This window comes from Nicotiana tabacum, chromosome 24 (assembly GCF_000715075.1).
Source record: "Nicotiana tabacum cultivar K326 chromosome 24, ASM71507v2, whole genome shotgun sequence".
NCBI lineage: Eukaryota > Viridiplantae > Streptophyta > Magnoliopsida > Solanales > Solanaceae > Nicotiana > Nicotiana tabacum.
Genome location: NC_134103.1, coordinates 46,939,295 through 47,011,383, shown reverse-complemented (window position 1 = coordinate 47,011,383; position 72,089 = coordinate 46,939,295).

The window sequence follows — 72,089 nt, the reverse complement described above, 5'->3', positions numbered from 1 at the left end:
AGGAAGTTCGGAGTTGAATTGGAAAGAAAATTCTCATTTTGAAAGCTTTAAGTTGGAAGAATTGACTAAGATTGGATTTTAGAGTAAACAGCCTCAGAATCGAGGTTTGAAGGTTCCAGTAGGTTCGTATGATGATTTTGGACTTGGGCATATGTTCGAATCGGGTTTTGGATGCCCCGGGAGCGTTTTGACACCTATTGTGGAAGTTAGCATTTTGGAAGAATTCCATAAATTTGGGTTGAAGTGAATTTCAATGTTATCAATGTCCGTTTTGGATTCCGAGCCTGGGAATAGCTCCGTATGGTGATTCTGGTATTGGGAGCAAGTCCGGATGTGGATTTGGAGGTCCGTAGGTCATTGGCGAAAGTTAGAAATTTGAAGGTTTTTGAGAAGTTTTACCGGGAGTGGACTTTTTGATATCGGGGTTGGATTCCGATTCTAGAAGTTGGAGTAGGTCCGTAATGTCGAATGTGACTTGTGTACAAAATTTGAGGTCAATCGGGCGTGATTTGATAGGTTCTGACATCGAATGTAGAAGTTTGAAGTTCTAAAGTTCTTTAAGCTTGAATTGGGGTACGATTCATGATTTCGATGCTGTTCGATGCGATTGAGGCCTCGAGCAAGTTCGTAATGTGTTATGGGACTGGTTGGTATGATTGGTTGAGGTCCCGGGGGCCTCGGGTGTGTTTCGGATCATTTGGAGTTATTTTGGAACTGCTGATTCTAGTATCTGGTTTCCTTCTTTGCCAACGCGAAGGAAGTCCCGCGTTCGCGAATAAGAAATTTTAGGGATGCTGGATTTGGCCTTCGCGAACACGAAGCAGTGGATGCGAACGCGAGGCAAGGTCTGGTCAAGCTTACGCAAACGAGACGCAGTGGTCGCGAACACGAAGAAGGAAGGGGAGCCGGGACCCTGAGCCATTAAGCCTTCACGAACGCGAAGAAAGAGGGTAGTTGGCTACCGCAAACACGAGAGCTTGAACGCGAACGCGATGCTGTGCATGGTCAGGCCTTCGCGAACGTGACACTGGTCCCGCGAACGCGAAGAAGGACGAGTTTGAGCAGATTGGATTTATTACGGGATTTGGCTCATTCTCTCTCATTTTTCACTGGAATGGACGATTTTTGGAGATCTTCAAGGGGAGATTTTCATCATCTATGTCAAGGTAAGTTATTCCCACCTATTGAAAGTTAAATACTTGGTTTATATATGGATTTAATCAAGGAAATTAGTAGAAAATTTGAATTTTGAAGAAAAACCTAGAAATTGGTATTCTTGGATTTTTGACCATGAATTTGGGCATGGAATTGGAAATAAATCATACATTTGAGTTCTTGAGGTTATGGATAATGGTTATCTTAAAACTTTTTCGGAATTTGGGCACGTGGGCCCGAGGGTTGCTTTATCGATTTTTCGAGCGGAGTTAGAAATTGTTATAAATTGGATTATAATGAGTATTAGAGTATATATTTATGGATTTGCTCATTGATTGACTAGTTTTGGAGCATTGGGCATCGATTTGAGTTGATTGAATGGCTTGGGAGCCGGTTATGGAACTTCGGAGCGAGGTAAGTCTCTTTTCTAACCTTGTAAGAGGGAATTTACCCCATAGGTGAAATGATTCAATATGTGCTTCTATTTATGGGGGGCTACGTATGTACGAGGTGACGAGGGTCCGTTCGTAGCTACTATTATGCTTATGTACGGGTAGTCTAGGACCCAAATCACGTTATACTTGCGATGCTTGCATCCTACTTGTTAATTTAACCGTTTAAAACAGATTGGAACTTGATAAAGGAATTTCAAAAGGGTTAGACTTCACCTACTTGGGTTTTGGACGGGTCACTTGATTGTTAATGAGAATTGATATTTCTTTAAACATCAAACCTAAATAAATCCTTGATTTGGTTGTCTGAATGTGTTTATCTTTTGTGGAACGGGCCGAACGCCTCGGTAGATTAAATAAATGCATTTATGGTTCGTGCCGTTCGACCCTCCGGCAGTGCACAGTTTAATATTATGTTGGATCGGGTCGTACGACCTCGGCATGATTTGCGCGTGACTTAATTGATTGTTTTAGAATTATTGATAATTGATATGGCTCATTGGCTGGAGATATAAATTGTTAAAAGATGAAAATAAATTTGGAAATCCCCTATTAACACGAGAATTATTTACTTGCCTCATGTTATTGTGTTTACCGTTGCCTCATAAAATCCATAATTTATCATATCATTGGTATATTAATTATAGCCCATAGTAAATGTCTGAGTCGACCCCTCGTCACTACTTCTTCGAGGTTAGGTGGGATACTTACTGGGTACGCATTGATTTACGTACTCATGCTGCACATTTTTGTGCAGGTACACATATGTTTAGCGGCCTTGTGGGCGCAGAGGCGCGATTATGGCGGGGACTTAGGTGAGCTGCATTCTATACGACGCTCCACAGCCAACAGAGTCTCCTTCAGAGTACTTACATTTTTCCTGTCCAATTTGTATTCCGAACAGCTGTTGTATTTTATTTTACATTCTTAGTAAATGCTCATGCACTTGTGACACCGGGTTTTGGGATGATTATGGGTTGCACTGTATTGGAATTTTTAAAGATATTATTATGTATTTTGTAAACTCCATCTTCTACTATTTAATTGAGGGATGTGGCATTTTGTAAACGTTAAATTGGTGTGGCATGTCTGTGGGATAGTTGTGTTTAATAATATAAGGTCATTGGAACCATAATGGGTATTGTCAGGTTTGATTACGGTATATTTGGGAAGATGACATTGAAAGTCGGCTAAGAAAGGGATTATGATTCTAGTTGGGGCGAAATAGCTCCATGACTTGTTGATATGATAAGGGGTTATGAGATTCTGCTTGTTTCTTTTATTACCAACAGTGTACAAAGGTTTTGGGATGAGGTTTGGTTCGATATGGGGTTTAATACTAGTACTTGGTTGATTTTAGAGTAATTACTGTGATCAGGAATGGTGCTACGAGCATGCGAGTTGTGTAATATGTTAGGTGATAATATCCGTGGTTATGGTTATGGCTCGATGCATCTTGTTCAGACTCATACAGTGTCTAAATGTAAGATTTGTGACTTGAAAAAAATTCTGAAGGTTGGGAATTGAATTCCAAGGTTTTTGGGCTAAGGTTAAATTCATGATTTTCAGTTGTATTATGTTGTCAGGCCTATATGGAATAGGGTGACGTGGGATCACCCCCGGGTACGTGCGTGGTAAGATGGAATAGTGATTTGATGGCTCGAAAATAACTCTTGGCACATTCGAGGACGAACGTATGTTTAAGTGGGGGAGAATGTAACGACCCAGCCGGTCGTTTTGAGTACTACAAACCCGTTCTCCCATTTACTGCTCTATTTGTGCTTTGTATCTGTATTATGACTTACTAGGTTAGTTGGTTTGGGTCCAGAAGAATTTCGGAGTAAAATGAGACACTTAGTCTCATAATGGAAAGCTTAAGTTGGAAAAGTTGACCGGATATTGACTTATGTGTAAACAACCTCAGATTTGAATTCTGATGATTTTAATAGCTCCGTATGGTGATTTTAGACTTAGGAGGGTGTCCGAAAAATTATTTGGAGGTCCATAGTGGAATTAGGCTTGAAATGGCAAAAGTTGAATTTTTTGGGAAGTTTGACTGAGGGGTTGACTTTTTGATATCGAGGTCGGAATCCGATTATGGAAATTGGAGTAGGTCCGTTATGTCATTTATGATTTGTGTGCAAAATTTGAAGTCAATCGGACTTGATTTGATAGGTTTCGACGTCATTTGTAGAATTTAGAAATTTCAAAGTTCATTAGGCTTGAATTGGAGTATGATTTGTGATTTGTGATGGATCTTCCCTGGGCCGGATTGGCCATATACAATACCAAGTGATTGAGCATGATGAGTGGAATGTGTGAGATGGTGAGATTGAGTAATCTGAGAGTATGAGTACATGAGTTCATCTCTGAGATACATTGCATTGACATGCATACATGACATACAAGCATAGAGATGTATTTTTGCTCATGTTGTACGGTATCGCGTCATTCATGACTTCTCACACATATTGGCATAGTGATGCATTTGTTTTACACTGGCTATCTGGAAAGAAAATGAGTCATCTTAATTATCATTGAAAGGATTTTTGGGGAAATTACTGTTTTCAAACTTATTCATATTTTTGGCAACTTCGGTAAACGATTTGGGTTTTCACTGATGTACTTGAAGGGCAGAACAATTTTCAGAAATCATGATTTAAACTGAACATTTTATCTTTGAGTTACTTTTGAATTACTTGCTTTATGTTGTTATGAACTGCTGTTGGTTATGGGAGTTGAACTCTAACCTTGGTACAAGCTCGTCACTACTTTCAATCTAAGGTTAAGTTTGTTACTTATTGAGTACATGGGGTCGGTTGTACTCATACTACAGTTCTGCACCTTGCGTGCAGATGTTGGCTGATGATGTTGCTCTGTTCGTTGGGAGCTGGATCTGAAGATGTACCTGCGTTCCGGTTGTAGCTGCCTCTTGTTCATGGTAGCCTTAGATTCATAAAACTCTGTTTATGTATTTTTCAAACAGATGATGTATTTACTTCATACCAGCTTTGTAAACTCTATTCTTAGAAGCTCATGATTTGTACTACCGGTCGTTGGGGAATGTAGTAGATTCAGATATTTCTTTACTTAATATCTTTATTAATTGTTATTGGAAGTGGTTAGTGGTTAATTGGCTTACCTAGCGGGTTGGGTTCGGTGCTATTACGACTAGTTGGATTTTGGGTCGTGACAGTTCTCACCTATCTTGCCTTTTTCCACTCAAAGGAACTCTTGGTCATTAGTCTTTAGATTTATTAATAAACCTTACTAGTCAAAACCTTAGTGATAAGAATGCGGAGTTAGACAAAAAGAAAAGGAAAGTGAAGGACCAAACCAAGGAATAATAGAAATTGGTTATTAAGAAAACAAAAGGAAAGAATTTAAGAAACCTAAAACCCACAAGAATAAGGAAAGAAGTTACCTTAATCGTCAAGAACTAGGATCCTCTCTTCTTTTTTTTTTCTTGACTTGGAAACCAAATTATACTTGAATCTGAAAATAATAATGAGGAATAACACTTTTTGGGCTGATTTTCATTTTTTTAACTCAAGAACACCCAAGATTATCAAGATTAAAATATTGATTAGCCTATGCTCTGATACCAATTGATAACAACACGATAGGGGATTCAAGAATTTACTAAAGAAAAACAAGAAAATCAGGAAACGTGCGGAAGCTAAAAGAAAATAGGGAAACGAAAAAGAAATATAAATTAAAGATAGATTGAATTCAAGAAGTCTATTCTTGAAGTTGAATCCTAGCAATAACAATTAGCTAACGAAGAACTAATCGCCTTTGGTAGAGAATTAAAAATAAGAGTTAGATTATGAAACCCGACCATTTAGAATAATAAGAACAACAATAAGCCTAAACTTATCACCTTTATTGAATACCTAGAAGTGATCTAGGATTTCCAAAAGGTTTAATCTTACCACCTTAAGTTGATTCTTGAAGGTTGAAGAATAAACCCAAGAGTAGCCACACACAAGAGTGCAAGAGAAAAATCTCACAATTTTTGTTGATATTGTCTATAATAATCTCCCTAAAACAAAGAAGACACTTCTTTGTATAGAGAGGGAGTCACGAAATTCTACCCCTTTAAACCATATGGACATCATCATCCCAATAAAATTTATGCCTACCTAGATTAATATAATAAAAACCTCTTTTAGATGCACTATGCAATGAAACTTGCAATTCGATCTTGTCGGTAAGGTAGTCCATAGGTATGTATGACAAAGAAATTATAAAAGATTGACCACACATCCATTTAATATAAGTATATCTACCACATGTATCAAAGAAGACACTTTTATGATATAGCCAACTATCTACAATTACAAATCTCATGGATTCCTCTACATGAAAGAGTATTTGATCACAAGCATCACAACAATCATGCATATCCTTTTTACTAGTAGCAAACACTTTTACAAGCTCACAATGAACATGACTTGAAGAATGACTCCCCATCACACAACAAAAATCACATTCTAGCAATTTATCACATGAAAACTCATTAGACACTTGAATAAGAGAAGAAGAAATATTTAACTCATTCGCAAGCCTCTTCTCATAAATTTCATGTCTCTTTGCACCAAGTTGGAATACATAATCATCTATGTCATACTGAATTTCAAAAGACAGTAAATTACTCTTGCACTTGAACTTAGATATTATAGTTAATGACTTGATATGTATCGAAATATCATCATCCACAAAAATTATAAAGTCACCAACATAAAAAATAAGAGTATAGTTCATTACCTCCAAAAATACCTTAGCTGTTCTAGAAAGGCCAAGAATTCGAATAAACCAATTATACATACCATACTTGGACTTATTTACCAATGTAATATCATCTTCGTGTATTCTTTTATTCAATGGCTCCAACTTAGCAATGCTTTTAGGCAACTCCATGTCATAAACTTATAAATAAGGATCAAAATAGTCAAAAGGTTCAATAACAAAGAATTTAACCAAGCTTTTATCTTCCACCATCCAACAAGAATTTATTTCGCCAAATTCATGTTGGAATCCAATTGGATCCTTTGCCACCATCTCTTGCGCCTCACCTCTCCTTTCAAAAGGTCTTTCAACATGTGGCTGCACAAAATCATAAGAACTAATACAAGAAAGAGTTAACAGGTTAGGAAGTTAAAAAAACTTTTTCTTGCTTACACTCTCTTTGACTTTTATCACAAGACTAACTTTCTCCTCACCCTTAGCCTTTTTTCTCTTACTAAATTTTTTTTCTTTTTCTTCACTCAAACCCTCTTTTTTCTCTCTCTCTACCTCACAGACTTTTGTTATCTCATTGCCTTCTCTCTTTTCTTTTTTCTCAAGATCACTCTTTAACTCACTTGACATCCCACTCTTTTCACTCAAGATAACCTTTCCTTTTTCCTCTCTTGGAATGTCAACATTCACTCCCTTACTCCTCTCATTCTTTTCTCTCTCATATTTTTCCATATTCGCTTTAACAATATTTTCATCTCACAAATTTGTGAGGGAGTCAAAGGCCCAACAATGAGTTTCTTCCTATTAACCTCAAAAGAGTATCTATTTTTTTCCATACTATATGAAGCACTTCTATAGACATACCATAGCCTTCCCAACAAGATATGAAAACTATTCATGGGAATGACATCCTACCAAATCACATCCTCATACCTTCCAATAGAGAATTGCAATAACACTCCTTTCAACATGTAGGGTTCAATATGTTCAACACAAGGCAAGTTCAATTTCTCAACCATATAACTACTAATTAAGTTATAGACAAATGCTTTGTCAATTCTAAGGGCATAAATCGCGGACATTACTTTAGCTCTTGTTTGAAAAATAACTTTATCATTGTCTTCCTTCCATTCGGTATACTGTAAGTTCGACTTTTCATGATGTTGAGTCATAGATCGCCTCCTTTCACTATAACTACCTATTTGAGACATCTTGATATAGATTAGAAGAAATATGTATCTTTTAAATTTGACTCTTTCCCTCTAATGTTCTCACCTATCTTGCCTTTTCTATTCAAAGCAACTCTTGATCGTTAATCTTTAGATTTATTAATAAACCATACTAGTCACAACCTTAGTAATAAGAATGTGGAGTTAGACAAAAGGAAAAGGAAAGTGAAGTATCAAACCTAGGAAGAATAGGAATTGGTTATTAAGAAAACAAAAGGAAAGAATTTAAGAAACCTAAAATTCACAAGAATAAGGAAAAAAGTTACCTTAATCTTCGAGAACTAGGATACCCTCTTCTTGTTTCTTTCTTGACTTGGAAACCAAATTATACTTGAATCTGAAAATAATAATGAGCAATAACACTTTTTGGGCTGATTTTCATTTTTTTAACTCAAGAACACCCAAGATTATCAAGATTAAAATATTGATTAGCCTATGCTATGATACCAATTGATAATAACACAATAGGGGATTCAAGAATTTATTAAAGAAAAACAAGAAAATCAGGTAACGCGCGGAAGCTAAAAGAAAATAGGGAAACGAAAAAGAAACATAAATTAAAGATAGATTGAATTCAAGAAAGAGTTTCTTGAATTCAAGAAAGAGTTTCTTGAATTCAAGAAGTCTATTCTTGAAGTTGAATCCTAGCAACAATAATTAGCTAACGAAGAACTAATCGCCTTTGGTAGAGAATTAAAAACAAGAGTTAGATTGTGAAACCCGACCATTTAGAATAACAAGAACAACAATAAGCCTAAACTTATCACCTTTCTTGAATATCTAAAAGTTATCTAGGACTTCAAAGAAGACACCCCTTTATATAGAGAGGGAGTCACGAAATTCCACCACAAAAACAAAGAAAGAAAATCCTAACTACTTTGGACAAAAAGTCCAACTACATTATGATCAGATTTTGAAAGTCCAAAACCAATTTTGGAAATCTTAGAAATCTTGAAAAAGAAAGAAAGTTCTAACTACTTTGGACAAAAAGTCCAAGTACCTTAGGATAGGGTCTTGAAAGTCCAAAATCAATCTTGGATAGAATCTAGGAAATCTTGAAAATCTTGAAGGAAATTTGCAAGCAACTTGGCACCAACTTGCACTCAACTTCTAGAACGACTATTGTACCCTTCTTTGAAATCAAGTAATTCTTTTTTATATTATAAACATGTAGGACTAATTGGTCTGCAAGTTGGGACACATTTTAGGTGCCCAAATGGTCCAAAAGTGGACTGATTAAGACCTTCTTCAAAGGATGTCTCTTGGGATCCAATACTCCTCTTCTTGGACATAAATTTGGGCATAAAACAATTGTAACACCTAGCCAATTCACATCCTTAATCCTTGAGTCCTTCCTCCCAATTAACAACTTCATTATTTGCACTTGAAGTCTAATGACCTTGTTTTGCAACTCTTTAGCTTGACATCTTGTTAAAGGCCCTCTTTGAGATTCCAAAGCCTCATCCTTGTCTTTGGATAGATTTGAGCTTCCTAGGATGCTATCATTAAGAATATTGTACTTTGAGAGTTCTTTTGAACCTTTGTTACTTATGCTTTGAGATTTATCTTTCAACCTTTACTAGTTCATAGTTCAAGGTAGTAAGATAACTTCTTTATTGTGATATCATTGATTACTTTGTGGTATTCTTAGAAGGCGATTAATTCGAGTTATTAATTATTGTCTCCAGTTACTCATAAAGCGGTCAAGATCCGAATCTATTGTTATGATTTGTTTTTAAGTTAAGGCGCTTGATTTCGTCAATAAATCAAAACGTTATTGCTTGAATCTTGTCAAGGCTATAGAACTCTCATTCTTGGAAGGTCTTGGAATTCTTTCCTTGAATTTTCCCATATCCTTTATTTTTTGTACTTTAATTCTAGTTTTTCAATTCCTTATTATTATTGCTTCTGCATTTACTTCTCAAATTCTTACTCTAGTTTGGATTCCTGACCTTGTTGTTATCAACCTTCAAGAATCTTGGATATGTGATACTTGATAAATGATAATACGATGGGATCGGGTTACGCGCCACAACAGATTGTATATGTGATACTTGATATTGATTAATGATGATATGGTAAAATAAGGAAGGATTATGATATCTATAAATGATGATACAGTGGGATCGGGTTGCGCGCCGCAACGGATTGTGTGTATTATACTTGTTGTTGCTGTTGTGTCTTGTGTGAGGTATGCATCTGACGTGAACCGTTGTATTACTTCATTGCATCAATCCGTGCTTATTTGGTGAATTGATTTTCAAGATGAATTTAATACGCGGAGTCATTGTCTCATACCCTGTTGAGTTGTTGATAATATAACGGTTTTAAATGAAAGAATTAGGAGCATGCTTATATGTGACTCTTAAGTTAAAACTCGTCGTCTCATTCGATACTTTACTATTCTTATTCGGTTTCATATTTTACTTTAATTGATTTCTCGGATTAAACTCCTTATCCAATCTGACGTTTTTACTTTACTTAAGAATTGTTATTATGTTTTATTTTAACAAATTCAAGAATGAATTCAGTGACTTATCCGATGCTTTGTTTTATTTGAAAATGATATTTTCTTTACCCAAATAACTTCTAAGCTAAACTCATTTGATACCATATCTTGTATAAATTGCACCATATTTCACTGTATTTGGTTCCTAAATAAAAACTCATTTTCTAATTGATTTCCTACTTTATTCAAAATTGTCATTATTCTTTATTGTATATCAATAGATCTCTTGGACACTTTAATTAACATTTGACACGGATACATTGTACATGGTAGCACGTGAACTTTGCCGTGCAACAGTGATTTGGAAAATGTGGGCACGAGGTGCCATATGTGTAAGATTGGGAAGTTGTGACTTATGATTTGAGATTACGAGGTGTGGTACCTCGGGTAATTCTTATTGTAATTCGTGCATTAGGAACGATTTGATTGATTGAGTTGTCATCAGTTACCCTTACTTGAATTCATTCATACTTCATATGCATTCTAACTATGTTGTTGCTTTATTACTTGGTTGTTTCTTGTTGCCATTAGTTCTTCCATTATTTTTAATGTTGTTTGTAATTTGTGATCCTTCTACTGTTGGTTTTACATTGATGTTCTTTCCATTGTTAGCTTTATGTTATATCCTGCATAGGTTTACATGTCTGGCAGGTGTCTTGACCTGGCCTCATCACTACTCTACTCAGGTTAGGCTTTATACCTACTGGGTTCCGCTGTGATGTACTCATGCTACGCGTTTGCACATTTTTGTGTAGATCCAATACTTATGATCGAGTTGGTTTGAGACTTATGTATGCGCTGCTGGAGACTTCAAGGTATACCTGCTCGACGTTCGCAGGCCCCGAAGTCACCTTATGTTGTATTTTATTTCAATTGTTTTACTATTATTATGGATGTCACGATCCGAAATTTCCACCGTCGGGACCGTGATGACGCCTAACATTTCACTTGCTAGGCAAGCCAACGTTAGAGAATCATTAAGCCAATTCTTTCACATTTCAGTAATTAACAACAAATAAGCTATAACGAGTTAAAAATGAGTACGGAAATTTATAACAGCCTCAATATATACATACTACTACCCGGATCTGGAGTCACAATTCACGAACTTCTAAGATTTTTCTACAAGTAAAGGTTTGAAAGAGATACAACTGTTTTCGAAATGAAAGAAACAATAAAGTGTAATGTATAGAAGGGGACGCCAGGGTCTGCGGACGCCGGCAGATCTACCTTGGGTCTTTTGGCAGACGAATCCTGTAGCCAACCTCACGATCAGCTCGGACCAGCACCAAAATATGCACAGGAAGTGCAGAGTACAGTATCAGTACAACCGACCCCATGTACTGGTAAGTGCCGAGCCTAACCTCGACGAAGTAGTAACGAGGCTAAGGCAGGTCACTCACACTACAACATGTATGCAGTATATATAATAAAAGCAGGATAGGAAATGCAGAATAGAAGAGAGCAGTAAATTGCAAGAAATACGTCAACTCCCGGAGATATATCAACAGTGTTCAGAGATTACCAATCCTTAAGTGCAAAAGAGAATACTATAAGGCTAACACAGTTCAGGGAAACCATAAACACATAGGTTGCTGCGGCGCACAACTCGATCCCACCGTACATCTCATATTCCTCCCTTATTTCCTCATAATAGCATAAATGACAGTGAATATAAATAAAAGTGTTGCGGCGTGCAACTCGATCCCACCATATCACAATAATACAATCATAGTTCACCCTTATTCTACAAAACAATCCACCCTTATTACACCTGTTGTGGCGTGCAACCCGTTCCCAACATTCAGTATCAGATCACCCTTATTCCACCTCAATATATATCACCCTTATTCCTCCTGTTGCGGCGTGCAACCCAATCCCACCATATCAATATTAATTACTCAATATGTACAGAAATTTCACAATTTAAGTCACAAAATCCTTTCAAAAAACTTAAACCTCAAACTGAAACAAATAGGAATATTGTACACCATGAAAGTTCACATAAGTAATACTACACAGCGAGACCAATTTAGAATATACAGCAGAAAGGTACCGGTAAAACAGCTTAAGCAAATCATAGGAGATAATGGAACTATGGAAAGAACAATATCATGAACAAGAGAAAACAATGTCTAACAAGTAGCAATTAGGCATGGGAACACAATTGGAGCACGTAACAATTAAGACAGGGAAAGAGATAATATGAGAAAACGAGAAATCAGGGAAAAACAGATAAACTGGCGGCGCATAAGTACTCGTCAACTCACATATACGCTGCTCACATGAATTTCACATAGAAAATAGTCCGAGGGTTCCTAATTCCCTCAAGTTAAAGTTAGACACAACACTTACCTCGCTCCACAGGCCACTAAATGTTCAATTACAGCTTTTCCTCTAGAATCCACCTCCAAATCACTCGTATATATCCACAAATGACTCAATAATATCAAATATTGCTAAAGAAGTCAATTACAATGCATAAATTTAGATTCTCCAAACTTTTCCACAAATAGTCAAAAATCGACCTGGGCCCGTTTGGTCAAAACCCGAGGTTCGGGCCAAAATCCATTCACCCGTTCATCCCTGAGCCCGATTATACAATTAGTTTCGGAATCCGACCCCAAATTGAGGTCTAAATCCCCACTTTGCAAAACCCCCCAATTCTTCCTAAATCCCTAGTTTTCTACCATGAAAGAACAAAGATTAGGGCTAGGAATTTAATGGGTGATGATAGAAATGGAAGAAAATGAGTTAAAGAGTACAAACCTATGAATTGATGTTGAGTTTTCCCTTCAAAATCGTGGCTAGGCCGAGCTCTAATGGAGAGTTTATGAAAAATGGGTAAAATCCCGTTTTGGTTCTATTTTAAGGTCTGGGCGTCAGGCCTTCTTCGCATTCGCGAAGGGCCTGCCGCGTTCGCGAAGTACAACAGCGTGAATGGATTTCGCGTTCGTGAAGGATTGCACGCGTTCGCGATGGTCTATCCCCCTGACCATCACATTCGCAAGCCTTGTCTCGCGTCTGCGTAGAATAATCCACTGATTCCCAGACCACCTCCAATGACTCTACGCGTTCGCGTGTTGTCTGTCGCATTTGCGAAGAGCAGAGCCCCAATGCTCCGCGTTCGCAACTAAAACACCAAAATAACGCCAAGAACAACGAATCAAACACCAAATCAAATGAAATTTTCAAGAAAACTTTAAAACTTCTATTTTCACAACCGAACGTCCGAATCATGTCAAATCAACTCCGTTTCTCACCAAATTCGACAGACAAGTCATAAATATTATAGTGGACCTATACCGGGCCCCGAAACCAAAATACGGACCCGGTATCAACAAGACCAAACATCAGTCAATTCTTAAAATCATCAAACTTTCAAACTTTTAATTTTTTTATCAAAATTCCATATCTCGAGCCTGGGACCTCGGAATTCGATTCCGGGCATACACTCAGGTCCCAAATTACGGTACAGACCTACCGGGACCATCAACATGCGGATCCGGTCCGTTTACTCAAAACATTGACCAAAGTCAACTCAAATTAATTTTTCAGGCAAATTTTTTATTTTTATCAATTTTTAACATATAAACCTTCCGGAAGAACACCCGGACCGCGCACGCAAATCGGGGAAGGCTAAGATTAGGTTTTTGAGACCTCAAAACGCAGAATTAGGTTCTAAAATATAAGATGACCTATCAGGTCATCACATTCTCCACCTCTAAAATAACCGTTCGTCCTCGAACAGACATAGAAAAGTACCTGGACTGGTGAAAAGATGTGGATATCTACTCTGCATGTCCGACTCGGACTCCCAAGTAGCTGCCTCGACGGGCTGACCTCTCCACTGCACTCGAACTGAAGGATAACTCTTTGATTTCAACTGGCAAACCTACCGGGCTAGAATATCCACCGGCTCCTCCTCGTAAGTCAATTCCTTGTCCAACTGGATAGAGCTGAAGTCTAACACATGGGACGGATCGTCGTGATACTTCCGGAGCATGGACACATGAAATACTGGATGAACCGCTGATAAACCCGGTGGCAACGCAAGCCTGTAAGCGACCTCTCCCACTCTCTCCAGAATCTCAAAAGGTCCGATATACCTAGGGCTTAACTTGCCCTTCTTTCTGAACCTCATTACACCCTTCATGGGTGATACCCAAAGAAACACTCTCTCCCCGACCATGAATGCAACATCACGAACACTGCGGTCGGCATAACTCTTTCTCTTAGACTGGGCTGTGCGAAGTCGATCCTGAATAATCTTGACATTATCCAAGGCATCCTGTACTAGATCTGTACCCAACAACCGAGCCTCCCCCAGCTCAAACCACCCAACTGGCGACCGCAACTGCCTACTGTATAATGTCTCATAGGGAGCCATCTGAATGCTCGACGGGTAGCTGTTGTTGTAGGTGAACTCTGCAAGGGGCAAGAACTGATCCCACGATCTTCCGAAGTCTATAACACATGCGCGGAGCATATCCTCCAATATCTGAATAGTGCGCTCAGACTGCCCGTTCGTCTGAGGATGAAACGCTGTGCTCAACTGAACCCGCATGCCCAACTCACGTTGTACTGCTCTCCAAAAGTGTGAGGTGAACTGCATACCTCGATCAGAAATGATAGACACGGGCATACCTTGAAGACGGACGATCTCGCAGATGTAAATATCTGCCAACCGCTCCGAAGAATAGGTAACTGCCACAGGAATGAAGTGCTCTGACTTTGTCAGCCTGTCCACAATGACCCAAATAACAACGAACTTCCTCTAAGTCCGTGGGAGCCCAACAACAAAATCCATAGTGATACGCTCCCACTTCCACTCATGAATCTCTATCTTATGAAGCAAACCACCAGGTCTCTGATGCTCATACTTTACTTGTTGACAATTTAGACACCGAGCTACATAGGCAACTATATCCTTCTTCATCCTCCTCCACCAATAATGCTGCCGCAAGTCCTGATACATCTTGGCGGCTCCCGGGTGAATAGAATACCTGGAACTATGGGCCTCCTCTACCTCAAATTGATCTCCTTTTGTTTGAACAAGTACTGAAAACTCCGATGATCCGTGAAAACCTCACCCGACATGCCGTAAAGATAGTGCCTCCAAATCTTTAGCGCATGAACTATGGCTACCAACTCTAAGTCATGGACATGGTAATTCTTCTCTTGAACCTTCAACTGCCGCAGTGCATATGCAATCACCCTGCCATCCTGCATCAATACTGCACCGAGCCCAACACGGGATGCATCATAATATACCGTATAAGATCCTGAACCTGTGGGCAACACCAACAACAACGACATAGTCAAAGCAGTCTTAAGCTTCTAAAAGCTCGCCTCACACTCGTCTGACCATCTGATCGGGGCACCCTTCTGGGTTAACCTGGTCAGATGAAAACCCCTCCACAAATCGACAGTAATAGCCCATAAACCCAAGAAACTCCTGATCTCCGTAGCTGAAGTGGGTCTAGGCTAGTTTTGAACTGCCTCAACCTTCTTAGGATCTACCTGAATGCCCTCTGCTGATATAACGTGCCCCAAGAAAGCAACTGAATTCAACCAAAACTCGCACTTTGAAAATTTAGCATACAACAGGCTCGCTCTCAGAGTTTGAAGTACAATCCTGAGATGCTGCTCATGCTCCTCTCGACTGCGGGAGTAGATCAAAATATCATCAATAAACACGATCACAAAGGAATCCAAATAAGGCTTGAACACTCGGTTCATCAAATCCATAAATGCTGCTGGGGCATTTGTCAACCCAAAGGACATCACCAGAAACCCATAATGTCCGTACTGAGTCCGAAAAGCTGTATTAGGGACATCGGGTGCCCTAATCCTTAATTGATGGTAGCCAGATCTCAAATCAATCTTCGAAAATAACTTGGCACCCTGAAGCTGATCAAATAAATCATTAATCCTCGGCAATGGATACTTGTTCTTGATGGTGACTTTGTTCAACTGCCGATAATCTATACACATTCTCATTGATCTATCTTTCTTCTTCACAAAAACACTGGTGCACCCCAGGGAGAGACACTAGGTCTAATGAAGCCCTTATCAAGAAAATCCTGCAACTGTTCCTTCAGTTCTTTCAACTCTGGCGGGGCCATACGGTTTGGCGGGATGGAAATGGGCTGAGTGCCCTGAGCCAAATCAATACAGAAATCAATATCCCTATCGGGTGGCATCCCCGACAGGTCTGCAGGAAACACTTATGGAAACTCACAAACAACGGGTACAGAATCCATGGAAGGAACCTCCACACTAGAATCGCAGACATAAGCCAAATAAGATGGACATCCCTTCTCGACCATATGTCAAGCCTTCACATAAGAGATAACCATGCTGGTAGAATGGCAGGAGTCCCTCTCCACTCTAGTCGAGGCAATCCCGGTAAGGCTAAGGTCACTATCTTGGTGTGACAATCTTATTTAGCATGATAAGGTGACATCCAATCCATACCCAAAATGATATCAAAATCGACCATATCGAGAAGTAGAAGATCTACACGAGTCTCAAGTCTCCCAATGGTGACTACACATGAATGATAAACATGATCTACAACAATAGCATCTACCACCAGTGTGGACACATACACAGGAGCACTCAAAGAATCACGAGGCACAACCAAATATGAAGCAAAATAGGATGACACATAGGAGTAAGTAGAACCCAGATCAAATAGAACTGAAGCATCTCTACTGCAAACTAAAACAGTACCTGTGATAACAACGTCAGATGACTCAGCCTCATGCCTGGATAGAAAAGCATAACACCAGGGCTGGGCCCCACCACCATGAACTACGTCCCTAGGATGACCTCTAGCTGGCTGACCTACACTTCTAACGACCTAACCTCTACCTCTAACAGTCTGGCCTATACCTATGGCTGCCTAACCCCTGCCTCTAGCTGGCTGAGCAGGTGGTGCAGCAACTGGTGCCGGAACCATGGCGCGAGAAACATCCATCCTGGTACTGTGGCGGTGGAAACTGAGACTGACCTGGACGGGCCGAAGGACCATGGTAGTAACTCTAAATAGGAGATGCACTGATAGGAGCTGATGGTGCACTATAGGCTGACTGCCCATAATGAGGCACATAAGGACCACGACTCCTTAAAGCACTGTGGGATGCCTGAAGCACTGAATGAAACTGCCTGGGAGGTTGGCCCCTACCAAAAGTACCCATGCCTCTAGGTGAGGCACCGCTGAACTCACCGGAATGACGAGGTCTCTTGTCAGACCCCTGACCTCCCTGTGCAAGAACCATCTCGACTCGCCTGGCGACATTCGTAGCCGCCTGAAAAGAAATCTCACTCCCAGTCTTCTTAGCCATCTGGAATCTGATAGGCTGAGAAAGTCCGTCAATAAACCTCCTCACCCTCTCTCTCTCTCTCTCTCTCTCTCTCTCTCTCTCTCTCTCTCGATGGGAAGCACAAGAAGAGAATGACGGGCCAAATCTACAAAACGGGTCTCATAGTGAGTAACAGTCATACTGCCCTGCTGGAGACGCTCGAACTGACGGCGATGCTCCTCTCTCAATGGGATAGGCAGAAACTTCTCTAGGAAGAGCTGAGAGAACTGATCCAAGTAAGAGCAGGTGACCCAGCCGGTCTAGTCAACAAATAATCTCTCCACCATTTCTTGGCGGAACCAGTCATCTGAAATGCAGCAAAATCGACCCCATTGGTCTCCACTATACCCATGTTCCGTAGCACCTCATGACAGCTATCAAGATACTCCTGGGGATCCTCTGAAGGTACACCACTGAAGTGAACTGGAAAGAGCTTGGTAAACCTGTCCAATCTCCACAAAGCCTCAGAAGACATCGCTGACCCATCACCGGTCTGTGTCGCAATATCCGGCTGAACTACTCCGACTGGATGAGCGACTGGAGTTTGATACTAGGGAGCCATCTACTCTGGAGTGTGAGTAGCAGGATTCTGGGCTCCTCCTCCAGCCCGAGAGATGACTGGTGCCATGGAAAATGCTCCAGTTTGGGCCACACTCTCCATAAGGCCCACTAAATTGACTAAGGCGTCCTAAAGCACTTGGGTGGCAATGAGCTCCTCCGGAACCTGAGCTGGCCCGGCAGGAATAGTCTGGGCTGGAACCTCCTCGTCAAATTCCCACCATCGGGACCATGATGGCACCTAACATTGCACTTGCTAGGCAAGCCAACATTAGAGAATCATTAAGACAATTCATTCACATTTCAGTAATTAACAACAAATAAGCTATAAGGAGTTAAAAATGAGTGCGAAAATTTATAACAGCCTCAATATATACATACTACTACCCGGATCTGGAGTCACAATTCACAAACTTCTAAGATTTTTCTACAAGTAAAGGTCTGAAAGAGATACAACTATTTTCGAAATGAAAGAAACAGTAGAGTGTAATGTATAGAAGGGGATGCCAGGGTCTGCGGACACCGACAGATCTACCTTGGGTCTTTTGGCAGAGGAATCCTGCAGCCAACCTCACGATTAGCTCGGACCAGCACCAAAATATGCATAGGAAGTGCAGAGTACAGTATCAGTACAACCGACCCCATGTACTAGTAAGTGCCGAGCCTAACCTCGACGAAGTAGTGACGAGGCTAAGGCGGGTCACTTACATTAACCTGTACGCAATAATATAATAAAAGCATGATAGGAAATGCAGAATAGAAGAGAGCAGTAAATTACAAGAAATACGTCAACTCCCGAAGATATATCAACAGTGTTTAGAGATTACCAATCCTTAAGTTCAAAAGAGAATACCATAAGGCTAACACAGTTCAGGGAAAACATAAACACATAGGTTGTTGCGGCGCGTAACCCGATCCTACCGTATATCTCATATTCCTCCCTTATTTCCTCATAATAGCATAAATGACAGTGAATATAAATAAAAGTGTTGCGGCGTGCAACCCGATCCCACCATATCACAATAATACAATCATAGTTCACCCTTATTCCACCAAACAATCCACCCTTATTACACCTGTTGCGGCGTGCAACCCGTTCCTATCGTTCAGTATCAAATCACCCTTATTCTACCTCAATATATATCACCCTTATTCCTCTTGTTGCGGCGTGCAACCTGATCCCACCATATCAATATTAATTACTCAATATGTACATATAGTTCACAATTTAAGTCACAGAATCCTTTCACAAAACTTAAACCTCAAACTGAAACAAATAGGAATCTTGTACACCATGAAAGTTCACATAAGTAATACTACACAGCGAGACCAATTCAGAATATACAGCAGAAAGGTACCTGTAAAATAGCTTAAGCAAATAATAGGAGATAATGGAACTATGGAAAGAACAATATCATGAACAAGAAAAAACAATGTCTAACAAGTAGCAATTAGGCATGGGAACACAATTGGAGCACGTAACAATTAAGACAGGGAAAGAGATAATATGAGAAAACGGGAAATCATGGAAAAATAGATAAATTGGCGGCGCATAAGTACTCGTCACCTCATATATACGCTGCTCACATGAATTTAACATAGCAAATAGTCTGAGGGTTCCTAATTCCCTCGAGTCAAAGTTAGACACAACACTTACCTTGCTCCATATGCCACTCAATGCTGAATTACATCTTTTCCTCTAGAATCCACCTCTAAACCACTCGTATCTATCCACAAATGACTTAATAATATCAAATATTACTAAAGAAATCAATTACAATGCATAAATTTAGATTCCTCAAACTTCCCCCCCAAAAGTCAAAAATCGACCCCGGGCCCGCTTGGTCAAAACCCGAGGTTCGGGCAAAAATTCATTCACCCGTTCACCCCTGAGCCCTATTATAAAATTAGTTTCGGAATCCGACCCCAAATTGAGGTCTAAATCCACACTTTGCAAAAATACCCAATTCTTCCTAAATCCATAGTTTTCTACCATGAAAGAATAAAGATTAGGGCTAGGAGTTTAATGGGTGATGATAGAAATGGAAGAAAATGAGTTAAAGAGTACAAACCTATGAATTAATGTTGAGTTTTCCTTTCCTCTAATGGAGAGTTTATGAAAAATGGGTAAAATCCCGTTTTGGTCCTGTTTTAAGGTCTGGGCATCAGGCCTTCTTCGCATTCGGGAAGGGCCTGCCGCGTTCGCGAAGTGCATCAGCCCGAATGGCTTTTGCATTCGTGAAGGATTGCACGCGTTCGCGATGGTCTATCCCCCCTGGCCATCGCGTTCGCAAGCCTTGTCTCGTGTCAGCGTAGAGCAACCCACTGATTCCCAGCCCACCTCCAATAACTCTACGCGTTCGCATGTTGCCTGTCGAGTTCGCGAAGAGCAGACCCCCAATGCTCCGCGTTCGCGACCAAAACACCAAAATAATGCCTAGAACCATGAATCGGACACCAAATCAAATGAAATGTTTAAGAAAACTTTAAAATTTCTATTTTCACAACCGAACGTTCGAATCACGTCAAATCAACTCCGTTTCTCATTAAATTCAACAGACAAGTCATAAATATTATAGTGGACCTATAACGGGTGCCGAAACCAAAATACGGACCCGGTATCAATAAAACCAAATATCAGTCAATTCTTAAAATCATCAAACTTTCAAACTTTTAATTTTTCATCAAAATTCCATATCTCGAGCTAGGGATCTCGAAATTCGATTCTGGGCATACGCGCAGGTCCCAAATTATGGTACGGACCTACCGGGACCGTCAACACATGGATTCGGGTCTATTTACTCAAAACATTGACCGAAGTCAACTCAAATTATTTTTGCAGGCAAAAGTTTTATTTTTATCAGTTTTTAACATATAAGCCTTCCGGAAGAACACCCGGATTGTGCATGCAAATTGAGGAAGACTAAGATGAGGTTTTTAAGACCTCAAAACGTAGAATTAGATTGTAAAATATAAGATGACCTATCGGGTCATCACAATGGAATAATGACGTGCTCATTATTTATAGTTACTCTTAGAAAGGCTTATGACTTGTACTACCAATTTTGGGGTTATGTGACTGATGTCAGTTCAGTTATGTTATTATAGAGATTATTTAATACATTGCAGTTAAGTTAGTTAAATTTCATTAATAATCAGCATGTGTTAAGCTTACCTAGTCTTAAAGACTAGGTGCCATGACGATATCATAAGGTAGGAAATTGGGGTCGTGACAAGTTGGTATCAGATTTCTAGGTTCATAGGTGCTACTAGTCATAAGCAGGTTTAGTAGAGTCTTGCGGATTGGTACGGAGATGTCTGTACTTATCTTTGAGAGGCTACAGAACTATTAGGAAACTCCACTTCTTTTATTCCTTATCGTGCGACATTAATTCAGCTTGAAGCATATATCTTATATTCCTTTGCATCCACTCGTGTATGATATTGCACACTCTATATCAGCTATGCGTCGACGGTTCATGATGCTGCGGAAGGGCTACGAGGGAGCCAGGGATGCTCAAACAATTTTCTCAACGTGTCATCCAGACTGAGGATGCGAACGTATTGAGAGATCATTCAGTTTTTCACGTGGGGGTACAACGGGTTCTGGCATCTGATTGATAAGTACGAGCTTAGAAAAGTTTAATTGGTTGCCTACTCATCACGATCATGGTAGGGTCACGGGGTGGATGTTGATTTGAGGATAGTTGGTGGTATTAGAGACTATGTGGTTCGTATGGGATTTCTAGTCAGTGAAAGGTACATATTATCATTCAAGGCACTGAAGGAATCGAGTTTTATTGTCACAAGGATGGACATGCGCTTAGTAGATGATTTGAGGTATCTTATGATTGGTATTGTACAAACGGTGAAGGTTGGTATTGTTGATCATTGGATGTTGTGTCCTAAGGCTTCAGGCCAAGTGGGGGAGTCCACTATCGACGATCAGATTGCAGGATCATGTGTTATATCAGTTTTGGCATGAGATGTATATGTGTGGTATTGAACGGTTCCCCGAAATTTGTATATGATTAAGATCTGAGATTTTCGTGGGATAATGCTTAAACTTGCGGTATTTCTGCATCATTAATAATTCTACACTTCAGTATCAGAGAGGTTAGGGAAGCAATTTCAGATTTACAGAAGGTTTCTTCAGCGTGGGAATCTCGGTTGCGGCATTATGGGTGCTTTAGAGGAATTACAGTGGTTTATCAGCTTCTGGGCTACGTGGTTCGTAATAGGATCTTCTGCATTGAGCTTTAGTTTTGGGATCATTGTATACCAACAGGGAGAAGTGTTACCCGGAAGAAAGGTCGAGGAGGATCCGCTGAAACGGGTCAGCTCGATGGTGTTGGATCAGCATAGCAATAAAGGTAATTGGTCCATTTGGGTGGTAACTCTCTACCGGTGTTTCTGGAAGTACTCTTGGGTTGGATGGTTTGCATGACTTGATTGAGTTGGGGATATTCGGCCCCGATGGTTTAGTTATGTGCGAGCGGGTCTCGGAGAGTTCTCGATGGTGTCGACCACGGCTTGAGTTGGCTGTCTGCTGCGGGCATAAGGAAAAAAATGTTGTGCATTATGGTTTTCTCCTGGATGGATATTAGAAGTAAATAGAATGTTTGCATTATTGGTTATCACATGTGAAGAGCGTGCATTTTAGGAAGGCACCTTGTGTTTTGACTTGCGGATGCTTGACTAATGGTACAATGATTGCCGAGTTTTGGGGCTTCTGAAGTTCAGATTTTGCTACGCGGTATGGAAGGCCTATATGGGTGTTTCCATAAGATGATGGAGTGTGAGTGATGTATCAGCCATTTGAGTAGCGCAGTTGAGAACATATATGGAAATTTTGGTATTCATAAGGTTTCGGGGCTGGATGTCCTCATAGGTGGACTATTCCTTGATTGCAGATTGTGAACAAATGTTGAGAATTGGATAAGTGATGGCCTATATTACGGATGGGTTGCTATGGACTTTTGGAAGGTTACTTATCTATTTTGGAATGATTGGAATTAGTGTGAGGGCTATTTGAAAGCCCAATGAGAGCGTGTATTCTATATCAAATCAGGTTTGGGTACTCTTGTGAAATTGATATCGTGGGTATGTTACCGGGTAGAATGAATATTATTTTTGCCCTTGGTCTATGTTATGTTCTCCTCTCTTATTCTATGATGGGTTGTGAGGTTGTATGATTATTCTCACGCATGTTGTAACCCTGTTTAGGCCTTATGGCGGTATGTGTAAGATGGCCCTCGTGATGTTGATTTGGTCATTGCACCTTAGTTGTTCTTGCTTTTCTCCATGTTGTATTATTTCTATTCATCTTCCCACGGTTATATTTGTTCACTCAATCATGCTTGATGTTGACATATCAGTGAACCCTACCACTTTTGCTCGAAGGGTGTCCTTATGTGGATTGATATATTTGGGATCGTGTTGCACGCCGCAATATATGTTATGTGGGATACTCTTCCTTGTGTTTATATCGTGTCTTATTTTCCCTTTGTGGGGTGAGTTAATGAAATTATACTTTTGTTGTTATAACTGTTGTACTTGTTAGACAGTCCTCGTACCTTGCTTCCTTTCTATTTTTGTTGCATATCTGAGTTATTGCTTGTTTGATGTACGGATCGTGTTGTGTGAGAATCCATGTGGTTTTGGGGTGAGTTGTCAGTTGGGCTGCTGGTATTGGCTGAGATGATGTTTCTAGACCCGAGATTTGCACTATTGTATCAACATGAGGGGAGTTTGGAAGGATGATGCTATATTTCCGCTCATAATTGGGCAATGAACCTTGACAGACGAGAGAGCTTCTTGGCTTGTTTGTTTCATGGGTGGTTATGGGTTTCTGCATGTTTCTTTTATCATAGGCAGTGTTGCAGAGGTCCAGAACAAGGTTTTATTCGATATGAAGTGTATTATCGGTACCAAGATTGTTATTGGACAACTATGGGGTCGGAAGTTATTGCTGCGGGCATCGGAGTTGTGTGGAACATCATGTGATTGTACCTTGGGTTAGGGCTGTGGCTCGATTCAGCTTGTTCAGACCTATAAATCGTATTGATGCGAGATTCAGGTCTCATTATGAGTTTCAGATGTTCAGGATTGGGTTCTGTCCTAAGGTTTATGGACTGAGGATAAAGCGAGATCTTCAATTAAGTTGCGTTGTCAAGCCTACGTAGATTGGGGTGATGTGGAATCACCCCCGGGTGTATGTATGGTGAGCTCATTCAGTGATTTAATAGATTTAGAATAAATCCTGGCACATTCGAGGATGAACTATGTTTAAGTGGGGGATGATGTAACGACCCAGATGGTCGTTTTGAGCAATTGCGTCTAGTTTGGCAATTTGAGGTCATGAGTAACTTCACATATTGTATTATGGCTTGCGTGCATCATCGGCTATGGTTTTTGAGTGGTTGGGGAATGATTTTAAGGGGTGACTCTCATTTGAGATGCTTGAAGTTGAAAGAATTAACCAAGTTAGACTTTTGAATATTTGACCTCGGATTGGAGTTTGGATGGTTCCGATAAGTCCGGATGGTGATTTTGGACTTGGGTATATGCCCGAATTTGCATTTGGATGTTTCTGGAAGGTCTCGGAACCATTTGACGGAAGTTGCCAATTTAAAGGTTTGGAATTTTTCTAAGTTTGACCATTATTTGACTTTAAGGCTATCAGGTTCGGGTTTTGGTTTCGGGACTTGGAATAGGTCTGTTTCGTCATTTGGAACTTGCTTGCACAATTTGGTGTCATTTGGAGTTGATTTGATGTGGTTCGGACGATTGGTGGTAATTCTAGAAGTTCTTGAAGTTCATTGTGATTTTCATGCACTTTGGCGTCTACTTAGGGATTCTAGATGTTATTTTTGTGTTTTGATTGCGCGAGCGAGTTTGTGTTATATTTTTAGACTTGTGTGGATTGGTTTGGAGCCTCGAGGGCTCGGATGAGTTTCGGACGCGTTTCATAATGTTGGAAGAAAGTTCAAATTTCCTGGTGTTTCTAATCTTGCATTTGCGAGGTTTTTCATTGCATTTGCGATGTTGGGCTGTTGGGGAGAAAACTCGCTTTTGCGAGGAAATGATTGCTTTTGTGAAGCCTTTAGAGTTCGCATTTGCGATGAAGTCCTAGGCTGGGGTAGAGTCACTTTAGTGACCAACTGGTCGCTTTTGCGAAAGACCAGTGTCCGCATTTGCAACATTTTTGTCGCTTTTGCGAAGGCATCAGAACTGTTCAAGATTCGCTTTTGCGAAGGATTCTTTGCTTTTACTAGGATCCTCAATTGCGAACCCTATGTCGCAAATGCGACATCTGCAGAAGGTTTATAGCTGAGTATTCCGAGACTTAGCTTCATTTTATCATATTTAGAACCCTAGACTCGGTGGGAGAAAATTTTGTGGAGAGATTTTCATACCAAACTATTGGTAAGTGATTATAATCATTTTTCAACTATATTTCATTATTATATATTAGATTTAACTTCAAATTCATGAGAATCTAAAAGAAAATTTTGGGATTTTCGTCAAAGTTTTGAAAAATGGAAATTGGGAATTTGAGAGTCGAATTGGACTTGGATTTGGAAATAAAATACGTATATGAACTCGTGGGGCTATGGTTAGTCAAGACGTACCCTTGGACCCGGGTTTTGAGCGGGCGGGCCCGGGATTGACTTTTTGGAAGTTGTATAAAAATCATAGCTTTGTTAATTAAAATTATTTTCTCTTGCATTGTTTGATGTATTTAAGTCGCCTTTGGCTAGATTGAGCCGAGCGAAGGTGAATTTGTAAAGGAAAAGCTAATTTGGGTATTGATTTGGCCGAATTGAGGTAAGTATCTTTCCTAACTTTGAGTGGGGGAAACTACCCTTTTAGGTTTTGGATTAATGGTACTATTTAGATTTTGTGGAAGGCGTGTACACGAGGTGACGAGTGTGTACATGGTCTTATATGTGGTATTTTATCGGTTTAGACTATTAGGCTTCTTTCATGCATTTAATTGATGTTATCGTTTTATATTATATCTTTTGTTGTTAGTCTTGCCCTTATATGCTTTACTTGAAGTTGTTAGTACATGTTCTATGTTTCGATTGTCAAGTTCACCCTTATATGTTTTAAATTATTAATTGTAATAACTTGTTGAATACGTGCCTTGTCTGTCACATGCCCTCATTGTTAATTGATTCTCGGAAATTGTGTCTTGGTTTATGAATTTTCGTTTCTTGTTATTTGATTTTGTGAGTTATCGTGTAACTTCTTCATCCGTTGTGATTTCTTTGTGTAGCTTCATTATTGCGTTGATTCTGTGATGTGTCGTAGTTGGTTGTAGTTTGTTTGTTTAATTCATATTGCTTGGGGAGTTGGTTGCATGCTGCAACGGTATTGATAATGATGATATGGTGGAATAAGAGAGGACTATGATATTGATTAATGATGATAAGTTGGGAACGGATTGCGCGCCGCAACGGATTGTATATGTGATACTTGATATTGATTAATGATAATATGGTGAAATAAGGGAGTATTATGATATTGATAAATGATAATACGGTGGGATCGGGTTTCGCAACAATGGATTGTATATGTGATACTTGGTATTGATTAATGATGATATGGTGAAATAAGGGATGATTATGATATTGATAAATGATGATATAGTGGGATAAGGTTGCGCGCCGTAACGGATTGTGTGTATTGTACTTGTTGTTGTTGTTGTTGTTGTTGTTGTTGTTGTTGTTGTTGTTGTTGTTGTTGTTGTTGTTGTTGTTGTGTCTTGTGTGAGTCATGCATCCTATGTGAACCGTTGTATTACTTCATTGCACAATCTGTGCTCCCGTGGTTACTTGGTGAATTGATTTTCAAGATGAATTTACTACACGGAGTCATTGTCTCACACCCTATTGAGTTGTAGATAACATAACGGTTTTATTAGGAGCATGCTTAACTTATGTGGTTCTTAAGTTAAAACTCATCGTCTCATTCGAGACACTACCATTCTTATTAGCTGTCATATTTTACTTTAATTGATTTCTCGGATTAAACTACTTATCCTATCTGACATTTTTACTTTACTTAAGAATATTGTTATTACGTTTTATTTTAACAAATTCTAGATTTAATTCTATCACGACCCAAACTCCCTCCGTTTAACGTCGTGACGGCGCCTAGTCTCTACGACTAGGTAAGCCTAACAAATTACGGGAAATAACAAAACGAAAGTAAAACTTGGCAACTAATAGCAGTGGACAGTTGAATAACTAGTAACAAAATCGCTCATCATGTATAATAACCAATACTCTATAAATACACAGTCTTCCCAAAACCCGAAACATCATGAGTCACAAGCTACAAAAGAAAATTAGTATCTCTATACACCAGAGTCTAACAAAAGAAGTACGGAAGGTAAATAACATATGAGAGAATAGAGGGGGACTCTGGGGTCTGCGGACGCGGCAGATGTACCCTGAAGTATCCGTACAACAACAAACACTCTTAGCTAATTGCGGGCCTGATAAGAAGTACCTGTATCTGCACAAAAAAACATGTGCAGAAGAGTAGCATGAGTACACCACAATGGTACCCAATAAGTGCCGAGCCTAACCTCGGTCGAGTAGTGACGAGGTCAGGTCAGGCCCACTGGTAAATAATAAATAAGGCAGGAGAATATACAGTATAATAAGAGACTAGAATTTAACAAAAGGAAACACAGCAAGGCAACAGTACAACACACAGGGGTAAATAATAGGGGATCTCCCGATATACCGTCTCGTAGTCCCAAAAGTAAATGTGCAGGGAGAACTCTCGAGGAACCGCCTCGTAGTCTCAAAAGTAAATGTACAGGGAGAACTCCCGAGGAACCGCCTCGTAGTCTCAAAAGTAAACACACAGCTCAAACCGATAAATACAATAGTTAACAGCAAATTTTCTATAGTTATACTGATAAAGAACAAGGAAAAGCAGGAATTAACTAGGCATGCTTCATAGAGTTCAAATAAGCAGTTAAAGCACGTAGACATGCGATATTAGACTAAACAGGATAACTACACATATTGGAATAGTTCAATTAAGAATGAAAAACAGACTAATACTCATTTAAACAATATAACTCAAATTAAAAGGAAAACAGGTTGATACTCATTAAAAATTGGGTTTTACAACAAATAGCCGGTGTACGTACTCGTCACCTCACGTACACGGCGCTCACATATAACAACAGTACCAAATCCTAAGGGGATTTTCCCGACACAAGGTTAGGCAAGCCACTTACCTCGAATCAAGCTCAATCAATCGGTAACAATGCCTTTTCCACGAATATCCGATTTCGAATGGCCCAAATCTAGCCAAAATCAATTACATACCATAAATACACTATAAAAAAGTAATCTAATTAATGAAATCAAAGCTAAAGCAAAAAATTAGAAAATCGCCCCAAAAATTCGACCCGGACCCACGTCTCGGAATCAGGTAAAAGTCAAAAAATATGAACACCCATTCGCTCACGAGTACACTCATACCAAAATTATCCAAATCTGATATCAAAATCACAATCAAAACCCAAAACCTTAGTTAAAGAATTGCTTCCCATTTTCCCAAAATTTGCCACACAAATATGAAATTAAAAGATGAAATTAGTGATAGATTAGTGGAATATAACTATAAATGGGTAGAATCGTTACCCAAAAGCTTCCTCTGAAAATCTCCCAAATTATCGCCTCAATCCGAGCTTCAAAGACCAAAAATGAAAATGAGATCTACCCCTCGAAATTGATCTTTTCTACCCTGCGATTCCGTATCTGCGGACCACCAGTCACACCTGCGATGCCGTACCTGCAAAAATTATCTCACAGGTACGGAAATGACTTAAGGGGGGATAGGTCCGCATCTGCGAGCAAGGGGCCCCACCTGCGTGCCCGCTCGTGTGAATATCTTCCGCTTCTGCGATCCAGACGCTCCAGGCCCGTCCGCTTCTACGCTCCATCTTCCGCAGAAGCGGCTCCGCTTCTGTGGGCCAATCTCGCACCTGCACCCACAGACCAAGCTTGACCAAACCGCAAATGTGCTCTTCCTTACGCACATGCGAGTCCGCACCTGTGGTCTTCCCACCGTAGGTGCGAAAACACCAGAAACCAGAAAATTTAAGCAAATTTGCATAAGTCCAAATTCAATCCGTAAAGCATCCGAAACACACCCGAGGCCCCTGGGACTTCAACCAAATATATCAATAAGTCCTAAAACACCATACAAACTTAGTTGAGCCCTCAAATCACATCAAACAATGCTAAAAACATAAATCACCCTCCGATTCAAACTTAATGGACTTGAAACATTAAATTTCTACAACTGATGCCGAAACCTATCAAATCACATCCGATTGACCTCAAATTTTGCACAAAAGTCATAATAGACATTACGGACCTACTCCAACTTCCGAAATCAGAATCGGACCCCGATATCAAAAAGTCCACTACCGGTCAACATCTCCAAAAATTCAATTTTTGATAATTCAAGCCTAAATCAGCTACAGACCTCCAAAATACAATCCGGACACGCCCCTAAGCCCAAAATCACCAAACTGAGCTAACAGAACCGATGAAACTCCATTCCGGAGTCGTCTTCACATAGTTCCAACTACGGTAAAAAATCCTAAGACTTAAGCTTCCGTTTAGGGGCTAAGTGTCCCAATTCACTCCGAAACCACAACAACAACCTCCCGGCAAGTCACATAAGCATAAAAGATATGGGGAAAGCAGTAAATAAGGTATCAGGGCTATAAATCTCAAAACGACCGGCCGGGTCGTTACAAATTCAGTGACTTATCCGATGCTTTGTTTTATTTGAAATTGATATTTTCTTTACCCAAATGACTTCTAAGCTAAGCTCATTTGATACCATATCTTGTATAAATTGTACCCGATTTCACTATATTTGGTTCCTAAATAAAAACTCATTTTCTCATTGATTACCTACTTTATTCAAAATTGTTATTATGCTTTATTGTATATAAATAGATCTCTTGGATACTTTAATTAACATTTAACACGGCTACAATGTACATGGTAGCACATGGACTTTGCCGTGTGAAAGAGATTTGGAAAATGTGGGCACGGGGTGCCATATGTGTAAGAATTGGAAGTTGTGACTTATGATTTGAGATTACGGGGACTGGTACCTTGGGTAATTCTTGTTGTAATTTGTGCATTAGGAACTATTTGATTGGTTGAGTTGTCATGGGTTCCCCTTACTTAAATTTATTCATATTTCATCTGTATTCTAACTATGTTGTTGCTCTATTACCTGGTTGTTTCTTGTTGCCATTCATGCTTTGATTATTTTCACTGTTGATTGTAATTTGTGATCCTTTTGTTGTTGGTCTTACATTGATATTCTTTCCATTGTTAGCTTTATATTATATCCTGGACAGGTTTCCATGTGATTTTCACTGTTGATTGTAATTTGTGATCCTTCTGTTGTTGGTCTTACATTGATATTCTTTCCATTGTTAGCTTTATGTTATATCCTGCACAGGTTTACATGTCTGTTGAAATTGATATTTTCTTTACCCAAATGACTTCTAAGCTAAACTCATTTGGTACCATATCTTGTATAAATTGTACCCGATTTCACTATATTTGGTTCCTAAATAAAAACTCATTTTCTCATTGATTACCTACTTTATTCAAAATTGTCATTATGCTTTATTTTATATAAATAGATCTCTTGGATACTTTAATTAACATTTAACACGGCTACAATGTACATGGTAGCACATGGACTTTGCCGTGCGAAAGAGATTTGGAAAATGTGGGCACGAGGTGCCATATGTGTAAGATTTGAAAGTTGTGACTTATGATTTGAGATTACGGGGACTGGTACCTTGGGTAATTCTTGTTGTAATTCGTGCATTAGGAACGATTTGATTGGTTGAGTTGTCATGGGTTCCCCTTACTTAAATTTATTCATATTTCATCTGTATTCTAACTATGCTGTTGCTCTATTACCTGGTTGTTTCTTGTTGCCATTCATGCTTCGATTATTTTCACTGTTGATTGTAATTTGTGATCCTTCTGTTGTGGGTCTTACATTGATATTCTTTCCATTGTTAGCTTTATGTAATATCCTGCATAGGTTTACATGTCTGTTAGGTGTCTTGACCTGACCTCGTCACTACTCTACCTATGTTACGCTTGAAACTTACTAGGTACCATTGTGGTGTACTCATGCTACGCTTCTGCACATTTCTGTGCATATCCAAGTACTTATGATCGAGTTTGTTTGAGACTTATGTCTACACTGCTCGAGACTTCAAAGTATACCCGCTCAATGTTCGCATGCCTCGAAATCACCTTCTGTTGTATTTTATTTCCATTGTTTTTCTATTATTCTGAAATAGTGATGTACTCATTATTTATAGTTACTCTTAGAAAGGTATAAGACTTGTACTACCATCTTGGGTTTATGTAACTGATGCTGGTTCAGTTATGTTGTTACAGATATTATTTGATGTATTGCAGTTAAGTTAGTTAAATTCCATTAATAATCAACATGTGTTAGCACCTAGTCTTAAAGACCAGGTGCCATCACGACATCCTATGTTGGGAAATTGGGGTCGTGACATAGTCTGACCTTCCCGCTTCCCTGAACCTCTGTGAAAATAGGGGCTGTATTTGACCAAAACTGACTATAGGGCCTGAGTCGGACCCCATGAACCAGAATATCCACCAGAAGAACCTGGTACCAATGAAGCCTAAATAGATAGAGCGCGATAAGAACTCTTTGGTGGAATTGCACTAAATGAAGACTGCACATAAGCTCCTCAATTGGGTGGTGGAGTATGATAAATTGGCCTGCTAAAATGGCATCTCCCAAATTGACCTCGGCCTCCAGATGAGGCACCACTGAAGCTACCTGAATGTCGAGACCTCTTGTCCCTACCCTACATCATCTTTCTAGTCTCACTGTGGATGCGCTCAACACGACGCACTATCTCCACAGCCTGGTGAAATGAAGTCCCAGTCTCTGCCTCTCTAGTGATGGAAAGGTGAATACTATGGTGAAGACCATCAATGAATCTCCCTACTCTCTCCTCCTCAAAAGGAAACAAAATAATAACATGACGGAAAAACTTTATAAACCCCCATCTCACACTCAGTGACTTACATCTGACCCTACTAAAGATGCTCAAACTACCTCCTCAGCTCCTCTTTCCTGGGCGGGGCACAAACTTCTCTAAGAAGACCCTAAAGAACTAAGACCAAGTAAGTGGAGGGGAACCCACTGCTCTACAATGCTCATATGGCTGCCACCACCTCTTTGCTAGCCTTCTAACCATGGGGATTCATCCTCCAGAACCTCTCCAACCTCTTCTGCTTATCAACAAACAAAGCAGGCTCATCAATTTGTCCGATAGAAACTACTAGCTGCGGTGACACAACTGAACCACTCCCGATGTCTGAAAAACCAAATCAATCTGTTTGGGGGTACAAGTAGCTAGAGTCTATCCTCTGCCCCTGCCTGAGAAGTAGCCGGTGCAGTAGGAAATACCCGATTTGAGCCATACTCTCGAACAAAGCAACCATACAGACCAAAGCTGTCACGACCCAATTCCCGTTATAGGTCGTGATTGCGCCCAACGTTGCTATTAGGCATGTCAACGGTGAACTAACAACTTAGTTATTTATTTTATTACTTTTTAAATTTTGGTTTATTTAAGTTAAAGAAAGTAAGCGTAAGAAAATATGGTGATATAAAGCATTAATAAAAATATAAAAGGAAAAGGTCATAATGCTAGATAAAACCATAAACAACTACTAGGAATTTCCAAAACCCGATGTCACAAGTGCATGAGCATCTACTAGGAAGTACAATACAAATACTACATCTGTCTAGAATGTAAAATAGACAGGACAACATAAATGATGATGATGGAGACTCCATGTGCTGCCAATCGTAACATGGAATGCAGCTCACCGTAAAGTCCCCTCAACAGTTGTGCCCATGCGCCCAAATGACCAACAAAATATACTTGCACAATCAGTGCAGAAGTTTTGCATGAGTATGTAAATTTACGCGTACCGAGTAAGTATCTAGCCTAACCCCAGAGAAGTAGTGACGAGGGGCCGACATCGACACTTAATAATGGTCTAATAAATCAAGATAATAAATTATAAATATACATGAAATACAACGGTAATAACGAGGCAAGAAATTGTAACTAACATGATCTTCCAACATAATAACAAATTGAATTCCTCAAATATTAGGTGCTATCTCAATCAAATAAGACATATCATGCAAATACCAAGTCTCAAATAAAGGGAAAATATCACGAGTATTCAGACTCCTAGCAATATTACGCACGAGTTATGTCGAGGTCATATGGACCGATCCATAAAGTCATGTACATATACTACCGAGGTAGTACGGTCCAATTCGTGGATACATATCATATTGGTTTTTCATAGCAGTGCCAAGGCATTTGGCCTGACCCCCAGGAAGAGAAGAAACTTATCGAATTACGGACTACGTATTTGCAACACAAGGGCAGTAACTTAAAGTATGCATCACTTTTACCAATAAACAAATATTCCGCCAAACAACTACAAAGTAATGAGGTTCAACCTAACATGATCTCTAATCAAATGTCCATTACAAGTTTTAGGTAATCAACTAACAAGTTTAGTTCAAGTAATTCAAGCATTGCACGATAAAGTCCTAAGTCTACCCGGACATAAGCATGATCTTAGCTACGTACGGACTCTCATCACCTCGTGTGTACGTAGCACCCACAACTAGTAGCAAACAACTTATATAACACCTACGGGGTAATTTCCCCCTCACAAGGTTAGACAGAAGACTTACCTCATTCCGAAATTCGATAACCGGCTCCAACGCTTCTCTAACACCTCAAAACGATGCCCAAACGATCCGAAACTAATCAAACAACGTGCAAACCAATAAAAATATACTCCAATACTCGTAATTCAACAAATTATAATAATTCTCAAATTCGCTGGAAAAGTCAACAAAATCAACCCCCCAGGCCCACGTGCCCGAATTTCGAAAATTTTCGAAGATAAACATTACCCGAAACACCACGAACTCAAATATATAATTTGTTCCTAATTCCATGTCCAATTGCGTGGTCAAAATCCAAAATTACCATTTCTAGGTTTTCTTCCAAAATCCCACAATTTCTACCAAATTTTCATGTTATAATCCATATATTTAGCTCACAATGAGTTGAAATCACTTACCTCAAGATAGATGATGAAAATGGCTCCTCCAAATCACCCAAATATAGCCTAAGCAAGAAGGAAATAAGTTGAAAATGAGAAAATCCCGACTTTGCAAACTTATAATCTGCCCAGGCGCCCTTCTTCGAGAACGCGGCATGTGCCTCATGTTCGCGAAGCACAAACTCAGCTCTAGTCCAAATCCTTCTACGCGATCGCGAGACCAGGCTCGCGAATGTAGTGCCTTACCTGGCCTGAGCAATGCGAATGTGACATGTCCTTCGCAAATGCGAAGGCCATGACTCCCAGGCCATGCTTCCTCTTCGTGAACGCGTGCCCCTTGTCGCGAACACGATTCACCTCTGCCCCACACCTTCGTGAATGTGAGTCCTCCATTGCGAACGCGATGAACAAACAATAAACAAGCTCAAATCCTTCTTCGCGAATGCGATCTTCCCTCAGTGTTCGCGAAGAACAAAAGCAGAACTAGCAATAGCAAATCAGTCAAATTTGGTCCATAACCATCCCGAAACACACCTGAGGCCCCCGGGACCCCGTCCAATCATGCTAACCAGTCCCAATACCTTATCCAAACCTATCCAAAAGCTCGAAACACCACGAATAACATCAAAACCAAAACTCATTGATTGAAATCCTTCTTTTGACTTTCAAACATTCAAACTTCGCTGAATGCGTCCAAATCATACTTAAACATTCCGGAATTATGCCAAATTTTACGTACAAGTCACGAATCATAATACGAACTTATTTCAAGGCTCGGAATCCCAAACGGATATCGATAACACCAAATTCCACTTCAAATCAAACTTAGGAAATTCTAAAACCTTCAAAATGCCAACTTTCCACATTAAGTGACAAAACGCTCCCGAACCATCCGATACTCAACCAGAACTTATGACCAAGTCCAAAATCGTCATACGAACCTATTGAAACCTTCAAATCCCGATTCCGAGGCCATTTACAAAAAAGTCAAACCTTGGTCAACTCTTCCAACTTAAAGCTTCTGAATTGGGAATTATTCTTCCAAATCAACTCCGAACGCCTCAAAAATTGAAACCAATAACACATGTAAGTCATAATACATAAGGTGAAGATATTTAGGGCCTCAAACCGCTGAAAAATGTGCTAGAGATCAAAACCATCGGTCGAGTCGTTACATCCCCTACTTAAACATACATTCGTCCTCGAACGTGCCAAGAACCGCTCCAGAGTTGCCCAAAATCATTGTTCAACACCTCGTGCACCTCCCCATGCCAGCACAACTTATGTGAGCACATTAGCTCAAGCCAAAATGATGATCCTTCCTGCTACCTTAGCCCACAAGCCTTAGAACCAAATTCCAAAATTCGAAATTCTCTACAAGGCCCGATTCCAGCATACTTACGCCGTATCAATCTCAACAAGTTGTACTAGAACATGATCATACACCCATGATATAATCACACAATGCACGCATAATTCGTACTCCCATAATAACATCCTCTAACAAAAAATAGCTGCAAATTCACGAATCCGATGCCCGCAATATACCTCATAACACATATATAAGCCATGTTCCAATCCTCGCATTACTGCAACAACAAAATAGATATGTTGAAAGTCATAACCACCTGCCAAAGCAATACCTTCCCGAGTCTCTCAGCTTGACAGGAATCATTGCTCATTCTAAACTGGTTAGTGACCTTTCCCCTCTAATAAACATTATATAACTCTGATTGCACTGATTTCAGGTCCAACAACCTCGTTTCACTCAGTACAAGCTGCTTGGAAATAAGCCTCCTCAAACACCGTCTAAAATCTCATACGACGTTATGAACATGCCAACAAGCTACAACTCGAATATGATTAATACATAAAAACGAACTCTCATAAAGTCATTTGGGAAGAGGGTGTGCCGTTATCAATGATCAAAGCTGCCTGCTATGGAACCACCTGCATCCATTAAAGATGCAGCGCCCCCGGCAAAAAGGACGTTAGTACATATGAAATAGTACTAGTATGAATGACTAAACACCCTCTCAATAGAACGAATGATAATACAAGGAAGGACAATCATAAAATCAATGAGAGACTCAAACAATACCAAAACATCAAGTTAGGAGCAAGACATATTTCAAGTAAATTTCCTTATTTTAGGTTGGGAGATCTTAGCACCGATATACCACCGTGATTTTAGCACGGAGTCCGATCATGGCCCGATCGGCTAGGCCGTCTCACCCAAAGAAATCAACCACAATCACAATCATTATCTCAGTCTCAATCATTGTTTCCATCATAATATAAAGACAATCACCATCATGTATGCGACATGGCATCCGATCATGACCTGACCGGCTAGGTTGTCTCACCACAATGTCGTGTGGATCGACATCACTCTTTTCTAGCAATCATCTTATCCCAATAAAGGGAAATATTCTCATCACATCAATCTCATCCCAATAAAGGGTACAATCATAATTCACTCTTATACCGGCATGTGTAGTTTCGGGATTAGGTTATTTCAACCTACCCTTCCTCGGTGACTAACGATACTCCCAGGGTGTTTATTTATTTAAAGGATTGACAACTCATTTCATTATATTTTATATATCATCCATTTCATTGGAACCAATGGCCATAACACAATGTAACTCCTAGTACGTTGGTCGTATTTCATTTTCCATGCTCATCTCTTTCACCTTCAAACATCATCATGGATTATCAACAACAAAGCATTTCTATTCAAGACTTTAAGTCCACATGTGATCAAATAAGAATGTTATGCACATTGAGATTTCTTATACAATTTGGCAGAATAGCTTTCATTTGAATCACGACTTGTAGTTATAATATTTAGATATGCAACCCATGCTTCGAGCACATTTTCAAATACAACATAACATAACAAGAACATTAGAATACATATTGAACATATATCTTTTGACACAAGGCTTATTCGGAATAATCAACTTATAATGAACAACTCGAGACTTACAAGGACATTGTGGGGTTCAATTCTAAGAGAGAAGTTTAGTCAACATACCTCGCTTTGAGCTTCCCTTAATTCACTACACAGTTCCGGAAATCCTAGTAACTTTGATCTATTTAGAGATATAGCAAAATTGAACACAAATTAGGAAGGGGTCCATGATTCCAGCTCATTTGAGCATTTTATCGAATACTAGGTGGGCATTATGATTTCTAGCTTCTCTTATGGTGGATTTCCTTCACCCCACAACCCAAGGTCTACCCATTTGAGTTCAACTACCTTTCCACAACTCATGATTGTACATGTATGCATAGATACACTTTCACACCCAAGAATCACACCCCTCATTAACCATCTTCTACCCCAAATTCGAAATTGAGACTAGGACATGGAACCTTACCTCTTGGATGAAGAACTTGTGAGTTTCTCCTTGTGAATTCTCCAACTTTGAGCAAGAATTGATGGACAGTAATCTTAGGAAATTTCCCTCTCACTCTTTGGCACTTACTCTCTCTAAAAATATCAGGTTTTTACCTTACAAATGGTCTTCAACGACTCTATATCGAAATATGACCGGGTTAAAAAAATTAGAAAAAATAAAGCCCCGATACAGATTTGCGGTCATATATGCGACCGCATACCGCTTCTGCGGTACGTAGAATGGACTGCATAATAGCCCTTTGGAACTGGGCATTTCTGCTTCACTCTGCGACGAGTTTGCGGTCCGCAAACCAATTCTGCGGTCGCATAATGCGGCGTAAAACATCCCTCCGGAAATATTTATGTTGGATCTGCGATGGATTGTGCGGCCCGCGAAATGATTATGCGCCCGCATAATGGACTGCATAATGGTCCTAAAATTAGCTCAAGTTTCTGCTTCATTCCGCAGCAAATCTGTGGTCCGCAAATTAGTTCTGTGATCACAGAATGGACTGCATAAACGCCCTGCACTGCCAACAATTTTCTTCAACTCCCCAATGCACTGTTCAACCCAAAAAGTCAGTACCGCGGCGAGCTTATATATCTACAATCATCAATGCATAAGTCTACCTCGGCACCACGAAACCCCAGGTTTTAGGTAAACTTTTATGGGGTCTTACAAGATCTCACTATTGCGGCACGCAACCTGATCCAAACATCATTCCCGTGGCTAAGTGCCACCCGATCCGCACATAATAATCACTAAGGAGTACCCATCGAGCCATAATTCTCATACCCACTAACACACATCTATCAACAACAAGCACACCGAGTTCATAAACATAGCTCTAGGGAGACGGATAGCGCCATGCGCTACAAAATGCCAAGCACGACTAAGGTGCAATAAATAACCTGCGCCTCGAGAACCATCTCGCTCATATAGAGCCACAAGCTACGCAGGATCACAACACATGGGTGAATAATCCAGCCGTCTCACAACCCATATGGCATAAAAGAGTAGCACCTGAAATAGACGAAGGCAGTAATATCATCCACCACGTCCGAAGACTCATCCATAAGGAATGATATGCCGAATAAGCATATCCGATCTAGTATAGAATATACATTCATATTAGGCCTACCCACAGACCTCAAAGTCGATTCCGATCATTCCCAAATAGGTCTATAACCTCCCAAAGATCAATAATGACCCTATCCATGACACATACGATCAACCGTCAAATAAGGAACAAACTTCCACAATCCACAACCAAGGAACAAAGCGTCTCTTGGACAAAAACTCTCCAATTCGCGACAATACTAGAATCTTTATGCCTGATTTCAATATCTACAACATAAATGACTGACATATCATACTTATATGATCATCCCGCGGGAGATACTCCCACGACCTTCCGCATCAGGTAGGAAAATCTGCACATCCATGGCTACCAACAATACTATTTCTGCAATGCAAATCAGGAATCCGCAATTCAATACATAATGCTTCTTCCATAGAACATCATTCTTAGGCAACACTAGAATAGCATTAGCATACTTTGAACATTTGAAACTCCTTCCCCGCTCTTCTGACCCCGTGACATTCCTGTCAAAAATGGACCACAACCTTGACCCTCAAATTCTAATTTCCACACCGCTCACTGCACCTATTATGCTATTACATGAGAGTACAATAACTCCATCATAAATACTAAACCACTAGTGGAATAGCCACTCCATCGGCCAGAACCCTTTCACTTAACTCATTTCAGAAGAATAATCGCAACACACAACCAACTCTCCATAATCGTAGAAGACACAGAACTCAAGTCGTGGCTGGGACCGTCATAACCCTTCGAGGCCCATTTGCACATAACCAAACCATTAGGATTAAATACCATCAAACTGCCAAATTACAGAGGTTGTTAAGCCTGCAAGTGTAGCCATGAACACCTATATAACCTTACCACACTGAAGGAACCGATCATTCCCTTAACCATGCTTATTCAAACAACTACTAACTGACTCAACTTCATTCGATTTACTCTTGACTTGCCTTCGAAGTAATACCTGTATTCATACACATAACTGACCTCAATCAACACTCATCCTGAGTGACCCAAATCACGAGACCACATCGTTTTAATACCCATAAGCCATTTTATACCCTCCTCATGCACTCAATAGTTGTCACGACCCAAAATCTACTAGTCGTGATAGAACCTAACCTAACCCGCTAGGTAATCCAACTAGAAGTCAACACAATTCAATTGAGAATAATAAAGGATCAATAAATGAATCAACTGAAACTTTATGCAATAACACAAAGACTGGTAGTACAAGTCATGAGCCTACTAAGACTTAGATTTACAAAGCTGGTATGAAGTAATACAACATCTATTTGAATATACATAAATATAACTCAAATCTAAGACTACCAAGAACAAGTGGTAGCCATGTACAGACAACGAGTACATCTTCAATGGCATCTCCTGCCATGTACAGCAACATCAGCTCCAAGATCTGCACGCAAGGTGCAGAAGTGTAGTATGAGTATAACCGACCCCATATACTCAATAAGTATCATAATTAACCTTTGTGAGGTAATATAAGAAAGATGTTTCTCTCTTGATGGTGTACACGTGGATTATGAGAAACCAATGGGTTTCTTGTTGATGTGAGCTCTGAGAGAGCTGGTTATTGGTTTGGTTCGGTTACTAAGATCCTGATGTGGGCCAGAGAGCTGTGATGTGATTTCTATTGGGACTGGGTTGCGTGCCGCAATAGATTGACATTTGGTTATTGCATATCATCTTTATTTGCAATTTCCTTGATTGCTTACCTTATTTACTTGCATATCTTCCTTATATGCTGGATTGTCGATCGAGCAAAAATATTTTAAAAAAGAATTATGAGCACCAAGGTTGTTTTATCTGTGTTTTCCTGATTTGATCATATATCTGTTTTATACTTGTTGGAAATTTATGAACTTGCACATGTGACTGGTGAGTAGAGGGTGACCATAGGGGGATGGATCCATATCCACACACATGCACGTCCAATTCAACATGCTATCCGTCCAGCGTGGTTACAGGCTCAACATCATAATCCGCCAGGCGTGGTCACATGCTCAATATCATAATCTGCCCGGCATGGTCACAAGCTATATAACAATCCGCCCAGCATGGTCACAGGCATAACAACATAATCCGCTTGGTGTGGTCACGAGCATAACAACACAATCCACCCGGCGTGGTCATACGCATAACAACACAACCCGCCCGGTGTGGTCACAGGCGTCATAACACAACCCGCCCGGCATGGTCACAGGCATAACAACACAACCCTCCCAGGGGGTCACATGCATCCAGTACAAATCATATCACATAGAAGCAAATATATAAGTACACATGTATTTGATAAATGAATATTAGATTTCAAGCTCCTGAACCGGTACAAATGACATGCTAAAGTGTATGCATGTGCAAAGTGTGGTATCACAGCTAAAATATGCAATTTTATCATGAAAAATAGCAAATATCAAGTTCAATCCAGAGATTGCCTCGATATAACCTCAAAACATGGATCAAATTGCTCATAACAAAGTTACAACTATGAGAAACATCATAGCTTAAAGTTTAATAATCAATTCAAGGCATGTCATATCCTAAGCGCTACCCTGAGTATGGATAAATACCTTGGTGCTCGCACATGGGCTCAACCCCTACACATATGTGCACCCACATCACGTAGTTATCACAAATAATTCGGGCAACTAGAGCCTCAACCAAGTTTAGGTAAGATAATTACCTCAAGCAAGCCAAATCAAATCTCGATCAAGCCAAACAACACTCTACAAATGGCATTCCACGTGAATCGACCTCCGAACGGCTCGAAACTAGCCAATATCAAGTCAAAATCATCAAATAATTCCAAGGGAAACAAACCCAAATGAAAAAGGTCAAATCTTTAATCAAATACTCAAAGTCAAAAAAATGTCAACCCGGACATGCACCTCAAAACTCGACAAAACTTACAAATTTTGACAGCCCATTCGACTACGAGTCCAACCATATTAATTTCACTCAAATCCGACTCCGAATTGATGTCCAAAACACAACAATTCATTTAAAGAAAGTGTAGATAAAAACCCCCAATTTCTTTTCTTTAAATCCTTGATTTAGGTGTAATAATACATGGAAAAATAAAATATATAATCAAAACAAAGATAAAATTACTTACCCCTCAAGATTTGGGTGTTTATCTCCTCCACAATTGCCTTACTTGTGCTCTAAGAACTCAAAAAGTGAAGAAAATAAAATCAAAATCCCAAAATTTGATGTTTTAATGCACTTCCGGTAGTCCTTCTTCGCGATCGCGGTCACCAACCTCATGATTGCGATTCCAAAATTTTCCAGCACAATTATTACCCTTCGCGGTAGCAACCATTTCCCCGCGACCGCGATGAACAAATTCCATTAGCCCTTCCCAAACTCTTCCCCGATAGCCTGAAGTGTATCAGCGATAACATTTTGTACCTAACTCAAAATGACAAACGGTTTGAGTTTCTAAAAACTAGAAACAAAGGGCTACAAAATTCGCTTTTGTATCACCTCAAAATTCCTTATAGATTGAAAGATATAAGCTCCTAAAATTAGCTTAGTGACAACAGAAATTTCTTCATCGCGAACGCGAAGCTTCCTCCAGGTTTTCCATTTTACTCTTCGCGATTGCCTCCTAGAGCTCCACAATCGCGATGTACACCGCTTTAGCCAAAAACCGGCAGTTGAAAGGGCCTAAAAATGGTCTTAAACCACACCGAAACTCACTTGAGGCCTTCGGGACCCCTTCCGAACCTACCAACAAGTCCCAAAACATAACACGGACCTACTCGAGGCCTCAAATTACACATAACAATATCAAAACGATAAATCGCACCTCAAATCAAACTTAATGAACCTTCGAACTTTCAACTTTCAAAATTCGTGCCGAAAGTTATCAAATCAACTCAAAATGACCTCAAATTTTGCACACAAGTTCCAAACGACATAACGAACCTATTCCAACTCCCGGAACCATAATCCGAACCCGATATCAACAAAGTTAACTCCCAGTCAAACTTATGAACATCCCAAACCTTCAAATTGCCAACTTTCGCCAAATAGTTCCCAAACCTTCTAGAAACGTCAAAATGCAAATCACCATACTGACATAACGGAACCATCAAAACTCCGATCCGGGGCCAAATACACAAAAATCAAACTTCGTCAACTCTTCCAACTTAAAGCTTCTAAAATGAGAATCACTCTTCCAAATAAATTCCGAATCACCTAAAAACCAAATCCGATGATACACACAAGTCATAATACACCATACAAAGCTACTCATTCCCTGGAACAATCGAACGGAATGCAAATGCTCAAAACGACCGGTCGGGTCGTTATATTAGTATCTCCAACTGATACACCTGCGCTGATTGGATCTTCTGTGAATCCGAAGTTGTTTCTCCTATTTCTCTAACACTGCACCACAGACCCGATGATAACATATAAATACTCCAAGTACCCTTCACGCTCTGCCGCAAAACCCAAATCCCCAGCCGCATAACGAACTAGAAAATCTTTAAGCACCACACCTTAAATCCCAAATCCACCAGAACCATTAAAGAGAGTCGCCTACTCTAATCCAGTCCCGATTAATTAACCAAACAACTAGTGCTCCGTTAGCACATGATCACTCCAATGAAGCAATCAGATAAATCATTTCTCTTATACATCACATCCACCAGAAGTACAAAATTTGAATCATTCCACAACCCTTCTATATCAATAAGGTTACACGTAGCACACCTCCATCAAACCCCTTGCTCGAATTATCCCTGATGTTATCTTCCCTTAGTCATAACTAATCCACCAATGTACCAATAACCTGATACTGCCAAGGGACATAACCACGTGACCCAATCGTAGACGGTAGGCTCCCCACTTAGCATTAAGAAAGAATCACATAAATCTAGAACACATAATGACTCTACCAAATTTCTCGTAAGCTCTTGTTAAACTTTTCATAAACATCCCAGATTATCAGCCACGAATGCACACTCTACCTCCTGACAATCGTACCATATTCTTCAAGCGATCCAAGCCTACATCGCAGTACATGCACCCTATTCGATAGAAGGTAAAATTCTTCATAGGAACTTTACTAAAAATCACGTAACTACTAACATCCTCACAGGAGATAGCCCATCTGTGTAACCCCATATCGACATCTTCAACTTACATTGCCCTGGTTACAACCACCATGAAATCAGTTAATCCTCTTGATCCCACACATGCGCACCAACTATAAGCGCCTGTTTATTTCCATTAACATCAACTGAAGATCCAGCGATAATCAAGCATTCACGTTCCTCCTCATTCCAGCCAAACATTTTCATCACATTCAAATTTCCTGAGTATAGAAGCCAACACTCCAGACGAAATACATAGACATAGTAATTTATCCACCATGTCCCCTAATTGATCTAAACTTTTCCAAAGCATGTGGCTATCCTACCACAGAATCCATATGACATGCTGCCACTCCCGCTCTAATTAAACCATCTTCCTAAGAAAACTACTCGGCCTCTGCTGTTCGTATTTGACCTGCTAACAATTCAACCACCGCAATACATATCTAACCATGTCCCTCCTCATCATTCACCGCAAGTCGTGCCACTGCAAATCAAGATCCATCTTGGAAGCATTCGAATAAATAGATTGCCATCAACTTTAAGCCTCCTTAAGATCATCTCCCTCGAGCCGCCAGTACTACAAACACTGATTCGACCCTAAATGCCACACACCGCCATCTCTGATAACTGCTTCTTAGGTACCATTTCACGGCACCCTAACCTGAAGAAAAACAAATGAAGACCCTCACACTGATGGGCCTTAATGCATAAAAACAAGGACGACGACACCCCATCACAAACAAGAATTCCACCAAGTTCAAAAACATCCAATCTTGCTACTCCGTCAACCAAAGCCTGAACATCCATAGTCCAATTGCCTCCCCTCTGCTGGGATTAAATGCTGAATATCTAAACCTTGAACCAAATAATCTTCTTCTCGAGTCATTCATTGTCGCAACACATAATTAAGCATCTTATATTATACACTAGCATTGCGCGATAACAATGCATGAACACTACAATGCACTGTGCATAGCCTCGAAACCGTAGGGAACACTAACACTGGGCTGAAACAATAGAACACCCTTCCACAAGACGACAGAAATAGTTCGCCCGGATACGCAGGGAAAAACATCATGCACCACATCTGCAGCACCGCTGCAACTCCTCCATGCCCAATTGATAACAAGTGATCAACATCATATAAGAATGAGTAGGGAGGAATTGAAGACATAAGCTTCAATGAAATCAAATCGCACGATGAGAAATCAAGAAGGGAAGTTCTCCTAACAACCCTGTAGCCTCTCGAATATAAGTACAAACGTCTCCGTACAGATCTACAAGACTCTACTAGACTTGATCATAACTCATGAGACCTAAGTGAACCTAGTGATTTGATAACAAGCTGTCATGGCCCAATTTTCGGTATAGGTTGTGATGGCGCCCAATGTTGCCGTTAGGCAAGCAATGGTGAACTAACAACTTAATTATTTATTTTATTATTTTTGAAGTTTTTGGATTTTTTAAGTAAAGGAAAGTAAGTGTAGAAAACAATAGTGGTATAAAGAGTTAATAAAAACGTAAAAGGAAAAAGTCACAATACTAGATAAATACCATAAACAACTACTAGGAATTCCCAAAACCTGCTGTCACATGTGCACGGGCATCTACTAGGAAGTACAATACTAATACTACATCTGTCTGAAATGTAAAATTGTCAGGACAACAGAAATGATGATGATGGAGACTCCGTGTGCTGCGGATCGTAACATAAAATGCAGCTCACCGTAAAGTCCCCTCAACAGCTGCGCCCATGCGCCTAAATGACCATCAAAATATTCCTGCACAATCAGTGCAGAAGTGTAGCATGAGTACATAAATCACGCGTACACAGTAAAGGGTCGTTTCTTTGCCGGTTAGAGAGGAGTTATCCATGTATTAAAACTAGGATAACTTTATACATTGTTTGATTAAAAGAAGGGGGAAAATAATCTTCACATAGAAGCTAGCATAAGTTATACAATGTTTGGTTATTTTTTCCTCTTTTCCACATAAAATGTAGCATTGCTAATACAATGTTTGGTTCATGTTTTTCTTTTCTGCATAACTAATACATGTATAAGTTATGAGGGAATCTATGTATTATCTATGCAAGGTAAAAGGTGGAATAACTTATACATGTATTAGTAATACTTGTATTAAAACATAAAATGACAAGAATACCCTTTAGTCAAACTTGTATTTTTTTGTTTAAAAAAATATATTTAAGCTATACTAACAATTTTAATAAAATAAAGTAAGCTAATAATAAATAACACTAATATTACATTTATATTACTAATCCTTATATAACTACCGCATAACTAATCCCCGCATAACTAATCCATGCATAACTAATGCCAACATAACTCAACCTAGCATAACTTATCCCTGCATAACTAATACATGCATAACTAATCCCTACATTACTTATTCCTGCATAACTAATACATACATAACTAATACCTGCATAACTAATACATGTATAAATAATACCTGCATAACTCTAACTGGTAACCAAACAACCCCTAAGTATCTAGTCTAACCCCGGAGAACTAGTGGCGAGGGGCCGACATTGACACTTACTAGTGATCTAATAAATCAATATAATAAATTATAAATAGACATGAAATACAACTGTAATAGTGAGGCAAGAAACTGTAACTAACATGATCTTCCAACATAGTGACAGATTGAATTCCTCAAATATCAGGTGTTATCTCAAACAAATAAGAAATACCATGTAAATACCAAGTCTCAAATCAAGGGAAAATCTCATGAGTATTCGGACTCCTAGCGATATTACACACGAGTTATGCTGAGGTCGTATGACCCGATAACTAAAGTCGTGTACATACACTGCCGAGGTCGTACGGCCCGATCATATTGCTATTTCATAGCACTGCCGAGGCATTTGGACCGACCCCTAGGAAGAGAATAATCCTATCAAATTACGGACCACGTATTTGCAACACAAGTACAGGAACATAAAGTAAGCATGACTTTTACCAATAATCAAATACTCCGCCAAACAACTCAAAGTAATGAGGTTCAACCTAACATGATCTCTGATTAAATTTCCATTACAAGTTTTAGGTAATCAAACTAATAAGTTGAGTTCAAGTAATACAAGCATTATATGATAAAGTCCTAAGTCTACCCGGACATAAGCATGATCTAGCTACGTACGGACTCTCGTCACCTCGTGCATACGTAGCACCCACAGCTAGTAGCAAATAATAATTATAACACCTACGGGGTGGTTTCCCCCTCACAAAGTTAGATAGGAGACTTACCTCACTCCGAAATCCGATAACCGGCTTCAACGCCTCTCTAACACCTCAAACCGATGCCCAAATGATCCAAAACTAATCAAAGAACCCGCAAACCAATAAAATATACTCCAATACTCGTAATTCAACAATTTGTAATAATTCTCAACTCTGCCAGAAAAGTCAACAAAGTCAATCCTCGGGCCCACGTGCCCAGATTCCGAACAATTTCGAAGATAAATATTACCCAAAATACCACGAACTCAAATATATAATTTATTCCTAATTCCATGCCCAATTTCGTGGTTAATATAAAAAATTACCATTTCTAGGTTTTCTTCCAAAATCCCACAATTTCTACCAAATTTTCATGTTATAATGCATATATAATCCATTTATTTAGCTCACAATGAGTATAAATCACTTGCCTCAAGACATATGATGAAAATGGATCCTCCAAATCGCCTAAAAATCGCCCAAGCAAGAGAGAAATGAGTTAAAAATGAGAAAATCTCGACTTTGCAAACTTATAATCTGCTGAGGCGCCCTTCTTCACGAACAAAAACTCAGCTCCAGTCCAAATCCTTCTATGTGATTGCGAGATCAGGGTCGCGAACACGATGCCTTACCTAGCCTGGCCAACACGAACGCGACTTGTCTTTCGCGAACGCGAAGACCATGACTCCCAAGCCCAACTTCCTCTTCGCGAACGCGTACCCCTTGTTGCGAACACGATTCACCTATGCACCACACTATTGCGAATGCGATGAACAAACAATAAACCAGCTCAAATCTTTCTTCGCGAACATGATCTTCCCTCTGCATTCACGAAGATCAAAACAAGAACCAGCAACAGCAAATCAGCAAACCTTGGTCCGAAACCATCCCGAAACACACCCGAGGCCCCCGGACCCCGTCCAATCATGACAACCACTCCCAATACCTTATATAAACTTATCCAAAGGCTCGGAAGGCCACGAATAACATCAAAACTATGAATCGACGATCGAAATCCTTCTTTTAGATTTGAAACATTCAAACTTCGTCGAATGCGTCCGAATAGTACTTTAACATTTCGGAATGACACCAAATTTTACGTACAAGTCACGAATCGTAATACAAACCTATTTTATAGCTCAGAATCCAAACAGACATCGATAACACCAAAGTCCACTTTAAATCAAACTTAGAAAATTCTAAAACCTTCAAAATGCCAACTTTCCACATTAAGCACCGAAACATTCCCGGACCATCTGATACTCAACCCGAACATTCGTCCAAGTCCAGAATCATCATATGAACCTATTGGAATCTTCAAATTCCGATTCCTGTGTCGTTTACTCAAAAGTCAGACCTTGGTCAACTCTTCCGACTTAAAGCTTCTAAATTGGGAATTATTCTTCCAAATTAACTTTGAACTCCTCAAAAATCGAAACCAACCATACATGTAAGTCATAATACTTAAGGTGAAGCTACTCAAGACCTCAAACCGCCGAACAACGTGCTAAAACTCAAAACGATCGATCGGGTTGTTACAAAAGCATCCTGAACAACTAGTGAAGCAAGTAAACCATGGGGAATAAGATGGTCCTACTGGCTCAACATAGTCAGGAATCTGCTCCTCAACGGGAGCTAGTGGTGTCTCCACAATAGCTGCTCGAGTAGGGCCTCTAGTTACGGCACGTGCTCCACCCCTACCCCTACCTCGACCCCGGCCTCTCGCGGCCCTGGCCTAGGTTATTGGCATATGCTCGGTTGTACCGAAAGAACATGTCCTCATAATTTTTTAGAGAATAGAAAAGCAAAGATTCAGACTTAGGGATAAATAAATCTGCACGATAGAGAATGAAAGAAAGAAATTTTTTTCTGTAGCCTCTTGAAGATAAGTACAGACATATCTGTACCTATCCGCAAGATTCTACTCTACCTGCTCATGACTCGTGAGACCTATGCAACCTAGAGTTGTGATACCAACTTGTCATGATCCAAAATCTCACTGAAGCCGTGATGGCGCCTAATACTGCTTGCTAGGCAAGCCAACAGCCAATCTATTGAAATAAATTTCAACAACAATATTAAATAGTCTCAATAGCGGAATGGTTTAAATAATTAAAGTCAAAACAATGATACAACTAAAAACCACCCAAAAATATGGTGTCACCATATACATGAGCTCTATAGAATAAGTAAATACAAGATCTGAACCAAATACAATACTCTCTAAAAGACTAAACAATAATAACATAACATATGGAAAGGGACTTCAAGGCCTGCGAACGGAACAACAGTGCTACCTCGAAATCTCCATGCCAATATGGGTAATAGCTCTCTAGCAATCACTGCTACCAGTAATATGTGGATCTTCACATGTAGTGCAGTGTGTGGTATGAGTACAACCGACACCATGTACTCAATAAGTAGCAAGCCTAACCTCGGTCTAAAAGCACCGATAAGGTTGCCAAGGTCCAATTCTCATTTTCGACAGCCAACAATAACAACAATAATAGCATAAGAACTCAAGAAAGACAGTATTTTCTATTAAAAGAGTCAAGCAATCAATTTGAAAAGGAAAGAAAAAAAATGAGAGTGTTGAAGTGTGGAATAATGAATTTGAAAAATAGTAGGTTACTCAAATAAGCATGAAATATATGCTTGCATGCTCCCATAGGCCGAATTAGATATGTAATTAATAGAAATTATTGGAGACTCAAATGTTAGATATACAAGCATAGTAACTTATATGTTTTTTGTATCTTCATGAATCTAGGATATTTTGCTTGCATTGTATTATTTTGCCTACATAATTCCTATCAGAAGCTAAAAACAGCAAGCCATTAGGCCAAAATATGTATTTGAGGGTTGAATCTCTATGATAAATATCGAGATGATTCTGGTTAAATCAAGTATTACTCAAACCATATTGCATGAAAAGATCCCTCTAGTGGCATACTTTGTGGAGAAAGGCTTTCATATACAGGCAGGTTGGCTGGCTATCTCTTCTTTCGACTGCGATGTTGACCTATATATAATCAGAGGTTTGAAATAGAAGCCGCCCATAATTAAGCACTCTTTAGAACTTATAACATCGAGATTATGCAGGTTGCTAAAGTGAAATGTGGACATAATAACTCGTGCCAGAATAAAAATAACCTCACACGCACCTTATATTAATTGTGTGAGGCATATGATAAAATGCCTCGTGTGAAGGAAGGAGCAAAGACCTTAATGAGAACAGCATAAATCCTCAGTCAACCCAACAGAAGAAGGCAAATAAAAAATTTAAAAAATAAAGTATAAAAAGCATTATACTGGAAGTAGGAATATAGTTAAGTAATCAGAGAAAAATAATTTTATGTATTTAAAGTAATTCGAAAATACTACCAACGTCGATATTATTGTCTTATCTTATTTTGTTTCATATAATTCGAAAAAGTTACATTATCTTTGAAGTGACCCGAAAAATATTGGAAGATTTTGCCACATAAAATTGTTTTCTGCTACTTTCTTTGATTCATTTTATACGATATTATTCCGTCGTTCGCCTTTTTACTCTTTAAAAATAAATTTTATATTGGACAAAATTATAATTTAATTTACTTTTCTAATATTTAGGATTTTAAAATCTATTAAAATTTCGCTTATTAAATTGTTCTATATTTGAACTATAATTCAAAATATTTGAACTAAATATTTTCCTTGTGTTTAGGAATTTTAAATCAACTGAAATTTCTCATACTAAATCCTTCTTTATTTGAATTATGTAAGAACTAAAAAGTCCTAATGTTATTTACTTTGGCACTCGACCTTGGAAAATTTTCTACAGATTAGCTCTATTTTAGTAAAACAATAATTATTAGAGTGCACAAATTTCGACTTTTCTTTTGTTTAGAGAGTTTCGTTTTAGCAATAATAATATTATGCTTAGGGCCAAGTTAGTTTGTTCATAGATAAAAAACGAATTTAGTTTTACAAACATTAAGGAAGCTTTTTTACATTGAAATTGGTAAAAAATCTACAAATATGATAATGACTGAAGGAACAAATTATTATTTTATTTTACTATTACAAAAGTATGAAATTACAATACAATATATTGACCTTGTTTTTTACCCTCTAAAAATAAATTTTATATTGGACGGAATTGTTACTTAATTATTCTAATATTTAATACTTTAAAATTAACTAAAACTTTATATATTAAATTCTATATTATTTGAACTATGTAAGAAGTCCTAATATTTAAAACATTATAATCACTTAAGATTTTACTTTATAGATAATCTTACGGAAATATTAAAAATATTCTCAAACTTACCAACCTCTATCGATTAATCACAAATATCACGATCCAAAATCTAATCATAAGGGTTGTGATGACACCTAGTTCCTAAGACTAGGTAAGCTTATCATATGATGAGACCAAACAAAATATAACAACTTAAATATTAAATAAAAGCTGAAAAATACCATAACATAGCCAAAACGGGAATACAACAGTCAAAATTCCAAAATCCAGTAATACTGAGTCATAAGATCTAAGAGGAATATATGATAAATATCAAATGTACATCACTGTTTGAGAAGATATAAACAGTAGAAAAGAAGTAAAAGAGGGTGTAACGACCCAACCGGTCGTTTTGAGTATTTGCACTTCGCTCAGTAGTTTACGGGTGTGAGTAGCTCCGTATGATATATTTTGACTTGTGTAATTCGTCGGTTTTGGTTTTCAGGTTATTCGGGACTGATTTGGAAGAATGATTCTCAAGTAGGGAGCTTTTAATTTGAAAGAGTTGACCAAGTTTGACTTTTTAGGATTTGACCTCGGATTGAAATTGTGATGGTTCCGTTAGCTCCGTTGGGTGATTTTGGACGTAGGAGCGCGCCGGAATTGTGATTCGGAGGTCCGTAGTGGAATTTGGCTTGAAATAGCGAAAGTTGAATTTTTGGAAAGTTTCACCGGGGGGTTGACTTTCTGATATCGGGGTCCGAATCTGATTCTGGAAATTGGAATAGGTGTGTTATGTGAAATGTGATGTGTGTGCAAATTTTGAGGTCAATCGGACGTAATTCGATAGGTTTCGGCATCAATTGTGGAAATTAAAGTTTCAATGTTTAGAGATTTCGATTTGAGGTACGATTCGTTGTTTCGATATTGTTATGCATGATTTGAGGCCTCGAGTAGGTCCGTGTTATGTTATTTGACTTGTTAGTATATTCGGACGGGGTCCCGAGTGGCCCGGATCAGTTTTGGACGAGGTTCAGATCATTTTCACTTCATGTGCAAAGCTGAAGGTTGCTGGTTCTGGTATGATCGCACCTGTGGTTGGTTTGCATATGTGCGATTGTCACAGAAGCGACAGAGGCGTCACAGATGCGAGATGAGAGCTGGATGAGGAAGATCGCAGAAGCGGATATTTGGGCGCATATGCGATGCCGCAGGTTCGGCAGCTCGAGCGCAGGTGCGGAGTTGGAGCAGGTGCGATGGGATTTTCGCACATGCGGGCAGGGAGTCGCAGAAGTGGAAATGGTGAGGAAGCCGGGCAGCGCAGGTGCGAAGTTTTTCCGAAAAAGCGGTGGTCACATGTGCGGCGAATTGTCCGCAAATGTGGAAGTGCTGGGCAGAATGTTATATACAAGGGTTCGCGATTTTGGCTTCATTTTTACATTTTCAAGCTCGGATGGAGGCGATTTTTGGAGCAAAATTCATCACAAGGATTGGGGTAAGTGTTCTACACTTGGTTTTGATCTTATTCCATGAATCTACCTTCGTGTTTGGTAATTGGATTGTGAAATTTAAAGAGGAAATTGAGGGTTTTGGCTTAAAGTTTTATAATATGAATTTATGAGTTTTGAATATCGATCTGGAGTCAAATTTGAGTGAAACTAGTATGGTTGGACTCGTAATTAAATGGGTTGTCAGATTTTGTGAATTTTATCAAGTTCCGAGGTGCGGGCCCAGGTTAGGCTTTTGGCCGATTTTGGGCTTTTGATTCAAGATTTGATCTTTTTCAATTGGGATTGGTTCCTTTAGCATTGTTTGATGCATTTGAGTTGTTTTTTGTTAGTTTCGAGCCGTTTGGAGGTTGGAGCGCGCGGGATGGTATCTTTGGAGCATCGCTTGGCTTGCTCGGCATTGGTATTGGCTTGTTCGAGGTAAGTTACTCTTCTAATCTTAGTACTGAGGGTATAAAACCTCAAAATACATGTTATGTGATTGGTATTGAGGTGATGCACATGATAGGTGACGGGCGTGTGGGCGTGCACCCTGTGAATTGGGACGCTGTTGCTTCCATGGCATTGTATAGTGGTCCTACTTTGTTGATATCCATGTATTCACCATGTGATAAAGTAGTTAAGTTGTCAATCATGCTAGATATCATGTTTAGGCATTATGCCGATATTGTTTGGGACCATAGTGGTCATTTCTTACTGTCATCTCACTGATTTCACTGATATTTCGTACTCAGTCATATTCATGCATTCATATCATATCTCAGTCTCAGTTATTTACTAATACATCATATCATTGTTGTCTGGCTAGTTTCATGACATTGTGAGCCCGTGAGTGAGACTGGAGAGATTGATGACTGAGTGAGGTCGGGGGCATGTTTGTGAGGATATTGTCACTATAGCACGTGAGTTGTCCGTGCGATTCCAGATGTTGATATTATAGCACGTGAGTTATTTGTGCAGCACGTGAGTTGTCCGTGCGATTCCAGATATAGATATAATGGCACGCGAGTTGTACGTGCAGCACGTGAGTTGTCCGTGCGGATTATAGCGCTTGGGCTGAAAGGAGCACCTCCGTAGTCTGCACACCCCAGTGAGCACAGTCGACTATATATATGTGGATCGGGTTGCACGCCACAACGGGTCTTAGGGTCATATATGAATCGGGCTGCACGCCGCAGCGGGTATTGTACAACACTGAGTGATTGAGTGTGCTGAACATAGTGAGAGAGAATGCGAGACAGTGAGATTGAGTACTCTGAAAGTATGAGTACATGAGCTCATCATCGAGATGCATTGCATTTGACATGCGTACTTGAGATATATGCATAACGGTATATTTCCTTCTGCTACCTAGTTTTGGGGACATTTATGATTTTACCTGTATCTTGACATGTAGGCATAGAGAAGTACTTTCCTCATACTATCAGAAAATGAAACATCTTACTTATTGTTGAAAGGATTTTGGGAAAAAATACAGTTTTCAAACTTACTCGTATTTTGGCTTTTTCGGTAAAAGATTTGGATTTTCATTGAGATACTTGAAAAGAAATGCCTACTTTTCTGGAACTGCGAACAAACTGAGCCTTTTATTTCTGAGATACTCTTTTGTTACTTGTACTATGCTGTTATGAACTGTTGTGGAATATTGGTGTTGGACCCGACCTTTTTGCTAGCTCGTCACTTCTTTCAACCTAAGGTTAGATTTGTTACTTATTGAGTACATGGGGTCGGTTGTACTCATACTACACTTCTGCACCTCGCGTGCAGATGTTGGCTGTTGATGTTGCTGTGATCGATGGGAACTGGATTTGAAGATGTACCTGTGTCCCGGTTGTAGCTGCCTCTTATTCGTGGTAGCCTTAGATCTATAAAACTCTATTTATGTACTTTTCAAACAGACGATGTATTTATGTCACGACCCAAGACTATCCCCTGTCGTGATGGCGCCTATCGTGGAACTTGAAAAGCTGACTCATTTCCAAAACAAAATGATATTTTCATTTCAAAGATAATTTCAAGGTTATTTAATATAAAACCTCCATTTAAAGAGTTCAAATCAAAGAAAAATAGAAGTGCGGAAAAGAAAAGCCCGACATCGGGGTGTCACTAGTCATGAGCATATACTACAATCTGTCTAACAATATCAAGGCTAACTCAGCCCGAAAAATAGCTAAATGCAACTAGAGGAAGATAAGAGGGAGAAGAGCAGGGGCTACGATCGCCAAACAGCTACCTTGCTATCTCCAAGAAAATCTGCAACCAGAACACTCAATAACCGCTACCTTATCCAGCTACACCTAGATCTGCACACAAGGTGCAGGGAGTAACGTGAGTACGCCAACTCAGTAAGTAACAACAATAAATAAAGACTGAGCAGTAGTGACGAGCAATACAACATATAACGTTCATATCAGGAAATCTCAGTAGAATACCACATGCTCTTAAAAAAATCAGGATTTGAATCAAACATCTCGTTTAAACCCAGTTCCAGTAAAAATCATTTAAAGACATTTTTTCCAATAGTTTTTTTTCAAACTAATGCTCAATGCAAAGATGAGCAAAAATGATGAAATCATAAATAGCCCCTCGGGCAAAACATCACTCATATACAGCCCCTCGGGAAAACCTCACAGTCACTCGTGCCACTCGGGCATACCTCACAATCACTCTTGCCACTCGGGCATACCTCACAATCACTCTTGCCTCCCAGTCACTCAGCACTCGACACTCGCACTCAGTAGGTACCTGCGCTCACTGGGGGTGTGTACAGACTCCGGAGGGGCTTCTTCAGCCCAAGCGCTATAATCTGCACAGACAACTCACGTGCGATAATAATAAAGTATGCTGCAGGCGGGCAGCCCCGATCCACACTCATCCTCACAAATCAGGCCCTCGACCTCACTTAGTCATAAAGTATGCTGTAGGCGGGCAACCCCGATCCACACTCATTCTCACAAATCAGGCCACTCGGGCATTTCAGTAAAACAGGGCATTTGGCCCAAAATATTTATATGCATCAAAATAGAGTCATAAAACTGAGTTATGCGGTAAACAAGTATAAACATGACTGAGTATAGATTTTCAATCGAAAACAGTGAGAGGATGGTAAGAAACAGCCTTTAAGGGTCCCAACAGCATTGGCGCAAGGCCCAAACATGGCATTCAACCTAATTTACAGAAAATCTTTCTAAAACATATAAGTATCAATGGTTTCAACAAAGTATGTAACTTTACAGTTGCTACGGGGCGGACCAAGTCACAAATCCTCAACAGTGCACGCCCACACGCCCGTCACCTAGCATGTGCGTCACTAAAAATAGTAGAATGATATAAAATCCGGGGTTTCATACCCTCAGGACTAGATTTACAATCGTTACTTACCTCAAAACGTGAAATTTTTTACTCTACTATGCCTTTGCCTCGAAAATCGGCCTCTGAATGCCTCGAATCTAGACACAAATAATTCGTTACAGTCAATAAAATTCATTGGAATTAATTCCACAAGATAATAATGATTTTTCCATAAAAATCCGACAATTAGCTCAAAAGTTGCCTATGGGGCTCAGGTCTTGGAACCCAACAAAAGTTACAAAATCCGAAAGCCCATTCAACAACGAGTCTACCCATACCAATTTTACCAAAATCCGACCTCAACTCGACCCTCAAATCTACAAATCTTATTTCCAAATTTCTAAGTTCCAATCTCCGATTTACACCTCAAAATCATGTAATCTAGTCGGATTATTCGATGATAATTCAATATTATGGAGTAGAAATGATCACCAGGGACTTACCTCTAGTTTTCCTTGAAAATATATCCAAAATTTCCTCTCCTCAAGCTCCAATTTGTCAAAAATGGCAAATGGGACGAAGTCCCTGTTTTTATAATTCTGCCCAGACATCCTAGGTTCTGCCTCGATCTTGGCCTTCGATCTTGACCTTAGATCGAGGTCCTTGATCTGGGTCCTCGGTCCTGCCCCTTGATCCTGGTTCTCGATCCTGGCCCTCGATTATGTCTTTGACCCGGCCTTCGACCGTGACCCTCGACCCTGGGCTCGATCATGCCTTCGATCGTGACCCTCGACTCTGGGCTCGATCATGGCTTCGATCGTGGACCTCGACCCTGAGCTCGATCTGGGCTTCGATCGTGGCCCTCGACCCTGAGCTGGATCTGGGCTCACATTTGGGCTCAATTTCTGGGCAGAAGCAATTTCCAACAGAAGGAAATTGCAGCAGCTGTTCTAGTTCAATTTTTGATCCGTTAACAATCCGAAACTCAACCGAGGCCCTCAGGACCTCAACCAAATATACCAACAAGTCCTAAAATATCATACGAACTTAGTCGAATCCTCAAATCACCTCAAACAACGCTAAAACCATGAATTACACCCCAATTCAAGCCTAATGAACTTTGAAAATTTTAATTTCTACAAACAACTCCGGAACCTATCAAATCACGTCCGATTGACCTCAAATTTTGCACACAAGTCCTAAATGACACAACAAAGGTATTCCAATTTTCAGAATCGGATTTCGACCCCGATATCAAAAAGTCAACCCCAGTCAAACTTCTCAAAAATAAAACTTTCGGCATTTCAAGCCTAATTCCTCTACGGACTTCCAAATAATATTCCGGACACGATCCTAAGCCCAAAATCACCATACGAAGCTATTGGAATCATCAAAATTCAAATCCGAGGTCGTTTACACATAGGTCCATATCCGGTCCACTTTTCTAACTCAATTCTTTTTTTTAATTATGAGACTAAGTGTCTCATTTCACTCCGAGTTCCTTCCGAACTCAAACCCACTAACCCGATATAACATCTGAATAATACCAAAAAGAAGTAGGAATAGGGAAAACGGGGTTATAACTCTCGAAACGATCGGCCGGGTCGTTACATCCTCCCCCTCTTAAATATCCGTTTGTCCTCGAACTGGTCTAGAAACATACCGGGAGTCTCGAATAGGCATGGATATCTGCTCCGCATCTCCCGCTCGGTCTCCCAGGTGGCCTCCTCCATAGGCTGACCCCTCCATTGCACCTTCACTGAAGCTATATCCTTTGACCTCAACCTTCGAACCTGCCGATCCAAAATAGCCACCGGCTCCACATCATAAGTCATATCACCCTCCAACTGAACCGTGCTGAAATCCAAAACATGGGACGGATCTCTAATATACTTCCGGAGCATGGAAACATGAAACACTGGATGCACACTCGACAAGCTGGGTGGCAAGGCAAGCTTATAAGCCACCTCCCCTATTCTGTGAAGCACCTCAAAAGGCCCAATGAACCGGGGGCTCAACTTGCCTCTCTTCCCAAACCTCATAACACCCTTCATGGGTGATACCTTCAGCAAAACCTTCTCCCCAACCATAAAAGACACATCACGGACCTTCCTATCCGCGTAGCTCTTCTGCCTAGACTGCACCGTGCGAAGCCGCTCCTGAATAAATTTCACCTTATCTAATGCGTCCTGGACCAAGTCTGTACCTAAGAGCCTAGCCTCACCCGGCTCAAACCATCCAACCGGAGATCTACACCTCCTCCCATACAAAGCCTTGTACGGAGCCATCTGAATACTCGACTGATAACTGTTGTTATATGCAAACTCCGTGAGTGGCAGAAACTGGTCCCATGAACCCCCAAAGTCAATGACACAAGCACGCAACATATCCTCCAATATCTGAATAGTGTGCTCGGACTGCCCGTCCGTTTGAGGGTGAAAAGCTGTGCTTAACTCAACCTGAGTACCCAACTCTCGCTGCACGGCCCTCCAAAACTGCGATGTGAAATGAGTACCCCTATCTGAAATGATGGAAACTGGGATACCATGCAGGCGAACGACCTCTCGGATGTAAATATCAGCCAACCGCTCTGAATAGTAAGTAGTACCAACTGGAATGAAGTGCGTGGACTTGGTCAGCCAATCCACAATAACCCAAATAGCGTCAAACTTCCTCGAAGTCCGTAGGAGCCCAACTACAAAGTCCATAGTGATCCGCTCCCACTTCCACTCTGGGACATCTAACCTCTGAAGCAAGCCACCCGGTCTCTGATGCTCATACTTAACCTGCTGACAGTTTAGACATCGAGCCACAAACCCAATTATATCCTTCTTCATTCGCCTCCACCAATAGTGTTCAAATCCTGGTACATCTTCGCAGCACCCGGATGGATGGAATACCACGAGCTGTGGGCCTCCTCAAGAATCAGCTCTCGAAGCCCATCTACATTAGGTACACATATCTGGCCCTGCATTCTCAACACCCTGTCATCACCAATAGTCACATCCCTAGCATCACCTCTCCGAACCCTATCCTGAAGAACGAGCAAGTGAGGGTCATCATACTGACGCTCCCTGATAAGGTCATAAAGAGAAGACCTGGAGACCACACAAGCCAATATCCGACTAGGCTCCGAAATATCCAATCTGATAAGCTGGCCTGCCAAGGTCTGAAGATCTAATGCCAAAGGTCTCTCTGCTATTGGAAGATATGCTAAACTCCCTAAACTCTCTGCCCGGCGACTCAAAGCATCGGCCACCACATTGGCCTTCCCCGGATGGTACAAAATATTGATATCATAGTCCTTAAGAAGCTCCAACCATATCCGCTGACGCAAATTAAGATCCTTCTGCTTTAACAGATACTGCAGACTCCGGTGATCAGTATAGATCTCACAATGAACCCAATACAAATAATGACGCCAAATCTTCAAGGCGTGAACAATGGCTGCTAACTCAAGATCATGGATAGGATAGTTCTTCTCATGGGTCTTCAACTGGCGTGAGGCATAGGCAATCACCCTACCCTCCTGCATCAAAACACAACCAATGCCTATCCTCGAGGCATCACAATACACGGTGTAAGAACCTGAAGCTGATGGCAAAACTAACACTGGAGCTGTGGTCAAAGCAGTCTTGAGCTTCTGAAAGCTCTCCTCACATTCATCCGACCACCTGAATGGAGCACCCTTTTGGGTCAATTTGGTCAAGGGCGATGTAATAGATGAAAATCCCTCCATAAAGCGACGGTAGTAACCTGCCAAACCAAGAAAGCTCCTAATCTCCGTGGCTGAGGACGGTTTGGGCCAACTCTGTACCGCCTCTATCTTCTTCGAATCCACCTGGATACCCTCACTGGACACCACATGTCCAAAGAATGCTACTGAACTGAGCCAAAACTCATATTTAGAGAACTTTGCATAAAGCTTCTCCTCCCTCAATCTCTGCAATACAACCCTCAAATGCTGAGCGTGCTCTTCCTGGCTACGAGAGTACACCAGGATGTCGTCAATGAATACAACGACGAATGAGTCCAAATAGGGCTGGAATACACTGTTCATCAGATGCATGAACGCTGCTGGGGCATTGGTCAGCCCAAAAGACATCACCAAGAATTCATAATGGCCATATCGGGTTCTGAAAGCTGTCTTGAGAATATCTGAATCCTGAATCTTCAGTTGGTGATAACCGGACCTCAAATCAATCTTGGAGAACACCCTCGCTCCCTGAAGCTGGTCGAATAAATCATCAATACGAGGCAAAGTATACTTGTTCTTGACTGTGACCTTGTTCAACTGCCTGTAATCAATACACATTCTCATGGAACCATCCTTCTTTTTCACAAATAGAACCGGTGCACCCCAAGGTGACATACTAGGCCGAATAAACCCCTTATCAAGGAGTTCCTGAAGCTGTTCTTTCAATTCCTTCAACTCCGCCGGTGCCATACGATACGGTGGAATAGAAATGGGCTGAGTGCCTGGCACCAAATCAATACCAAAGTCAATATCCCTGTCAGGCGGCATGCCCGGTAGGTCTGCAGGAAACACATCCGAAAAATCACGTACCACCGGAACAGAATAAATGACAGGAGTCTCTCCACTAACATCCCTCACAAAAGCCAAATAAGATAGGCAACCCTTCTCAACCATGCGTTAAGCCTTCAAATATAAAATCACCCTACTTGGTACATAATCTACAGAACCACTCCACTCAACCCTCGGAATTCCCTGCATAGCCAACGTCACCGTCTTAGCATGACAATCTAGAACAACATGACATGGAGATAACCAATCCATACCCAATATCACATCAAAGTCAACCATACTGAGCAATAATAGATCTACTCGGGTCTCCAGACAACCAATTGTCATCGCACATGACCGATATACGCATCCACAATAATAGTATCGCCCACAGGAGTAGATACATGTACAGATGAAACTAAGGACTCACGGGGCATATCCAAAAAATGAGCGAAATACGAGAAAACATATGAATACGTGGAACCAGGGTCAAATAATACCGAGGCATCTCTGTGAAAAACTGAGACAATACCTGTAATCACAGCATCTAAAGAAATAACATCTGTTCTGGCAGGGAGAGCATAGAAATGGGCCTGACCACCCCTGATCTGCCTCCCCCTCTAGGGCGACCCCTAGCTGACTGACCTCCACCCCGAGCTGATTAGGGGGATGGCGAGGTAGCTGGTGCTGTAGTCGGAGGCTGACTCCTCTGCTAAGATAGACCTCCATGAAGACGAGGACACTGCCTCAACATATGCCCAAGCTCCCCACACTCAAAACAACTCCCTGGTGCTGGCGGCGGAAACTGAAGGGAACCCCTAGCACCGGGATGACTGGTAGAAGAACCTGGCATGGAAGAGCCCTGAACAGGTGGAGCACGGGACGAACTCTGAACTGGAAGGGCACTAAGTGATGAGTGGCCCTGATGAGAACTGTGAGAACCATGGCCAGATGATGCACCCCGATGAAATGGCCGAGCTGACTGAGCCTGTCTGAAATGACGACCTCTACCGTGCTGGAACTGACCCCCAAAAGGAGCACCGCTGAATCCACCCTGACCACGAGGCCTCTTGGCCTCCCGCTCAACCCTCTCCTGACCGCGAACCATCTCAATCTACCGAGCAATGTCGACAACCTCATCAAAGGTAGCATCCGAAACCCGCTCCCTGGTCATAAGCAACTATAGGTGATAAGTGAGGCCATCAATAAACCTCATGATCCTCTCTCTGTCCGTAAGAACCAACCAGATAGCATGACGGGCCAACTCAGAGAACCGCATCTCATACTGCGTCACAGACATATCACCCTGGTGGAGCCGCTCAAACTGTCTACGCAGCTCCTCTCTGTGGGATCGAGGCACGAACTTCTCCAAAAAGACCACGGAGAACTGCTGCCAAGTAAGGGGTGCTGTGCCAATAGGCCTACACCTCTTGTAAGTCTCCCACCATCTAAGTGCAGCCCTAGAAAACTGAAAGGTAGTGAATGAGACCCCACAAGTCTCCAAAATACGAGCAGTACGGAGTATCCTCTGACACCTATCCAAAAAGTCCTGAGGATCCTCTTTCTTTGTGCCACTGAAAGGCGGTGGCTAAAGTGTCCCAAACCTCTCCAACCTATGCTGATCATCCTCATGCATAGCGGGAACCATATAATCCTGAGCAACAACAACCGACTGGGCTGGTGGTGCCTCTAGTGTCTGAAGTCCCTGAATAACCTGCTCGGGTGTGCGAGCGATGGGAGTCTGAGTGCCTCCCCTGGCTTGAGAAGTGGTTGCGGCCGTCGAAATAGAGACCGCCTGAGCAAGGCCAGTATACGCTGTCAGAATCTGAGCTAGGGCTTCCTGAAGGCCTGGAATCACAATAGGCACATGTGGTGCCTGAGCTGGTGCATCAACAACTGGAATTTGGTCCTGATCTGGGACAACTCGTGGATCTGTAGGTACTGCCCCAACTGCTGTACGGGATGCAACTCTGCCCCTACCACGGCCTCTACCACGGCCTCGGCCTCTCTCGGCCCTGGATGGTGGTACTGGTGACTGGCCCTCCTGACCGGTAGTGCGAGTCCTCACCATCTGTGAGAGAATTAAACAATAGATGTTTAGTTACTAGAATCAACAGATTCGCACGACAAGAATTCAAGAATATGGAGTTTCCTAAAGGTTTTGCAGCCTCTTAAAGATAAGTACAAACGTCTCCGTACCGATCCGCAAGACTCTATTAAACCCGCTCATGACTCGTGAGACCTATGTAACCTAGGCTCTGATACCAATCTATCACAACCCAAAACTAACACCTGTCGTGATGGCACCTATCGTGGAACTAGGCAAGCCGACTCATTTCCAAAACAAAATGATATTTTCATTTCAAAGATAATTTCAAGGTTATTTAACATAAAACCTCCATTTAAAGAGTTCAAATCAAAGAAAAATAGAAGTGCGGAAAAGAAATGCCCGACATCGGGGTGTCACTAGTCATGAGCATATACTACAATCTGTCTAACAATATCAAGGCTAACTCAGCCCGAAAAATAGCTAAATACAACTAGAGGAAGATAAGAGGGAGAAGAGCAGGGGCTGCGATCGCCAAATAGCTACCTTGCTATCTCCAAGAAAATCTGCAACCAGAATACTCAATAATCGCTACCGTGTCCAGCTACGCCTGGATCTGCACACAAGGTGCAGGGAGTAACGTGAGTACGCCAACTCAGTAAGTAACAACAATAAATAAAGACTGAGCAGTAGTGACGAGCAATAAAGCATATAACATTCATATTAGGAAATCTCAGTAAAATACCACATGCTCTTAAAAAAATCAGAATTTGAATCAAACATCTCGTTTAAACCCAGTTACAGTAAAAATCATTTAAAGACTTTTTTTCCAACAATTATTTTTCAAACAAAGGCTCAATGAAAAGGTGAGCAAAAATGATGAAATCATAAACAACCCCTCGGGCAAAACATCACTCATATACAGCCCCCTGGGCAAACCTCACAGTCACTCGTGCCACTCGGGCATACCTCACAATCACTCTTGCCACTCGGGCATACCTCACAATCACTCTTGCCACTCGGGCATACCTCACAATCACTCTTGCCACTCGGGCATACCTCACAATCACTCTTGCCTCCTAGTTACTCAGCACTCGGCACTCGCACTCAGTAGGTACCTGCGCTCACTGGGGGTGTGTACAGACTCCAGAGGGGCTCCTTCAGCCAAAGCGCTATAATCTGCACGGACAACTCACGTGCGATAATAATAAAGTATGCTGCATGCGGGCAGCCCCAATCCACACTCATCCTCACAAATCAAGCCCTCGGCCTTACTCAGTCATAAAGTATGTTGCAGGCGGGCAGCCCCGATCCATACTCATCCTCACAAATCAGGCCACTCGGGCATTTCAATAAAACAGGGCATTTGGCCCAAAACATTTATAAGCATCAAAATAGAGTCATAAAACTGAGTTATGCGGTAAACAAGTATAAACATGACTGAGTATAGATTTTCAATCGAAAACAGTGAGAGGATGGTAAGAAACAGCCCCTAAGGGTCCAAACAGCATTGGCGCAAGGCCCAAACATGGCATTCAGCCCAATTTACAGAAAATCTTTCTAAAACAAATAAGTATCAATGGTTTCAAAAAAGTATGCAACTTTACAGTTGCTACGGGGCGGACCAAGTCACAAATCCTCAATAGTGCATGCCCACACGCCCGTCACCTAGCATGTGCGTCACTAAAAATAGTAGAATGATACAAAATCCGGGGTTTCATACTCTCAGGACTAGATTTACAATCGTTACTTACCTCAAAATGTGAAACTTTTTATTCTGCTATGCCTTTTCCACAAAAATCGGCTTTCGAATACCTCGAATCTAGTCACAAATAATTCGTTTCAGTCAATAAAATTCATTGGAATTAATTCCACAAGATAATAATGATTTTTCCATAAAAATCCAAAAATTAGCTTAAATATCGCCCGTGGGGACCACGTCTCGGAACCCGACAAATGTTACAAAATCCGAAAGCCCATTCAATCACGAGTTTACCCATACCAATTTTACCAAAATCCGACCTCAACTCGACCCTCAAATCTACAAATCTTATTTCCAAATTTCTAAGTTCCAATCTCCGATTAACACCTCAAAATCATGTAATCTAGTCCGATTATTCAATGATAATTCAATATTATGGAGTAGAAATTATCACAAGGGACTTACCTCAAGTTTTCCTTGAAAATATATCAAAAATCGCCTCTCCTCAAGCTCAAATTTGTCAAAAATGGCAAATAGGACGAAGTCCCTGTTTTTATAATTCTGCCTAGACATCCTCGGTTTTGCCTCAATCTTGGTCTTCAATCGAGGTCCTCGATCTTGGTCCTCGGTCCTGCCCCTCGATCCTAGTTCTCGATCCTGGCCCTCGATTATGTCTTCGACCCGGCCTTCGACCGTGACCCTCGACCCTGGGCTCGATCATGCCTTCGATCGTGGCCCTCGACTCTGGGCTCGATCATGGCTTCGATCGTGGCCCTCGAACCTGAGCTTGATCTGGGATTCGATCATGGACCTCGACCCTGAGCTCGATCTGGGCTCACATCTGGGCTCGATTTCTGGGCAGAAGCAATTTCCAACAGAAGAAAATTGCAGCAGCAGTTCTAGTTCAATTTTTGATCCGTTAACCATCCAAAACTCACCTGAGGCCCTCGGGACCTCAACCAAATATACCAACAAGTCCTAAAACATCATACAAACTTAGTCGAATCCTCAAATCACCTCAAACAACGCTAAAACAATGAATTACACCCCAATTCAAGCCTAATAAACTTTGAAATTTCTAATTTCTACAAACAACTCCGGAACCTATCAAATCACGTCCGATTGACCTCAAATTTTGCACACAAGTCCTAAATGACATAACATAGGTATTTCAATTTTCAGAATCCGATTCCGACCCCGATATCAAAAAGTCAACCCCCCGGTCAAACTTCTCAAAAATAAAACTTTCGGCATTTCAAGCCTAATTCCTCTACGGACTTCCAAATAATATTCCGGGCATGCTCCTAAGCTCAATATCACCATATGGAGCTATTGGAATCATCAAAATTCAAATCTGAGGTCGTTTACACATAGGTCCATATCCGGTCCACTTTTCTAACTCAAATTTTGTTTTTCAATTATGAGACTAAGTGTCTCATTTCACTCCGAGTTCCTTCCGGACTCGAACCCACTAACCCGATATAACATAATATAGCTGAATAATACCAAAAAGAAGTAGGAATGGGGAAAACAGGGTTATAACGCTCGAAACGACCGGCCGGATCGTTACAATTTATTTTATTTATGCTTTGTAAACTCTATTCTTAGAAGCTCATGATTTGTACTACCAGTTCCTGGGGAATGTATTAGATTCAGATATTTCTTTACTTAATGGATTTATTAGTTGTTATTGGAATTGGTTAGTGGTTAATTGGCTTACCTAGAGGGTTGGGTTTGGTGCCATCACGACTAGTCGGATTTTGGATCGTGACAAGTTGGTATCAGAGCTCTAGGTTCATAGGTTCTACAGGTCATGAGCAAGTGTCTAGTAGAGTCTTGCGGATGGGTATGATGTCGTCCATACCTATCTTCGAGAGGCTACAGGACATTTAGGATATACTTCTCATCTTTCTTTCCTTATCGTGCGACATTGATTCAGCTGGAAGCGTAATTCTTTGAATTCCTTCCACGCATTTGTATGCGCATGTGAGTGCTAGGTATCAGTTGTGTGCCGGCGGCTTGCGATTCTATGAACGAGGTTCGAGATGTGTATTCTATATTTTGGTGATGGGCAAGTCTAGAGGACTTGAGGCCAGGTTTGGACCGCAGCTTAGGCTCTATAGCTTCAGTTGTAACTTGTAAATTTGGACTCATATGTCCAATAATGTTCCTACGAGTGGAATTTATGGCTCGATGAGCAGTGGAATGGCTTCGTGATGAGTATGATGTAAATGCGAGATGTGTTAAGATTGTTCGAATGTGACGAGAAGAGTTTACTTGAGATGTATCAAGGACTATGTGGTGTCTGATTTCTGTCTTGATTTGGCGTATGGTCTCGAGTATGAGTGTATTGAAGGATCCTTTCTGTTGCTTAATGCTGGAATGAAATAGGTTCTCATGTATTATTATCGAGATCAGACTCAGGGAGATTAAGTGATTGCTTAATAGTTATGGCTGTGAAAGGGTATAAAGAGATGTCAGTTTGAGGCTAAGCAGGTGGATTATAACCTGTGAGGTAATCTACGGATGTATGGATTTTATAGCGTTGTGTGGGGGTTTTCTTTTCTACCAGTGGGGTATATTTGTGCGATTTGAGTTTGGATCGGTTGTAACAGTTGACCTGACTATCACGAGGATGAATGCGAGATAAGCAAATGATTTGAGGTATTATATGGTATGTGTTACATGAGCTTACGAAGGATTTAGTTAAATTTCAGTGTGGGATTTTGGAAGTAATAGAGTATGGGTATCGTGATGTTATCGAGTATTCTATTCTGTGGCTTTGAGCCAAGTGGGGGAGTCTGCTATCGACAAGTTGGTTGCATAGTTATGTGTTGTATTGGTTTCGATTCGGGGTATACTGGTGAATCCGTTATGACTTGCAGAGGTCGAGATCGAGGATGACTCAGGCAAAGGAAATTTGGGATACAGGTTGTATTACACTCTATGGGTATATGGGAATCATAAAATAATTGAGTGGTTATTCGTTAAGGGTATAGTGCACATGGAATAGGAATCTGCTCAGTTTGCTTAGGAGTGTGGGTTACTCCCTTGGGTGTTGGTGTGCTAATGGGGCACAGGTCGTTCGATCCATTTGGTCGGTTTAATTAAGATTTGAGTAGAGTGGATAACTCTCGAGAATGGTTCTAATAGTTTCAAGATTTATATGTAGCGATTTGGAATTTTCAACATTTGTATATGGCTAGAAACTAAGAGTTACATTGGATGGTGTCGAGACTTGTGGCATTTTTATACCATTGTGGATTATGCATTTCAGCATCAAAAAGGTGAAGGAAACAGTTCTAGGTTTACATAAGGTCTCTTTAGAGTGGGTGTCTCGGTTGTAGTGCTTTGGGGTGCTTAAGAGGGAAGTCAGCGGCTTAAGGGCCTTAGGGCGTTGTGGTTTTATACTAGGGTCTCTCATGTGGTGAATTTTGGTTAAGGATCGTGGTGTTCCAGCAAGAAGAAGTATCAATTTGAAGGCAATTTGGAAGGGACTTGGAGAAATAGGACAACGTGGTAGTAGGTTGAATCAGGACAATAATGGATATAATCGGTTCTTTGGGTACTTATGATATGGCTAGCCTCTACAGGTATTTCGTGGCAATGCTCTTGGGTTTTGGCAACCTATGTGGATGGGTTGAGTTAGAGAGATTCGGTTCTGATAGCTTAGTTGTGTGAAAATGGGTTTCGAAGAGTTCTCAATGGTTTTTACCATGGTTTAAGGGGTATATTTCCTACCGGCGTGAGGAATATGTTGCGTATTGGAATTTTCTCCGAGATGAGATCAAATGGAAGATTTCTAGTTGATTATGAGATTCTTGTACTCTTCGTAGGATGGCATGGTAGACGCGGTGTATTGCGTGGGATTGAGATTTGCTTATGCAAGGTCACAGTTCAGTTTTGAGGGGAAGGACATAAATTCATAGGCAGCATGGACGATTTCAGATGACTAGGCAATTGATATTACAAATCGGTATGGCCTGATGAGAGTATACATTTCAGAAGGGGCAATGTGTTTTGATTTATGGGCACTTCATTGGTATTAGAACACTCTTCTGGTTGATCAACTACTGATATATAAATTTTGCTAGGTGGCACGGAAGAATTTTAGAAGTATTCCTCGTGGGATGATCGTGTATGAGAGATATGTTAGACATTCGGGCGGTGGAGATAGAATCAGATATGGTGATTCGTGTGTTTTATGGATTTAGAGGCTGGGAGTTCTCAGGAGCAGATTATTTCATGGTTGTGGACTGTGAGGTTGTGGCCGAAGCTAGCCAGATGATAGTATGTGTTATGATTCAGTCATTGTGGACTTTCAGAGGGTTATTTATCCATCTATGGGTGCCTGGAGTTGATTTGGGGGTCCATTGGTAGGCCCAATGTTACACCCTATATTTTCGTATGTAAAAATGCGTCGTAAGCAAACTAATGTAGGACAAAAAAATGAGATAATATTTAAAAGTATATAAAGTAAGTTAATCATGTTACCTCTGAGGTTACAAATATTGAAGATCATGAACAACAAGTACAAAGAGGGTTGGACAGTTCAGAAGCTAAAGCAATTAAATAAAACAATGTTTCATCGAAAGTCGACAAGTTGGGAATGTTATAACATGTACCTTTGGGGTGAGACTAGGGTGATTAACATGATAAAGAGATTATGTTATGATTTATATTAGTCGTATTACATCCGTGTGTTATGTTTTTAAGTCAAGCGAGTTGTGGAACAAAAGTCGATGAAAGTCATCACAAGTTACATTCATAAGTTTTATTGAAACTTTGGGTCAATGTAACTGCAATTTTCTCCCAATATACTTAGAGTTATGGGGTGTTCCACCCATCAAATTAAAGATCTATGAGTCTATTTTCCAACGCATTAAACCATTTGTCAATACGACATCGGAGTAGAGAGATATGTGCATTTTTGCGATACTGCGCAAGCTGCTAGGTGACAAGTAGGTGTGTCACCTACTTGCTTAAATGAAAGCCTAAAAATGGGCCATTTCGGGTCGTCCAAAGAGGCCTTTTAAGGGCCTATTTTCTTCATATATTAGACTTAAAATAGAGCATAATAACCAGACATAAGCTCTGCAATGAATCCTCCCAAAAATTTCCCACAAACCCTAATTGATTTTCTCTCCCTTTCAAGTTCCAATTGGAGGTAAAACTTAGAGTTTGAAGAACCAAGATAGGAGCTGAGTTATCCAACAAATAAGGTGAGTTTACTGCTCTCTTTCATCCATTTTTTCTTCTGTAAATTCATGGTAAGTCGTTCTATACTTGTAAGAACTCACGGGATGGTGATCGGAAGCCGTGAGTTCGAGTTATTCACTTGTAGCGGACTGTTTTGTGGACTGTTTTGTGTTGCTGTTGGGCTGCGTGTTTTATTACTATTTTGTGGAGTTTTGGAGGAGGAAGGGGGTTTATAAACACCATATAAATGTAGGGTGGTTGGCTGGTCGTTCGTCATAACATTTTCGGGTCGTTTGACACTACTACGGTGGTCGTTTTGTGTACGAAGAGATTGGGGTGTGTTGGGCTGTTTTGTAGTATTTGATGGTGTATATAGGGCTGGAAAATGATGTATATATGTTGTTATTGTTCTGTCCTTGTATTGTTGGTGTTATCTTGAAGTTGGAGGAAGGGCATATTATAGGGGAGATGCTGCCCGTTTTAATACAAAATAGGTTTGTCGTTCGTTGTGCGATAGTTGTACCTTTCGTAACTTAACGATAGTATTATTATCATTCTTGTAGATTAAGGTGCGAAGAGGTGAGTTCAACTTGGTGATTGAAAAGATTGTGATAAGGTATGTTAAGGCTAAGCCTTTCTTCATTTTGGCATGATCTCGTAGCTACATGTGTTAGTAATGAGACAAAAAGAGAAGTTCATATTCATGAATTTATTCACACTATTCTAGTCTCATAAGTTACAATATTATTCCTTATCGAGACTCTATATTCAATTTTAGTATTGTCTTCTTTCAGTCAAGAGAGCAGCAAGCCTATATATACAGTATTACAGTATTTTCATTACCATCGAGCTATAATCGATGGGCAGGCCCCTATTGGGCAACTTCTGATCAGATGGAAAGTTATATACCGAGCCTACTGTGGCCGAGCGCCTATGAGCGAGCCCAGCATGGTCGAGATACATAGCCTAGTATGGCCGAGCGCCTATAAGCGAGCCTACTATGGCAGAGCAGTTATATATACCGAGCCTTATAAGGCCGTACAATTATTTTACTTACTATATTGAAGGAGTTGAGTCAGTATCAGCAGGTAAGTATATCTCCAGATCATCTTTGACTCCCAGTTAATTTCAGTTATCATATTATCAGTTCAGTTTCAGATTTCAGTTATTTTATTGCCTTACATACTCGGTACATTATTTCGTACTGACGTCCCTTTTTTGGGGGCGCTGCATTTCATGCGTGCAGGTTCAGACAGACAGACGGGTAGACCTCCTCAGTAGGTGTTTTCCGAGTTCCGCCTGATCGGTAAGCTCCACGTCTTTCGGAGTTGCCAGGACTAGAGTTTTGTGTACATCTTATGTATATCTGTATATATGTTATGGGTAGGTCGGGGCCCTGTTCCGATCACAGTACATCTATCAGTAGAGGCTTGTAGGCATATCCTGTTGGTTAGTGCAGTATGTTGGGTTTGTATAAATTGGTGGTTTGTCAGCTGTAGTAGCTATGACGGCCTTGTCTGCCTAGCTTTATATTGATATTTAGTTAGTGCTAGTTTCCATTCAGTTTTATATTTTGCTTCGCAAATTGTCTTGCAAGGTGGCCCCATGGCCAAAGTATGACATTATGTGTTCAGAGTCCCTTGGTCGCAATTTGGTACGCCAGGTTAGGTGAGGCACCGGGTGCTTGTCTCGCTCCTAGGTTCGGGGCGTGACAAACTTGGTATCAGAGCAGTTCTGTCCTAGGGAGTCTACAAGCCGTGTCTAGTAGGGTCTTGTTTATAGATGTGTTGTGCACCACATTATATAAGCAAGGAACTACAGGGCATTTAGGAGTTGGTTACACTTCTTTGAAATCTAAATCGTGCTATAGAACTGAGTTATAGGAAATTTGAATTAAACTTATGTGTTGGTGTTTGCATGCACAGATGACGGTGACTAGGAAGACTACGGCTAGCCAGAGGAGAGATACAATAGTAGGTGAGGGGACCAACAGGGTACCTCCAGTAGATGGGGCCCAGTCTGAGGCTCAAGGGGAGACCCCTACTCAGCCATTACCGGCTCCTCCACCAACTACGGAGATTCCTAGGGAAACCGCACATCCAGTTCCCCCTCCACTTCCATCAGATCAGGACTTAAGGAGTGCGGTGCATTTGTTGACACAGTTGGTAGCTACCCAGCAACATGCTAGGGCATCAGCTAGTGCAGGAACTTCTGAGGGGTCTGGGAGTTCAAGGGTCCGAGAGTTTATTGCTTTGAGTCCCCCAGAGTTCACGGGGACAGATCAGAGGGAGGACCCGCAGGATTTCATAGATCAGCTTCACAGGATCTTTCGTGTTATGCATGCCACGGAGAAAGAGGCAGTTGAGCTAGCAGCTTTTCGACTCCGAGATATAGCCATCCTTTGGTATGAGGGATGGGAGAGGTCCAGGGGACGTGATACACCTCCAGC